The 72,089-nt window shown below is 38.5% G+C and overlaps 5 protein-coding genes across 8 annotated transcripts; 3 read left to right on the plus strand and 2 right to left on the minus strand.

Moving 5' to 3' along the window:
- Positions 1-5,626: 5,626 nt before the first annotated feature.
- LOC121451840 (olfactory receptor 149-like) lies at positions 5,627-6,562 on the minus strand. Its single transcript, XM_041657613.1, has one exon. The coding sequence runs from the start codon at positions 6,560-6,562 to the stop codon at positions 5,627-5,629; it is 936 nt and encodes a 311-aa protein (XP_041513547.1).
- A 9,742-nt stretch (positions 6,563-16,304) lies between these two features.
- LOC121451615 (von Willebrand factor A domain-containing protein 5A-like) lies at positions 16,305-35,688 on the minus strand. Of its 4 annotated transcripts, none has more exons than XM_041657307.1 (21): positions 35,569-35,688; positions 35,226-35,413; positions 34,116-34,207; positions 31,413-31,468; positions 31,097-31,299; positions 30,591-30,813; positions 30,299-30,474; positions 29,954-30,068; positions 28,404-28,573; positions 28,083-28,171; positions 27,558-27,702; positions 27,168-27,247; positions 25,245-25,359; positions 24,447-24,611; positions 24,074-24,174; positions 23,587-23,840; positions 21,995-22,093; positions 21,780-21,887; positions 21,153-21,283; positions 17,788-17,914; positions 16,305-17,279 (listed from the first exon to the last, which is right to left on the minus strand). In XM_041657307.1, the coding sequence occupies exons 4-21, from the start codon at positions 31,453-31,455 to the stop codon at positions 17,200-17,202; spliced, it is 2,424 nt and encodes an 807-aa protein (XP_041513241.1). In that variant the 5' UTR covers positions 31,456-31,468; positions 34,116-34,207; positions 35,226-35,413; positions 35,569-35,688; the 3' UTR covers positions 16,305-17,199. The 4 variants fall into 4 exon arrangements, with proteins under 4 accessions (XP_041513241.1, XP_041513243.1, XP_041513240.1 ...); XM_041657309.1 differs by having other exon boundaries at positions 35,226-35,245; positions 35,569-35,616; XM_041657306.1 differs by lacking the exons at positions 35,226-35,413; positions 35,569-35,688 and adding an exon at positions 34,415-34,533.
- Positions 35,689-49,005: 13,317 nt separating this feature from the next.
- LOC121451418 (olfactory receptor 148-like) lies at positions 49,006-49,965 on the plus strand. The gene has a single exon (XM_041656866.1). It carries the CDS (start codon positions 49,006-49,008, stop codon positions 49,963-49,965), a length of 960 nt encoding a protein of 319 aa, XP_041512800.1.
- A 10,845-nt stretch (positions 49,966-60,810) lies between these two features.
- On the plus strand, positions 60,811-61,773 carry LOC121451419 (olfactory receptor 148). The gene has a single exon (XM_041656868.1). The coding sequence runs from the start codon at positions 60,811-60,813 to the stop codon at positions 61,771-61,773; it is 963 nt and encodes a 320-aa protein (XP_041512802.1).
- Positions 61,774-68,838: 7,065 nt separating this feature from the next.
- LOC121451826 (putative olfactory receptor 10D4) lies at positions 68,839-69,777 on the plus strand. The gene has a single exon (XM_041657593.1). It carries the CDS (start codon positions 68,842-68,844, stop codon positions 69,775-69,777), a length of 936 nt encoding a protein of 311 aa, XP_041513527.1. The 5' UTR covers positions 68,839-68,841.
- Positions 69,778-72,089: the final 2,312 nt, after the last annotated feature.

Genomic DNA, 72,089 nt, shown 5'->3' on the forward strand with positions numbered 1-72,089 from the left:
GCATTTATTAGCCGCATGTGGTCCTTCGTTTTCAGAATACTTCAATTTCATAATATTTTTCATATTTACAATCCATTTATTTAAAAATGTCATTTTTGATAACTTTTTTGTATTTTGTTCATGCTCATGATCTTCTTCCAAGGTCTCCCATGTACATACCCCATCTGTGCATAACAAATTTTGTGTCCTTTTATTATTCAATCAAGTCTCACTTGTGCTGCAAATCAATATCAGTAATTTATTATGGTATTTGCTTCCTTAGTATTCATATTTTTAGTTCTTTGTACATTCTAGATTTTGATGCATAGCTGGCAAATATTTTCTCCAATTTTACTTTTCTTAGTCTTCTTTTTCTTTATAATACACCAAATCCAATTAATGTCCAAATGTACAAGGATATGGGCTCACTCACTAGAGCATGAAAAATCTACCAGTAGTCATACATTCAAAATAAAATAATTCTCTATCCCCCAGAAATTATGAACTACCAATAGCTCTCAGTAAACAGTGGACCCTGAAGGGTACCTTCACAGTATATGGTAAATTTTGTTGGTCTTGATCTTGTGCGAGTCAACACAACAGCTGTGATGTCATGAGTGTGGCAGCCCTGTCATGTCTAGAAGAATGAATTCGCAGCATTCTTACAGGTCTTCCAGCTCGACATTCTTTCTACCTCCTCAGAATTTGTGATGTTTCCTAATCACTGTTGATAGTAGGATGGGTTAGAAAAAGTTGCCTCACTTAGGGCTGAGCTCTCAGTCCATTGACAATATATGCCTTAAAGCATTGACTTCTGTTCCCTAAAACAAGAAGTTTCTCTGACCCATGTGGAGAATAGCCCACATCAATTTATATGCAATCATACATATTGAGAAGATAGTTTGGCATAAGGGCCATTCTACAAAATAACAATAGCAGAATATATTTAAGAACCCATCAGGCCATGGACTTTTGACTAGGGTTCCATTCAAAGCAAGACATTTCCTTCTCTGGAGCAGGCTGAAAGAGGCCAGTTATTGTAGCAGTTTCGATAGGATGCCATGCATCTGAACACTTACTTACATGTTGGTGGCTTTGTTTGGGAAAGTTAGGGAACCTTTGAGCTGTGGAGCCTTGCTGAAGGATGTATGTCACTAGGAGAGGGGTTCTGAGACTGTATAGCCTTGCCTCAGTTCCAGTTTATTCTCTCTGTTTTCTGGGTGTTGTTGGAGATGTGACCTTGACGTTTCTTGCTCCATTTGGCCATGTCTGTTGCTTTCTGGCAAGCTCTGCCGCAATCACTCATTACTCTAGAACCAAATAAACTAGAGCCAAAATAAACTTTCTTCAGCAGGTTGCATTCAAGTCATGGTCGTTTATCACAGAACAAAAGGTAACTAATTCAGAAGGTGGCACCAGCAGAGTGGTGGCTGTCGCTGTCAAGAACCTACTCGTGTCTCTTTTTTAGAGGAAAGTGGAAGATCTTGAAGCTTTGGACTAGAAAAGTAACTGAATGCTATAAAGGAATATTAAAAAGCTGCTCTAATGTCATGATGAAAACAATGCAGAATAGAGAATAGAGGTTCAGAATATGAGGTGGGCAGGGCTGGGGAAAGCAAGGCAAGTTCCCTATTAACAACTGAGGTAAAGACCAATACTATGATATCTTCACAAAGATTCTGGATGCCTTCTGCCTGTGTTCTAAGAAGTTACTTGAAGTAATTTAAAAAATAACTGACCTTTACGGGGAGGTTATTTTTTGTTTGTTTGTTTGTTTTGGTAGAGAAGTGTTCAAGACAGCATAAGATAGAGTCTGTGAAATACTTTCTGCCTATAATTTTTATGCAGGTCTACAATGATAAAGAGTAAGTGAGACAAAAGAAAATATAAATTGTGCAGTATGGAGAGGAAAAGAAACTAAGACATTCAATAATGAGCCAGGTGGTGATAGTGCATGTCATTAATCCTAGCACTCTGGAGACAGCTCTGAGTTTGAGGCCAGTGTAGTCTACAGAGAGAGTTCCAGGACAGCCAGGAATACATGGAGAAACCTTATCTAAGAAAAAAAGGAGAAGGAAGAGGACATAGAGGAGGATGAGGAGAAGGAAGAAGAGAAAGAGGAAGAGGAAGAAGAGAATGAGAAAGAAGAAGAAGAAGAAGAAGAAGAAGAAGAAGAAGAAGAAGGAAAAGGAGAAGAAGAAGAAGGAAAAGGAGAAGGGGAAGGGGAAGGGAAAGAAGAAAAAGAGGAAGAGGAAGAAGAACAAGAGGAGAAAGAGATAGAAGTTCACTGTTGGAACCAAGGCTATGCTGAAAGAGAAGCTGCAATTGTTAAGGAGATTAGCACAGTTAATGTCTCCTGATCTGCTTTGGAACCAAGGGGGACATACCTTCAAGGCAAGACCCCATCAAAATTACCTTCCAACAAAAGGAGAAAGCCTAAGAGGTTGTTTAGTCCTAGGAAGCATGACTTTCATGTTTTCACTTTCTTGCTCCTGCTGCCATGCTTGCCACATACCCCTGTGCATTCTTGTCACAATGGACTCTTATCCCACCATAATCAAAAGATAAGTAGACTCTTCTATAGGACAGTTTCAGTCACAGTGCTTCATCACAGCAGTAAAATGTAAATAATACAATTAGCCCATAGTAGTAATGCCATGTTTGCACCAGTTAGGGTCTCACTAGAATATATCTGCATTACCTTAACTCACTCTGGAGTTTGTTTTTATTATTTGTTTGTTTGTTTATAATTTGATTTTTTGAGAAAGGGTTTCTTTGTAACTTTGAAGCCTATCCAGGAACTAGATCTTATAGACCAGGCTGGCCTCGAACTCACAGAGATCCACCTACCTCTGCCTCCCGAGAGCTGGGATTAAAGGAGTGCACCACAAATGCCCAGCCCGGAGTTGATTTTTAAAATGTGTCTGCATATACTGAGGGGCCTCCATACCCTATATCTGAGAATAATTTCTGACAATGAAGTTCTTTTCAGCTCATATATACATGGAACTGTTTGAGATGTCAGAAAATTATCTCTCCAAGGTAAACTCACTAGAAAATTTAGGGAAGTCAAAACGTTCTTATTATTTTAAACCATCTCCCAGCAGATCCCCAATGGGCATGAGATCCAGTTTCCCACAGTGGTAAGTCATAGACATTTGCCTAACTGACTATCCCATCTTACCTTACTTTTTTACTCCCTTGCTCTGCTTCCTTGGTGAATCTTCCAAATGAATTCCCCATACCTAAATCCCATGTCAGTGTATGTTACTGGAACATTTGAATGAAATAAAATGGCCAATTTTCCTTCATTCCTAGAGGAAGCAAATGTATAACAAGTGTTGGAGGTGGACTTCTCTTGTCTTATGTACACACAGAAATGGCATTAATAGCTTATCAAAATAGTATGGCAATCCCAAACAAAGGACTCCTTAGATTTTCAAAATATATGCTTATTTATTTATGAGTAACATGAACAAATACTGATACAGTCATATAATAGGATACTACACAGAGACAAAGTTGGCATACCTTTGGGGTACCACACCTTTATAATAGAAAACAATTTTAGGCATATACAAATAAACACAAATCCAAAATGGAACACTAAAACAAAGAAAAAATTGAGTAGAGTTACATCAAAGTCTTGTAATATAATATTTAGGGACACAAACATAAATGATAAAACTAAAACAATACCGAGTGAGAATGACTTCCAGAGGGAGCTAAGGTTATGGGATCAGATGAACTCTGAGGGGAAATTCACTAGAATTACAATTTTCCTTCATAAGTAGAGGACTACATATGTTACAATAGTTCTTTATACTTAACATAGATTTCATCAACACTATTTCAAGGGTATTTTAGCATCTGGAATAAAATATAGTTTAGAAAGATGTCCATCAGGATAGTGCTCTGTTTACACATTGAGGCACCTCCCGCTCTCCATGGAGGCAACAGAGCTAGCTTCAGGCAAGTTTCAGAACAGCTCAGCTAAAGAGGGGTTTGGTTGCTTGAGCAGCCAGTCACCTTGGAAAATCCATTCCTCTAACCTGCAACAAGAGTCTGGGTAGTATATGAGCCTAACAAACAGAAGATATAATGAACTTTATCTTCCTTTTAAGTGGCAAACAGTTAAGGTATGTCAAGTCAAGGAATTAATTTGTACCCATACTCCAAAAGAGACAATAGCATGTTGGTTCTCTGGGCATAGAATTCCATAACCATTATTCACATGCAACATGCAACATGCAACCTGTCTGTGAAACTATTCCTCTCCCCCACCCTCCACCTGGGGAACTGGGGAAACTACTATTTCTTTGACTTTATTTTCTACCCAGGTCACAATATTATTCTTGAACTCTCTGTTAGCTGCACATCTGTTTTTGTATTTTAGCCTGCAGATTTTCACTACCAACAGGCAGGCTTAGAACTCTCACCTCCGCATATCCGTGTCTTAGCAGAGTCACTTATGAAATGAAGTCCAAATGAGTGAAAACAAAAAGTGAACAGGACTTCATTTTTTTATGCTTGAAGATTGTCCTGTCTCTCTAAGAAACTATAGCCAGGAAATGAGGAAAGGGCAGGGTGAATCCTAACAAGGCTGGAAAGAGCTTGGCATGCAGCAAACATGAAATAACTTGATAATTTTTATATTCTGCCTTAATTTCTTAATTATGTGTGTAAGTTTGGGTGTATTGCACCTGATTGCACGTTCCCTTAGAGGCCAATGTCATTGAATCCCCCTGGAGCTGAAGTTACAGGAGGTTACGGTCTATCTGATATAGATGCTGGAAACTGAAGGGGTCCTAAATAAATCCTCTGGAAAAGAAATTTATAATAACTCCTGAGCCATCTCATATGCTCCTCCAGATACCTCCTGAGGTTCTCTTTCTTCTCTTTCAACGTCTCATTCATAAGCCAACTGTTTTTGTCAATACCAGTTCCCAAGCCTCAACCCACCTAGTTTGTGAATTCAACCTAGCACGCTAGTACATTGGCTTTGCTCAGTCCCATCTTCAGGATGGGTCAAAAGCTTTTCTCTGTATAGAACTTTTCATGGCTCGTAACTAACCAGATGCTATTTGAAGCCACAAGAATGTGCTTCTTTTCATTAACTAGAAATTATACAATGGCATATTTAATCTAGACATTTGAGGAAATCGTAATTACATCCCAAATAAAAAGTCATCACATAAAGAGGACAATGAAAAGGAAGAGGGGTGAAAAGAAGATATGAAAAATCAATATGCACAAACATGGAACAGAATTAGGAGGAAGACATAGAGAAGGTGAAAGGAAGAAAATGGAAAATTTTATGGTTAAAATACAGTCTCAAAAGTAAACAAAAACAACAACAAAAATATGGACAAAAGAAGGGATAGGCTATTCTGCTTGCTAAGTGGGGTACTCTTTCGTCTTTGTCCATAGTGCAATATCCATGAGAGAATACAGTTTCTATAGTCACAAAACCTGGAGTCTCCCTTTCATTTATTCCCAAATCATCCTCTGAAAACTCATTTCAGCCCTTTGTCTCTTAGTCCTTCACATAGTAAAATTAGGATCATTTCAACAATGTTTGTGAAAACAAACAAAAACATTACAATACCCATGATGTACAGACAAAATGTTTATCCCTGGTCTTTCTTTACAGCTGCTCAGGAAGAAAGCCAGGATTATGTAGGAACTTCCACAGTGATGATTTCACCTCCTTATTCCTGAGGCTATAGATCAGTGGGTTTAGCATAGGGGTGACCAGATTATTTAAGACCTGAACAGTTGCATCCAGCCAAGGACTTGGTGTTGGCCTTAAGTATATAAGGACAACCGGCATGTAGAAAAGCAAGATGGCAGTGAGGTGGGCACTGCAGGTGGAGAAGGCTCTTTGACGTCCCTCAGCAGAGCGGATCCTCAGAATAGCACAGACTATGAAGCTGTAGGAGGTGAGGATGAGGAGGAAGCAACTGAGGGGCATCAAGCCCACACTAATGAACCCCACCATTTCCAGGGCTGATGTGTCTGCACAGGCCAGCTTCAGCATCACAGGAATATCACAGAAGTAATAGTCCACCTCATTGGGACCACAGTAGGGCAACTGGAAGGTGAGAGTAGTTAGAAAAGTAGCCTGAATACAACCAAAAAATGAGGTGCCTGTGGCCAGGATGGCACATACTCTGTGGCTCATGATGATTGAGTAGCGTAGAGGGTAGCATATGGCAACGAAGCGGTCATAGGCCATCACTGTGTACAGGAAACATTCTGTACAACCCAGGAAATGGTAGAAGAAGAGCTGGCACACACAGCCTGCATAGGAGATGGCTCGGCTGTTTCCTGAGAGGTAGAACAACATCTTGGGAGAACTCACAGAAGGAAAAAATATGTCAAAAATAGACAACTTACATAGGAAGAAGTACATGGGGGTATGAAGCTGAGTAGAGGAGATAATGGCTGTTAAGATTAATAAGTTTCCCATCAGGGTGAAGATGTAGAAAGACAAAAACAGGACAAAGAGCATGGTCTCCAGACCCTCTGTGTTCGGGATGCCCAGCAGGATAAACTGAGTCACTACAGACAGATTCCTCATTGTTTTAAAACTTTTGCTGAAAGCTTTGAGTGTGTTTAATATGGTCTACCTTTCTATGTTACAATACACAGCAGTCTGATCTATACACACATAGAAAATGCTACAAGTGCCTCATTTGGAGTAAGTCTACTTAGTTCTCGGAAGGAATACTTTCTATAGGGAAATGATTATCTTCTTTTCCAAGAGCAGGATTTTAGAGATATGTTAAAAAAACATTTTCAGGTTAGAAATATTTTTGATTGCATTTGCTCTGAGCATTTTTATATTTTGAGTTCTGGTGATATCTTTAAGTAACATACTCTCACTATGCATTTCCTCCTGCAAAATAACAGGGAAAGAGTATATTATAAATCATGACAACTAATGACAATCTCAACTTTAGTTCTTGTTAGTTTTATTAGTTCAAATAATTTATACAATAACTCATGGACATCTGTTAAATGAAATTCACAATTATTTAACAGAATAAACAGCACCAACCATTCTCAGGTACTACAGTAGAGTTATGTCACACCTATGAAGGTACCTAGCAAAACTGTAAATTCTAACTGAACTCTTTCATTATTTTACATCTCTGAAACCTACTTCTGCAAGTGCTTTGATTAGACATTAGTACTTTAAAACTATTGGTTATTTGTTAAGTGACATTACTAAGCAGATTTATTTACATATTTATTTTACAGCTAAAGAATCATTTTTTTTAACTTTTATTCTTCTTTCATACCTTATCTCCCGACTGCAGTTTCCCCTCCCTCCACTGCTCCACTCCCTCCTGCAAGAACCTTCCCTCTCCTCCAGATGAAGTCCTCCTCTGTTTCCCTTTAAACAAAGAAAGAATAGCAGGCCTCTTTGAGACAGCCCCCTAACATGGCTTAACAAGATACAATAAGACTGGGCACAAACTCTCCTATCACTGCTGTACTGGGAAATCCAGTAGGAGAAAAAGCGTCCTAAGTGCAGCCAATGGAACCCAGTAAACCTCCTACTACCATTGCTGGGAGTATAACAAGAACACCAAGCTACACAAACATAATGTATATGCAGAGGATCAAAGGCACACACTTATTAAATAATATCATTAAGCCCATTTATATGTCATCTCTTCATATTAAATCTCTTTAGAATTGAGAGTGCCTAAATGAGGTCTGTCATAGCTATATCTCTTCTTATTCTGGCCCTTTTATTTTAAGTGGACAGAAACAACTCAGAAATAATAGCCGAAAGAAAAATAAGCAAAAAATGAATCAAATTCAAGTTATCATGATAAAGTCCCAAAACCTTAAAAAATACCAACACAGAAGTAGAATAAGGGCAAGAAACACCACTACTGAGGTTAATTTTACTTTAAGTGGATAATATCATTATATTGAAGAGGCAGGAACCCTTTTCTTGATTTACCTTGCATTCGTGACATTAATAATAATACCAGCAGGTACTGAATACGTATTTTGTTCTAAAGATAGACACAACATTTAAAAAACACAATTATTTGAAAAAAATATCGATGAAAGTAACAATTACTAGTTAGACCTACAGATTAATTTTAGCTACATTAAGGAACGTGTCCAAGTTTCAAAGCTAGTATATGCAGACTTGCTTTGTTCCAATCTTTCCTCTGTCCTCCTCTGCTCAAAGAACTTCTTCCAAAATTGGGCGACACCTTTGCAGGTAGATTTCTACAGCTGCTTTTCTTGAATGTTGGAAAATTTTTCATTCCTTACATCTTCCAGGTTAATTACACTTATTTAAAAGCTCATCTGAATTAAGAAACTACGGTGGAACTTTTTATAATTTTAAAGACTAAATTTAGTATTATCTGTAAAATAGAAATATTTTGATCTTAGGCAAAAAAGAAAATTATTTTCCTACAGGAAGTATTCCTTCTGAGAACTAAGTAGACTTACCCTGATGTGGGCCACTGTAGCATTTGATATTCTAATGGAGAAAAGACTGCTGCTTGCTGTAAGAAAGAAAATTGCCCTGTGTTAAAAACACACTCAATGATTTCATAAGCAAAAGTTTTGTAATCTGACATTGGTGTTCAGACTAGCAAATTTGTATATTTTCAAAGTCATAACATTCAGCATGGGAGTTCAGATCAGAAGCTCTAATAAATGTCCCTATATTCCCTTTCACAAATAACTTTAGCCATTCTGTCTTCCCCAATCTCACACTCCAGTAGGATACAAAGATGGCAGTAAAATGGGAAGCAGTGACATTAAAGGGTTGGTAGTGCATGACTGTTCCTCATAACAATTCTAGCCACACATAAATAATCTCTCTAAGCAAGTCAAGTTCCTGTGGGTTTTTTTTTTATTCCCTTTCCTCTATCAGCAAAGGTCCTCAGATGCATCTAGTTGTTGCTTATGCTCAAACACCATGACATTCTGATTCTAAATATCATTTTATTTTATGTCCATTAGAATAAATGGTTATCCCAAAGACAAGGAAGGGCCCAAGCATGGTCCTTCTAGTGTGTAAGGGAGTTGAAGATCAGACCTGAACAGAAGGAGGGGTACTCACATCATCTCCCAAGAACATGGTTCATGTTCTGCTCACTGAAATAGCAAGGCCTGACATACATCGTTCTTGTCAGAGCCAAAGGCACTATAGACAGCGTAGTTTTCATTGACCTTTTAATAAAGAAGAAAGTCTCATGGGACTTGCACAACCAGAACATTCTCCATAGACTGCATTCTTGGAAGTGTCTGTCAGAGCCCCTTAAGGCCTCTTTGTTAGCTAGTGACAGCTCTGAGGGGGCAATTAGTTTGCCATCTTCATTCATCATTCAATCATGAAATAACAGTGATGATACTGCAAAGACGCACTCTAAAGTGGAAAACATGTTCATGTGTAGCCGAACAGGCTCCAGTTCTCAGATACTCACCTGCAGTTGTATATCTATATTTTGGTGCCTTTTTATACCTTTAAACTTTTGCCTGTAACATCATTTATCCTATCATTTTTAAAAGATTACATGCATATTTTTAGAGCTAAATGTTTACATTTAACAAATAATGTTATTCAAAATAGCTGGACATGGTGGTTTGTACCATTAATCTCAACACTCAGAAGGCAGATGCAGACAGATCTCTGTGTGTTTGATGTCAGAGTGAGCCTACAGAGTAGGCCAGCCAAGGCTACACAGTGAAATCTTGTCAGAAACAAACAAACAAATAAAAAACATAAAGAATAAGTATGATAAATATGTGTTATGAATCAAGATCAGCACTTTCCATTATTATAAACAATCACTGCTCAGACATTCAAAGACAATGAAGTTTTCATTGTACTATCATAAATTGGGGATTTGAGTTTTGACATTAAAGATAAAAAGGTATAATATGATCTTCAAATATTTACAGAGACATGTTGTGAGTTATTCCACAGGAACTTTCATAATAGGACTACATGACTGACACTTTCAAATTAGAAAAAAATCATTTATTACAGAATGAAATTAAAATAAATAACCTCAAGATGTGTTTATTTGTTTGTTACACAGGAGATCACTTCCTAAATATAATCCCACTAGCACAAACACTGAGAGCAAAAATTAATAAATGGGACCTCCTGAAACTCAGAAGCTTCTGTAAAGCAAAGGACATAGTCAACAAGACAAAAAGGCAGCCTACATACAGAATGGGAAAAAAATCTTTACCAACCCCACATCAGACAGAAGGCTGATCTCTAAAATATACAAATAACTCAAGAAACTTGTCATCAAAAGAACAATCTAACCAAAAAAAAGGGGGGGGTATAGACATAAACAGAGAACTCTCAACAGAGGAATCTAAAATGGCTGAAAGACACTTAAGGAAATGCTCAACACCCTTAACCATCAGAGAAATGCAAATCAAAACAACTCTGAGATTCCATCTTACACTTGTAAGAATGGCCAAGATCAAAAACACTGATGACAATTTATGCTGGAGAGGATATGGGGTTAAGGGATCACTCCTCCACTGTAGGTGGGAGTGAAAACTGGTACAGTCACTTTGGATATCAGTATTTCAATTTCTTAGAAATTAGGATACAACTTACCTCAAGACCCAGCAATATCACTTTTGGGTATACCCAAAAGATACTCAATCGTACCACAAGGACATGTGCTTAAAAAATGTGCATAGCAGCATTATTTATCATAGCTAGAAACAGGAAACAACCTAAATGCCCCTCAGTCGATGAATGAATAAGGGAAATGTGGTACATTAACACAATGGAATACTACACAGCAGAAAAAAATGACATCTTGAAATCTGCAAATGGATGGATCTAAAAAACATCATATTGAGTGAGGTAACCAAGACCCAGAAAGATACAAGCCACACAAAAGTGACTTTTAAATATAAAACAAAGGAAAACTAGCCTACAGTTCACAATCTCAGAGAACCTAGACAACAAAGAGGACCCTAAGAGAGACATACATGGATCTAATCTACATGGGAAGTAGAAAAAGACAAGATCTTCTGAGTAAATTGGGAGCATGGAGATAATAATAGAGGGTAGAAAGGGAGGGGGAGGAAGGGAGGGGAGCAGAGAAAATTACATAGCTCAATAAAATGATTAAAAGTAGAAATAAAGATAACCATTTTTCATATATGTCCCTGACATTTACAATGAAGGCAAGTGACACGTAATTTGAAATAATTTGATTTTATATATACTGTAAAGCTATTCAATGTCACCAGCCCAACGTAATAAATGAAAGAGCTTTCCATTAATAATTATAATTCAGTTTAGCTTCCAGGGCAAACAAAAATAAAAACATAATCCTTGTAATAACAGAGGAACCAATGGGTAGTAATACAATTTAGTTATCTTCAGAATATCTACAGAGAATATTAACCTGGGTCATTGAAGTTGTGAGAATCACAAACTAGATAGACTGGATAGGAGGGTGCTTTCCAAGACAGGGTTTCTCTGTGTAGCCCTGGTCGTCCTGGACCTCACTCTGTAGACCAGGTTGGCCTCAAACTCAAAGATCTGTCTGCCTCTGCCTCCCAAGTACAAGCATCACCACCACCCAAAAAGAACTTTTAGTTACTAGGCTGCAATATTATCACTCTCACCGCCAATGCCTTTCTAAGTATTGGATCCGTATGGTAAGCAACCTCGACATTATGATTCAAAATTTGCCCTTAAGTTATCACTCAAGAATTATCTCATTTTTTTCATTTTATTTTTTGTGTATGGGTATTTTGCCTACATGTATGTGTGTACACTACCCACATGCAATATGCATGAAGGCCAAAGGAAGACATCATATTGCTGCAATTGGTGTTGTAAATGGTTGTGAACTTCCATGTGGGAGCTTAGAATTCAACAAGGTCCTCTAGTAGAGCAGTCATTGCTTGTCTTAACTGCTCAGTCATCTCTCCAGACTCATGTCTCATTTATTTTTATAGTAGAAATTTAGTCCCAAGAACTTTAAGCAAATTAACCAAACTGATAAAATCTCATTAACCACAGAGCTTTGTCCCATACCTGAAATTGTAGTTATATCTCTTTGAGCTATAAAATGAAACAATGTATTTATTCCTAATTCTAATTTGCACATCCTCACTCATAAGCGACTTTACTGGTCTTATGCAGTTATTGGAGTTTCCCAATGTACTGTCACATTGTTAGAATTAATTTTCAGCAGTTGTGTAATGTGGGTCATGTTGCCCTCATTTAATAAATAGGGGCACTGGAACTCTAAACAGTTACAGAGTTCCTAAAGATAGACTGTACGAGATCCCAGATATTGCCAGGCTTAGCTCACTTTCCACTACATCATCACTGATTCCTAAAATGACTCCAAGCAGAAAGCAGCTGTCCCTGAGAGAATGGGGAGTTATTAATAGACTAAATGGGTTTCGGAATTCATAACATACAGACTATGTTTTTCTATTGAAATACATTAATCTTTTATGCTCATCTGTCTTTTCTCAAAATTAGTCATAGTAATACTAAGATAATTTACAAAGTAATGCTACTGTCTCTATTCTTTATGTAACTATGAAGAAATGATATTATTTAAATGTATATTTTTTTAAAACTTGACATTTTGCCAGCCTGATCTATAGGTGTTAGTTCTAGGACAGGCTCCAAAGCTACAGAGAAACCTTCTCTCAAAAACCAAACAAACAAAAATTGACATTTCACCAAAAGACTTGAAATTACAATAAGATAAATTGCTGGCTCTGTGATTAATTAATTTTTAAAATTAATTTGTGATATGGTATCTCAAAAGAGAATTAAAGAACCCTCTATGGGGTGCCTGAACTGGCCTTAACCCATAGCCACACTGATGAATATCTTGCATATTACCATAAATCCTTCATTTGGGGATGGGTGGAGATAGAGACAGAGACCCACATTAGAGCACTGGTCTGAGCTCTCAAGGTCCAAATGAAGAGCAGAAAGAGGGAGAACATGAGCAAGGAAGTCAGAACCTCGAGAGGTGCGTCCACTCACTGAGATAGTGGGAATGATCTAATGGGAGCTCACCAAGGCCAATTGGACTGGGACTGAAGGAGCATGTGATCAAACCGGACTCTCTGAATGTGGCTGACAATGAGGGCTGACTGAAAAGCCAAGGACAATGGCACTGGGTTATGATTCTACAGCCTGGACTGGCTTTGTGGGAGCCTAGTCTGTTTGGATGCTCACCTTCCTAGATCAGGATGGAGGCGGGAGGACCTTGGACTTCCCACAGGGCAGGGAACCCTGACTGCTCTTAGGACTGGAGAGGGAGGGGAAGGGGATGAAGTGGGAAGGAAATGGGAGGAGGTGGAAATTTTTAATAAATAAATAAAAAGAACCCTCTACGTAGTAGACATGCAAGCTAAAATAATGTCCTGATACATATTGTGACAAAAATAGCTCCTTGTTAAATGTAAGCAAATAAGCATATTGTAATGAAGACAATACTATGAAATGATGGCTGGGTGTGGTGGTACAAACTTTTAATCCTAGCACTCTGGAGGATGACGTAGGCATATCTCTGTGATTTCAAAGCCAGTCTAGTGTATATAGTAAGTTTCAGGACAGGCAAGGCTATACTGGGAGGCTTTATTTAAAAACAAACAATAGCGGACAATGAGGAATACTGAGAACTCAAGAACAATCGCAGTGGGTTTTTGATCCTACTGCACGTACTGGCTTTGTGGGAGCCTAGGTAGTTTGGATGCTCACCTTACGAGACCTGGATAGAGGTGGGCAGTCCGTGGGCTTCCCACAGGTCAGGGAACCCTGATTGCTCTTCGAGCAAATGAGGGAGGGGGACTTGATCGGAGGAGGGGGAGGGAAATGGGAAGCGGTTGCGGGGAGGAGGCAGAAATCATTAATAAATAAATAAATTAAAAAAATAAAAAAATAAAAACAAACAAAAAAATTTAAAAACTATAAGTTTTAAATTCTGAAAGTACCCGATTAAACAAAGGCAAATATTATATATTGACTTCTAAAACAAGATCTTAAGAACTATAACAAGCCGGCGATAGTGGCGCACGCCTTTAATCACAGTACTCGGGAGGCAGAGGCAGGCAGATCTCTGTGAGTTCGAGACTAGCCTGGTCTACATAGCTAGTTAAAGGACAGGCTCCAAAGCCACAAAGAAACCCTGTTTCGAAAAACAAAAACAAAACAAGAACTAAAACAAATAATACACACTTTGAAGAAAAGAAAGGTTATAAAATTATAATTATCTTTGTTCTAATAATCAGATAATTTTGCAAACAATATTTCTAATACATCTTCTTATAAATATCATTTACATAAAAAATGCTACCTATAGTTAACAATGCTATCATAAATTTGAAATACAAAATATGTCTAATTAGTTCAACCTTTGTTCATATAGAGAGAAAATATTATTTGGGGATTTCTAGGCACAGAGAAATCTTAATTTTGAAACTAACATGTTAATTTAGAAGGTTATATGGCATGTCTATCAAAACACAAAATGTTTAAAATACTTAATAAGACTTTAGATAATTGTTAAATAACAATTATTTAACAAAAGAAGACATACAACATCTGTATTTCCATAAAAGGAAAATATATGTTCCTTAGTTTTTAAAAACTAATAAAAATAACACTTACCTTGTTTAACAGAAAAAAAAACTGAATTTTCTTGAGAAAGAATTAATACACTATAAAGCAAAGGAAATCACTCCATCAAGACAACTGACTTTTATATTTTCTGATTGAATTGCTTAATAAATAATGCTAAATCCCTTTCATGTCTCAATATAAATAAATAACTCAAGAAGATACTGTCCCTCTTTTTATAGAAAAATACCTCACTCTAGTTTTGTGATACTACATCATTGAGTTCATTTAGATAAAATGTACAAAGAAGCCCAAGTCTTTTGGCCAAAACTGGAAGCCCTGATATGCAAACCCAATTTTCTAATCCTTGTGGTGTGTTTTACTCTATTCAGGGCTAATCTTCATGTGTAGACACTTCCTTTAATTAATAATTTAGGATGGGCCCTTACTGGATATCTTAGTGGTCCTTGGATTTGCTCTTTTTTTAACTCAGATTCAGAAATGCTGGAATTACAGGTTTTTTATTTACTTTTCTATTATTATGGTAAAACACTAAGATCAAGGCAAATTATAAAAGTAAGTGCTCAGTTGGGCTTATGATTCCATAGTGTTACAGTTTATAATGGTTAAGGGAAGATACAGTGGCAGGAACAGCTGAGAGTTCATTCAAATGGCAATCAGGAGGCCAAGAATACACTGGAAATGGCATGTGTCTTTTGAAACCTAAAAGACTAATCCCAGTGCCTTAGCTCCTTCAATGAAGTCACACATTCTAATTCTTCCCAAGCAGTTTTACCAACAAGCGATCAAGTATTTAAATGTATGAACCAATGGGGGCTGTTGACATTTGAAGTACCACAACAAGTACATGCCACCATGCTCAATTTCTCTAGCAGTTAAACCAAGGAAAATGAAACTGGGTTTTGATTCTACTGCATGGACTGGCTTTGTGGGAGCCTAGGCTGTTTGGATGCTCACCTTCCTAGACCTGGATGGAGGGGGGAGGACCTTGGACTTCCCACAGGGCAGGGAACCCTGACTGCTCTTAGGACTGGAGGGGGAGGGAGGAGTGGGAGAGAAATATATCTCCCTATCTGAATGTCAGACTAACAACTGATTCCAAAGAAATGGGAACTGACCTACAAATCTTATGCTGGGAGAAGGGAAAGGCCGCAGCTAGAGTGGAAGATTATTTTGAGGAAAGAGGTCTCATAGTTCTAACAATTTGGCAGACCACCTCACAGGATGTGACTGAAAGCCAAACAATGATATTTCCAGAATGGGTACCACCACACCATGACAAGGACTGCTAATATATGCATGGCCTTGGCCCTTTATTTCAATTTTAACCCCTCTTGAGGACGCTTAAGATAACGAACTTGGGAAAATCAGACTTGGGAAAATCTTGGGCTAGTTGGGCTTGGAAGATCTCTGGATCTCTTTTCCCTCTTCTCAGTGTAACTACATTAAATAAATAATTCATTCTACTTCCTACCATTAGTTTAGCTTTATAAAATTGTCTTATTGAGGACAGGTAGTGCAATCTGGCTTAAGTTACAACCTGTGCCTCCCCCTCCCCCAGTGTAGCATTAATAAACACTGTGTGAAAAGCGGACACATCCAAAATGCTGGTGCTGAAAATAGGCTAATAAAACTAATTTCTTCACTGAATCAATCAACAAATGACCAATACAGCAAAGTCACAGTTCAAATAGACATTTTAATATTGGTAAAACAGTAATCTGGGGGAGTAAGCTCATTTACTAGGATAGGGTATGTGAAAAGTAAGTGTTTGAGAGATCAGCGGAACCGCCCTCTTCATGGGCTGAAAACAAAACTATATTCAGGTCTCAGCACAACCTACATTAATTCTGTGTACATAAGGCCACAACCAGGCTCATGGACCTGGTGGGTTAAAGCTAGCTCTAACGACTTCATTACCAACTTCTTTCAGGATGATCAATGATTAGGGATAGACATCTATTTACAAATATGATTCAACTCAAATCACTTAGGCAGGAAAAAGAAAGGTATGGAGCACAGAGTAACAATAAGGGGGCGTCAAGAATGTTCCCAGTGGTAACAATGGGCAAAATGTAAACCTTGAGTCTCTGTGATCTTGAAGTTACATTGCCCCTGAAGCTGGTTTTCAATTTATCTCCAACTTCTTCCAAGCATGGGAAAGCTCAAATCATCTTTGACTATATATGTACTAAGCAGATAAAATAAAAGGGGAGCAGGAAAGGGATAAAGAAGAAAGTTATTTAATCCAGCAGAGCCACAGTCCTTAGACCAGAGTGTAAGCTGTTTTGAAAAGCAGAGAGAAACATCACTACATGCACGTGTCTCAACTACTCCAGAATAGGAAATAGTTTCTATGGCTACCAGCGCTTGTCAGAGGGGACACACAGACACTGACACATATATCCCGAGGGAGCTAGAACACAGACAGTCAAAGCAGTATGCTCATCCTTCACTTTTATAGTAAAACACAGGCCATAAAATACTCAAGACAAAACTTCATCTTAGCAGAAGAGAAGGTGAAGGACTTGGCAGGCAGCAGAAAGACAGAGTTCCTTCTCCTGGGCATCAGTCTTTTAAATAGTGAAGACCGAGGATTTCACAGATGTCTTCAACAAGTTATTGGCAGTACGCATAAGATTGGTGAAGCCCCGGACTGTGAGGAAGAGAACAAGAGTCAGGGCTTTGGGATAGCAGCTAGGAAGGAGGCTCTCTCTCCTTGACCTCTCTCAGCCTCCCCAGTCATCACCCTCATCCCTACTATCTTCCCTCCTGGCTTTTCATTTCTGTTTAACTCAATTTGCCTTTAATCTACTCTGATTCAGTACTTTCACCAGCAGGGAGACCATAAATGCCCAAGGAGTATCTGTTCTCAGTCTAGGATTATTGAGATTCATCTCAGTACTGAGCTAAAAAGGACAGTTACTGTTACACTCTGGCCTTCCTGTCTCCCCATCTATGTCCCTTCCCTCTATACTCATCTCTGTCCACCCCCAATGACACATTTCACCCATATTCTTCCACAGAAGGACAAGGAAGTAGAACAGCTCCCAGTCAGCATGGGGGAGGCGCATGCAGGGCCTCTGGGCTCACTCTCTGCCAGGCCTGGAGACACAGTAGCGGGTTTGAAGGGAGAAAGAAAAGGGTAGGGGCTGTGCTCCTACCTGCATTGTTGTGGAGCCACACCACAGCCTTTCTTTCCAGAAGGCTCCACTCACACTTCAATTCTTTGCCATTGGCGTGCAGCCAGATCACAGCCAGCATTGTAGCCCAAGCTGAGGGTTCCAGTACCTGCCCAGACAGTAAATTTCCTGATGCCCAGGATGGAGCAAGAAGTCTCTCTAGAGAACACATACAGAACTTCCCCTGCTCCCCACTCCGTATCCCCCAAATTGCTGCTTCATAGTTTCTTGGTTCCCTTCGATGCCCAACATGCATTTAGTATGTCAGATGTTTTCCCTGATTATCAGTTTACTAAACCAGTGAGTCTTAGGATGGAAAAGTCTCTAGTCTTAATTCCAGTGCAAGCACTAGGTTAGCCATAGAAGCCCATTAAATGCCTCTGAAGAGCACGGTCCCACTGTGCCCAGAGAAGAACATACATAAAGAAGTGTCATTATAAAGTATTTAGGTTACAAGAATCTTCTTCTTTCTCCACATGAAAGGACAAACAGAAAAAAAAATGTCAACTGAATAGCTGCAAAACAACAACAAAAAGTCACACAAAAGTGAAATGGTTTATCTAGTGTAGTGAATGATAGAGGTGAGACCAAAGACCAAATGAGTTTTCACTAATTACATTATTAAATTGAAAACTTCAGGAAAATAATATCACCCATGAGTTTTTGCCCACTTTTTCTTAAAGTTTCAGGTTTTAGACTCAGCAAGTCAATGAACATTCCTGCTTTTAGTGTGACTCTCTACATTCAGAAGTAGCTATCTTGTCCTCTTTGAATGATGTCATTTTGTTAATTTGCTTCCTCCCTAGAGAAGCTGCTCAAGGAAGCATAAGAATGCCAGGTTTGTTGTCCTTGTCTAAGAGATCATAGTAGTTCTTAAAGTATACTCTGAATTGGCCACACCCAGAAGTAAACATATTTGTGAAATTCACTGGTCACAGTACAAGAATTTAGGTTTACAGGTCAGCCTGTGGCTTCCACCAACCATCTTAATATGTGTGTCAGCCAGTTGAAATGTCTGGTTTCACAGGCAACTTCTGGCAAGACTTTGTGTCTTTCTTCTCCTTGTATAGGTGAGAATTACGAACCAATATCTATATTTGCTTTTATTTATACTATATGTTGTAGTCATTTTAAGAAATCAAATCGAGATTATCTTATCTAATACTTTGGGATCCCAGACCTGCTTTTCTATTAATTTTCCTATCAAGAATCTACTGCATAGCTTATCTCTTTGTTCTGTCATACATCAATAGGGACATTTGTCATGTGGGAGGTCCTTTTGTCTGTGCGTTGCCCTTATTGGTTAATGAATGAAGAACTGCTTTGAGCCTATAGCAGGGAAGAACAGAACTAGGCAGGGAAAGCTAGGCTGTATGCTGGGAGAAAGAAGGGTGGAGTCAGAGTGATGCCATGGAGCCGCCTCTGGAGACAGATGTGCTGAAACTTTGCTGGTAGGCCTCAATCTCATGGTGATGCACACATTAATGGAGATGGGTTAAATTCATATGTAAGAATGAGCCAATAAGAAGCTAGAGCTAATGGGCCAAGAAGGGATTTAATTAATATAGTTTCTGTGTGATTATTTTGGGTCTAAGCTAGCCGGGCGGCCAGCAACCAACAAGCAGACTCCACCAACACATTTGGGCCCACATGTTCATCAGAATCTTCATTGGTAATACTAACATACAAAAACGCAGAACTTGGTGGATTTAAAAAAAATCAAATAAAATATTCAAATACTTTAAAAATATTAATATTTTAAATAGATTCACTATTTAGTGTAACAAATTTCCAGTGAGTTTTTACTTGATCCAGATACTTATTTTTCCTATAAGGTCTCTTGTGCTCCAATATTATACACCAGCTCTCTTGTTCTCTTCATTCTCTTGGCCTGGTTGCCATTTTCACAAGGGGGATGCTCATCTCATATGAGCTGTGCTCAATCAATCTGTGCTAAAATCTCTTGATAACTTTATCTTTCTAATTTTTGTAAATTACCCTTTTTATTCTTTGTTCTAAAACAGCATTTTCATATAAAAACACAAGGCTAGACACATTCTTTGAAATCTTCAAATACCCACATTTTTGAAATTAAAAATAAACAGCACAATAATTGTAGAATTTTGTTGTTGTTGTTTTGAAGGCTTCAGATTGCAGGGCCTTAGAGTTGCCCAGCATGAGCTGTAAATACCCATGAACTCTATCCTTCAGTTGCTCCTGTAGTTTCAAACTAAATAATACTCTGTGTGTATTTTGAGGCTGGTACTCTGAAGTAGCTATGTGCCAAGCATGCTGCACTTTAGTTTAACTGCGGCTTCCTTTTCCATTAGCCACATTCCCAGGACATCACACCCATGTGCCGCTAGTGGATACCATACTGGACAAGGTGGCTGGACACTAAGTGAAGCTTATTTCGTCACATTCCAGGTTAAGAAATTATTCAGAATATAATTTACTCTTCGTTGTTTTTGCAATTTGTCCTATATTTCAAGGATTTCTCACCAGCTAGATGATTTATCAAGTTATTTTACAATTTTCAGTGTAATTCATCCACATGACATAATTCAACACAAGCCGGGCGGTGGTGGCGCACGCCTTTAATCCCAGCACTCGGGAGGCAGAGGCAGGCGGATCTCTGTGAGTTTGAGACCAGCCTGGTCTACAAAAGCTAGCTCCAGGACAGGCTCCAAAACCACAGAGAAACCCTGTCTCGAAAAACCAAAAAAAAAAAAAAAAAAGACATAATTCAAGACATTTGAATTAATTGGTCAGCCTATTGTGACTTCACTAAACTTTGAGGAAAGTGTAGGCCATATCCTTTGATTGAAGGTGAAACCATAATGGTACTATTATTAAGGGTTCTTAAGACACAGACTTAACATCATTTTAGCTCTACCCACCACTGGCAGACAGGGTCTGTAATATTCACCTTTTTTATCTATAAACATCAACACAAAAGAAAACTTCTCTACTTGACTGATGTGAGGAACAAGTAACAGCACGTATGCTAATTGCTTAGCTGGATAATTTTTTTATTTTTAGAGCTAAAAAAATTGGCATATAAATATATATGAACATAATATAATATGAATGAAGTAGAGGAAGAGTTGAGCTTTCTTTTGTCATCCATTACTCTTTGAATGGACTTGATATTAATTTTAGTCTATTCTTGCTCTTACAGTTCCATTATAATCACAAAAACTATCAATCTCTATATACTAGATGCTAGTCTTGTCCATATGACTTCATATTCTCCTATCTTAAGGGGACCTTGATTCATGCAAATTTTTACTACTAGCAATATTAGAAACAAATACCAATTTCTTTGATTTTTATTTGGATTTTACCTCAGTAGGGTGTGCAGCCGTTATGTCTTCCAAGCTAACACCTAGAACCTTGGCTAAATCCTCATTCATATCCCAGGAACCATTTGCATTTTGGAGAAGGATCAGCTGGGCAACAGTATGCTCTATACTCCCTTTAAGAAAAGAAGAAAAGATATAAAGTGTTGCAAATTATACTGTTTTTTGTTTTATTTATTTATTTATTTTTTGCCCTGCCTGAGTGGCTCTCTAAATTCAGTGCCATGTAATAGCAAGAGTGCTGCAGAAAACCAGCCTTCAGATATCCTCATGATATATCTTCACGCCCTGTATGTGAAAGGATGACCAGGGCAGAATAAACCTAATAAGATGTCAGCTCAGTTATGGAGGCCCTCCCTACAGGGAGTGTATGTATATAGAAAGAGATGGCAAAGAGGCGTTTGTTAGTATAAAAGATACTCTAGAGCCCACTAGAGGTTTAAAGATCCTATATTGTAGTTCAATGGAGCTGGGCTGACCATACCAAGTACAGGTACTGGACCAAATCTTACCTGCTATCAAGTGCTCCCAGTAGATTTCCTGGTAAGGAGATTTGGAAGACTGGTACTTTAATCTCCATAGATCAAAGAAACAAAATAAGGTCTTGCTCACCTTGTTGTGAGCAAGCGTGCAATCTGAGTATGTTGGGCAGCTCCGGGCGAGTATCTGTGTGAATCACGCATTTCATGTTCTGGCTATAATAAGGCTGAGGTGCTGCGCCTAGACGGATGTGTGAGAGACAAACCTTGGTAAGACGATGTTCCTGGAAAAAAGCTCACTGAGGCTGCAGGGACAATTATGATACATTGAGCTTAAAGGATTCTCACCATGAGGCATTTGTGCCATGACTGCACAGAAACCTGTGCGTATGCTCCTCGGAGGCTGAGATACAGGAGCACTGGCGCAGGGTAAAACCTTGGGGTAACCTGAAAGGCACAAATCCAAACACTTACATTGTGGCATTCATGGTCTCCAAAGCTGAAGAAGATGGTGAGATCTGATGATTTGAGACAGAAGTACCATCTCTTTCAGCTTTAGTAGGCACCTAAGTATTTCATTCTTTTCCCATGTGCTGTCTTCTTGTGTACTCTCTGACCCTCTCTACTTTCTGCCTTCTTCCTTTTGAAACCCCCAACACACACACAAAAATGATCTTTCATCCATCTTTTGGTTCATCTCAGGGAGCTCCTTTCTACCATCCCCTAACACGAAGTGAACTTATTCTTCCCATATCTTTGTTATCACTCCCCAAATGCCTTGGCCATGGACAATATCAGTAAGGATAGGGTTAAGGAGAGGTGTTGGAAGCCTCTGATCCAAGTCAGAATTTCAGGGTTCAGGCCCAAATCATCATACTTCCTTCCTCTTTCTTGTTACCTTCCATCTGTCTTCATGTTTGAGCCTTCTTTGTTACTTCCTGTGATCCACTGATCTATCTGAAACTCAGAATAATGACTTCCAACCAATTTCGACCTCTGCCATCAAGTTGAAATAAAACATCCTAATGTAGTTGGACCTGACTCCGTCAAATCCAGAGACTTTGCCTCTATTCTACTTTGGTGCCAACCTCCTCACTCATGACAAACTTGTCATCATACAGCATTGGTCTACTTTTCAAACAATTAATTAGAATTTATATATGTAATACATATATATATATAATGCATATATATATATATAGTATGTGTGTAGTGTTTTAACTTAGTGACTATTATATTTCGTCTCTGTCCACATTTTAGACTACATAAATCCTTTGTTTTTCTACTTTCCTCCTTTAACATCGTGTTCCTCCCTACCACCTTTATTTTTTATTCAACCCAATATTTTGCACACACTTAATTACTTAAATTCACATCAGTAATTTCCTCTTTATTACAGCTATCTGGCAAAAACCCTAATTTGTCAATGAAGCCAAAGCTCTATCCATTTAATTTTTATTCACAAAATTAATGAGCATTGCTAAAGTAAGTTCCCCAGATCATGATTGTCTTTAGTTGTTTTAAAGATACCCTTATCCTGAACTAATGATCATATTTCTCTCTGAGCATCACATTTTACAAGTGTACTCAGTGGCTCTTTCAAATCTACTCCTGCTCAATGCCTTCTCTCCTTCATCCTTCACACTGTCTCAGTCATTAGCCATCATTGCAGAGCTTTTAAATTCTGATTCTCAAGGTTTATAAGCATTTTTAACATTTTAAATTTTCCTTGTTTCTTTTCTCAACACCTGGTTTCAAATATCTTTTCCAATTGATATATATACATAAATACACATACACACATATATATATATATATATATTGATATATATATCAATACATATAGTGAAACTTGAGGATGTTTTAAACATTTTCTTTACATACTATTCCCAGAATGTCAAAACTTATTATATATAGAAGTATTTAGGGATAAAACTTACCATCAGAAGAATGTCTTGGCCTTGTAGAGGAACCTCCAAAGAGAATCGGCCTTGGAATCTCCCTATGAACCAGGGGCCCATGGACTGGCTCATTGAGCTCTTTGTTGATGGCAACGAAGGCTGTGAAGGAGCTCATGACTCCAGACTCTAAACTGATGTTCAACACATCTCTTCTAAGTACCAGTGTTGTCTCTCTGTAGCCAAAGTCTTTGGACTGGATCATGGACTTTGCAGCAAGACGATGAACAGTGAGGCTGAAAGGTAAAAAATTATTTTGAGAGTAAGCGGAAACCCACATGCCTTTTATTTGGTGGTCTTAAATGTTACACAACACAGAAGTAAGGGACTGTGAGAGAAAAGTGGAGGAAATAAGTGGGCAAGAAACAAAATATGAATGTAGGGACACAACTGGGTTCAGGGTAAAGAGAAGTAATTCAGGCATCAAAGATAAAGAAAGAAGGAAGAGGAAAGAAAACACAATTCTCACTTGTCGTCAGTCTTGGGTTGTAGAGAAAATGTCACCTTTTCCTCATAACTTTTGCCGTGAAGAGTGTATTTGAGACAGGCCTCACCTGTAGCCTCTTCCTGCTATAAATTAGAGAAGAAAAATAAAAGAGAGGAATCACTAGGAAGATGGTGAGAATGTAAGCTGCAACTCCCCCCCGCCCAACTTAACACATCCAAGTTTCTATCTAGAAACCACATGTTCAGGGGAGCAGAAATCTGGCATGATGAGAATGCTTGGCCAGTTCCAGTTAGTCAATACAACAACCTGCTGAAATTCAAAACTATCAACTTTATTTACTGAATCTGCTAGGGCAGTAGCTGCATGAGAAAAGGGAACAATATTGTGCACTCACCGGTATCTGTCCAACCAGCAGGGTATAGATGATTAACCTTTGACCCCTAAAGATAACAGTTTGCTCTGGAGATAGCATGTGTGCAAACAGGTTAGGAGGCAAATTCCAGCTCAGAGAGATATCCTCAACTACAGACTGTAAAGAACGTCTTAAAGACCTAAGAGCCTGCAGAAAGAGAAAGGGCAGAGGCAGTGTAAGTAAGCAATGGTAGTGATTGGTGTTACTAACAACTTACAGTACATTGGGATCATAAGCCATAATGAATAGTTTGTCTAATTCCTACTGCTATACAGAGAAATGGCCTTTCTGCTCTTCCTTTGTGATTTTAAGTTAACACATAAATGTGAAAGATTTAGTAAAGATGTTATCAGTGAGACAGAAGCGTAGACAGATGCCTAAAGATGGCTTCTCTTTGGAAATACTAATAAACCAGTACATCGATTGGAAGTCACTGATTTTATTATACATAGCACACTTGATCCTTCTCCTTTGCTTGATATCCTTTGCAGCGATGGTTGGATATAACACTAAAAGAGGTCCTGAAGAACATACTTGGATTCTTAGGCAAGACAACCAAAGCTCTTAGTCTGTCTCTGGTTTCAACACAAAATCCTCAACGCTCAGCAGTGCGTCTCTAAGCTTAGACCTAAAAGGACTAGAGTGGGCCATCTTTCCACAGGCTGGAATTTCCCCCACTAAGAATATGAGATAAATATTGAAGACATAAGGTAAGCTGAACACCAGCCCTTGAAGAAATGTCCCATATTATCCACTCTTTATACACGGTGGGCCCCTCACCTTGGACTGCATCCTGTCATTGCCTGTGATAAATTCTGCAGTTCCCCCTGACACCCGGGCAAAGTTTTTGATTAAACTGGTGGAGGCTCCTTCTCCAATACCAAATGAGAAACACCTGTGAATGTAAGAAGACGGAGATTAAAGGCGTAAGTTGATCAGCTTATCAAATTAATGCTTTATTATCAGAAATTATACAACACAATGTACTAAAAATAACTGTCATTCACTGAATATGTTCTATTTTAAAGAAACATAAAAATATTCCATAGTTATGATACAATTCTATCTGAAATCAATATCTATCTGAAATCTCCTGAGGTAATATTTCATTTTTCATGTGAAAATCTAGAGCACAAAATGAAAAAAATCTGTCCAAAGTCATATCCTGTAACTGAACTTTCTAAATATACAGTTTATCTCTCTCTCTCTCTCTCTCTATATATATATATATATATATATATATATATATATAGTCAACAGCACCTTCCTGATATTGCATATAGTTTTATCCATGGTTTAATTTCCCAAGTAGAACAGTAAATACACAGATAATATGTTATTGGTAAAACAAAAAAGAATTTTAGATGGCACAAAACAATTTCCATCTTAAATCAGCACACTGTAGACTAGGACGGCTTATTGGTCTCTTTACATTGGGTTAGCATAAGTCATAGCTCACAGTGACACAGTTTTGAGATTAATGATCTTATTATGTAGAATTCACGACCAAGTCTTAATGACAGGGAGCTGCCTGGGATTTCTCATCCTATATAACACAGGCCACCATGATCTTTGCAGTGCAACTTTGAAATCTTTCAACAGTAATCTGGATCTAAACTATAATTTATCTTTGTGTATAAAATCAAATCAAGAGCTTTTAGTGTTAGACTGTTTGCCTAGAACTCACTAAAGTGCTTCATGTAGATACCAATGAAAACAATAAAAGCAAGTATGTCATGATACTTAAATTGTATCAAGACAATCCCTGATGCTTACGTAGTTTCACTGTTTCAACAATCACAGAAAACTAATTAATAAACACTATTGCTTTCTCAATTTTCAAGAATTATAAAGCTTAGAAAGGTAAATTGATCACCTCATTTAGTAAGCAATTTAATAAGTGAATAGCTAAGTAAGTGTGACTTACATGAATTAAATACATAGCATAGGTTCAGTGTGGGCTCTGTTCATGGAAATGCTAGGTACTGTTTTCTAAACCACTCGAAAACTATAGAAGATTTATAAATATTACCCTTTCATTCCTTGAGAACTTCAAATATGCATATAATATATTTTGATCACGTTCACACTTCACTCCTGCTCCAATCCTCTTAGACCCTCTGCTCCAGCCATTTCCCCTACCAATTCCAAGCCCTCTTTTTATAACCCAATGAGTCTAGCCAGTTCTGATCACATATGCATGGGTGTAGGACTATCCACTGCACATGGGCAACCTGCCAGTGGCCACTGCCATGAAAGAAACTGGTTTCCCTACCCTAGCAATGCTCATCTGCCAAAACTTCACATACTCTGAGGAAGGATATTTTATTCTATTTTATTCTTGCTCTAGACCCACACAGGAGTTGCACAGTATGCTCACATGCATTCATTTGCCCCAGTACTTATGGTTTGGGCAGATTTCTACATGTTTTACTTCTTATAAAACATATAGAGTTGAAAAAAAGTAAAATGACCCATTGATCTATTTACTGTCAGTTTTAAAAAAAAATAGGCAAATTAGTCTTCTATGTAATTGATGTTATTGAAGCATTGCCTTTAGCTTTGTAAAAGAAAATAAATATTACTTAGTAAGTCTCAAATTTTTCAATCATTGTCAAAAGTATCTAGTATCAGGTAATACTTAGTTATATTTCGCCTTGCTAAAACTCAGTTTCCCCAGTAGAAATGAGACTGTCCATTTACCTGTGCCTTTTGCTGTGGAATTTAACTTCTCTGATTACATTAAATGTTTCAACAACTTCTCCATCTGTGAAGACAAAGACCTGCACAAAACAAAAAGCATCAGGTCAGCGTCAAGTTCATATTAAGAGAATAGAACTTAACTCGAAACAACTTAACTAATTTACATTAAAGTCTCTGGTGCCTGTTTTATAAACAGGCAGGAGATTTCTAATCCCCAGTGTTCTCTGGTCATTTAGAATGTTTACACAGGATCAGTGCCAACTCTCCCATATAGCAGAAGCCTGAAATACATACAGTATTTCCATAGTCTTGCACTAACATTCCAGGACATGTATTCTTGAGAATTTTCATTCCCTCCACCCTTTCTGTTATCCTTGTTCCAATTCTTACCTGTAAGGGATGCCCTGGAATAGGGGGTTGCCTGAAAACTTTCCGGAGTGGTGTTAAAATTTCTGTCCCTCCCAGATCTGCCTGCATAAGCTTCACTTTCTCCACTGCTTTCTCCATGGTTTCCTGAGTGTACTGCACACTCTTCCTGAAAGAAGCAAGCACATGTGGTCACGTGATGGCAGCATCAAGTTGGGGGTGCTGAGAAACCCCATCAAATAATAGTTCTTTCTGAACTCCCCCACGCCCAGGTAAACCTTTTTCATACTGCAGTTCTTCCCTTTAAAATATATATTTATATGATTTTACAAAATGTGTGTGTGCACATGCTTGTGGTATGCATGTGGTAGCATGCGTGTGGGAGTTCAGAAGACAACTTGTGGGAACTAATTCTCTCCATCTACCACATGAGTTCTGGGGATCAAACTTGGGTTGCCAAGCTGGGTGGCAAGTACTCCTACCTACTGAATTCATACCTATCTTGGATGAGCTCATATATCTTTTTGAACTCTCTTTCTAGAAACTTACGGAAAAAATGCCTCATGGGTGGATCCAAATCCATAGATGTTGAAATAGCAGCCCATAGGCAAACTCTTGAGTAGCAGAATCAGTGTTTCCTGAAGGTGAGAAAGTAGGGTGAGTAGAGTAAGTAGGCACACACATACACAGATACTTCTACAACGGTGGAGGTTGTGGGCTGTCAGGCCACTTTATTCCAACTTGTACGCTAAGGAAAGCCTAAGAACTCAGACAAGGCACATACCTCCATCTCAAACACACCCCAAAGAACCCAACAGATTCATCCTCTGTGAGCATATTGTTCATGGGAAAGACATATGCTGTTTTTACCTTGGCAGCATCTATTCTCAGCTGAGACCTGTTCTGGCCACTCATGGGGCTCTTCATACTTCCTGAACGGTCCATCAGGAATACAAATTCTCCACATTTTGTTGCGGTTTCCACTTCTGGGATATCTGGATAGAAACTCACCATTGCAGAAGGAGCACCCATCAAACTATCTATACAGAAAGGATAAGAAACTTGTAAGACAAATAGAAACTCAAGAATCCTAAAGTCCCAAAAACACTTTGCTGACACAGGCTTGAAATCTCAGTTACTTGGGAGACTAGTACAGAAAAATTGCAAGTTCAAAGTAATCTAAGCTACAGAATGAGTCCAAGACCTTTATTAAGGAAAAAAAAAAGGACTAAAAAGAGTGCTGAGAATATAGCGCAGTTGCAGTGATTATCTAACACATGAAAGGCTCTGGATCCACTTCCCAGAACTCTCTCTCTCTCACACACACACACATGCTCATACACTCATTCACTGTGAACAGAACAGTGAGCTAGGAAGACTCAAGCCCAAACCATGATTTTTATTTGTCCCTGCCTCCCTCTCTCCATTCCTCCATATTTTCTTTCTTTCTTTCTTTCTTTCTTTCTTCCTTCCTTCCTTCCTTCCTTTCTTTCTTTGCATTTTTAGGGAATTTTTATTCTAAATTATTTCAATTTGGCAGTGAGTATTATTTTAATAAGTACACTTTAAGTCATGTTACTGAAGGCAAAGTAAATTTTATCCTTGTGATATTTTCTTATTTACTAATATTTTATATTATGAAAATGCTGAGGGTATCCTCTGCATATTATACGTGTTTCCTTAAGATTTCAAAAATTTGAATTTTCTAAATTATCATGAATGTTGACACATCTGATTCAAATTTTCCTGCAATGCCAAATAATCTTACTGCTGACTTTGAAATAAGAAAATTTCAACATATATACTTTTAGTATTCACTAATTATTTTTAGTTTTGATGACTTTATATGTGCATATAACACATCCTGGTCACACTCACCATCCCACCCTCCCTTGAATCCCCTAACAAACAACTCCTACCCCACGACAAGTTCCAGCCTAGAATCATGTCTTTTGGTTTCGCTTTATGTTTGGTTTTGTGGCCCCTAAATTCCATTAGGGCTGTTCTCATGGGCCTGGGATTTTCAACACACTTTCTGAAGCATGAGGTATTATCAGATTTGGACACGTGTGCTCTTTTGAGAAGGGGGAATATCATATAACTATTTTGAAGTGTATATCTCTCAAGACTGCTCACAGTTCATGTTTACATCATTTGTATTTTTTTTTCTTTTGAGTTATTTGTTAACATTCTTTCTCCAACTATTTATTCATGGACTTAAGTTCGTCTAGAAGACAAAATCATGTTATTCTTTGTTAATCTATTTTTTGTTATAGAAGTACAAGGACTTTCAGTATTTCATACTAATGATGCTTTCCTGGTCACGTGGCAGAAAAATCAGAGTGGAAATTTTTGAGGATAGATTTAAGGCAGAGTGCCCTCCTTTTTAGATGGTGACTTATAGGTGAGGAAGAAAATACCTGCTTCCCTTTTAGGCATCCCCATCTCCACGGCTACACTGGGGCTGTGCACCTTCCTGTAGAAAATCAGGAGTTCCACATCCCGGTCAAACTTGTGTCCTTCAGCCAAAGAAACCTGAGCAGTGGACCAGCAGAGAAGCCATGTTAGAACTGCCACAGATCGTTTCCAGGGATTGAGATCAGATCTAGGACTATAGGCTTCCAAGAGCAGCATGGAAAGAGTTACTGGACAAACGGTAGGTAAAAGAGGCAGTAGCCCAGAAAGTGAGGAGGATCCAGGAAGGGTGACTTAAAACCAGGTTAATAGCTAAGGCACAGAAGACTGACAACTCTGACACTATGTACCTGAGCAGAGGTCTTGTCCTCTCCAGTGTAGTCAATGGAACTCAAGGGACAGTTGGATTGGATTGTCCTGATTCCAAGCTGGGAGCTAATGGTGGCAACCATGCTGAGCGTGTATGGCAGGTCCTCCAAAGGGACTATTGGGGTCTTCAGATCCAGGGAACTGTCCACAGATTGCTCTACAGAAAGAACCTTAATTCTGTTTCTTGTCATCACTTCTAGCAGTCCCAAACATTACAGTGTTTTCCGAACATATGTTACCACGGATAGGTATTCAAAATGGAGAGGTACTCACCAGAGAGATGATACCTAGGATTCAGGATTGCTGGGAGCACATAACGCAAGGCCCCATCATCTTCCAGAGGAAGCTCTTGCACATATTTCAGGGTAAGTGCCACCTTTGACCCTGGCTGCATGTTCCCCACGTTGCAACGAAAAACATCCCTAGAGCACTTGTCTTCTTCTAACAGGTATGCCTGATATCCCCCAGAGAGGGCCTCTTCATACCTTTGGTGAGCCTATGAGGTATTACAGGAGGGTTAGGAAAATAAGATGAAGATGAAACCAATGAACAGACAGGATCTACATAAAGCCAATACTGTTTTTAGAGGGCTTTTTGATGGCTGCTACCACTGGCAGAGCTACACTCTGTGTGACTAATTACCTGTGTCTCAAATAATTTGGATTAGAAATAAATGAAAGAAAGAACATTTGATGCAGGAATTTTTAAGTTGTTGTATTTGGTCTAAAGAGAATGTTCTGTGGAGAGAAGAAGGAGAGACAATGAAGCATCCCTCAGACCTGATACTTGTCCTGCAACTCTGCCACAATTTTCTTCCCATCCACCAAGGCCTCAAAGCTGTAGACAGCAGAGTCTTCATCCATGGGGAACACAAAGAAGGCCTCCAAGGGGTCTTTCTCTTCATTCTCGTAATTTAAGGTTGCAGAGACACCAGCCACAAAGTCATTGATGGACAGAGTCACAGCAATGCTCTTCAGTGCAACTGGGGAAAGATGAGGGTTCAGTAGGTTCAGAAGATTTGCTAGAGTCAGACCCATAGGCTAGACCTGTCTAGATCTAAAGAATTTGGCATTAAGACTCTTAACTCTTGCTTACCTGGGTCCTTTACCCCAGTGAGTAAGCCACTTGCACGAACCATGTTGACACCGTTTCTGTGGAAAGACACATTATACACTATCTTAAATGGTTAAAGCCAACCATTCAAATACCAACACTTATGTCTCTCTGGCAGAATGCAAGCAGGCATGCAGAGAGGAGCAGTTTTAGAGTTAGGAAGAAGCGATGTGGAGTGAAGGAGACAGAGATGTTAAATAAATTTGTAGTAAAGGGCACCCCAGATGGGAAGATCTAGAAATCCTGAGGTACCCACAAACAGGAACTCTCTGAGGCTGTTTTCAATTGCAGTTTCTCAAAAGTGTGACCAATACATATATACATACTGAACAGGCACCAAAAGTTTAGCTCTTCTGAACACCAATATGCTTTTTTTAAGATGAGAACCAAGGCACCAGCATATAAACATGTCAATCCATATGGATGAGCTTCCTAGACTAGGGTACTAGACTATATATCCTTAGAAGGCATTTGTCCATTATGACAGATGTTAGCGGTGCTCCTGCTGTAATAGTCTCTATTTTTCAATGAATACCTGAGATTTTGATTTGGTTCACACTGTTCAGAGACCTGCATGGAATCCAAGAGATGCCTGCATTTAGACTCCTTATGGGTGAGTTGCTTTGGAGGTCAGAATTCAAACGTATCACCAGTTTTCTTTCCAAGATTTTTAATATATATATATATTAATATATATATTTTAATATATATATATATATATAAAATATTGTAATGCAACATAGCATCAATTTAAAACTAGTGTATCCTGATGGGTGTGGCGGTACACAATTTTAATCCCAGTACTAGGGAGGCAGAGGCAGGAGGATCTCGGTAAGCTCAAGACCAGCCTGGTCTACAGAGGGAGTTCCAGGACAGTCACGGCTATTACACAGATAAACCCTGTCTCAAACACACACACACACACACACACACACACACACACACACACACACACACACGGGTATTCTAATTTTATTTCTACAATTTTGTAATATTTACAAAAGATATCCTATGTTATGTTTTAAAAAGATGGACAGAGTACATGCTTCCAGGTTATGATTTACATGATGGCCTTATCACAGTCTATAGATGTTTGTGTCTCAGAATTTGATAGCTACCCAGATTTGAACAGCCTTGAAGTCAATTAAGGATGGACCCTTCCCTCGTGGCTGATTTTGGAACCCATATTCTGGTAACATTAAAGAGGAAAGCATGAACTTGACCCTACTTTAGGATTAAAACTACATGCAATATGAAAAGATGGAGGTACTAGGACTTTGTTGGGAGCCATTAAAGGAAAAATGTTTTATTCCAGTCAAAAGAAAAAATTTGAGTTCTCTCTCTGGCAATGGGTATAGCTATACATTACATATGATTTTCCTTCACTTAAGCGTTAATCCAGTTGGGCCTGTCAATCACCTGGCCAGGAACCTCTCCAGAAAGCTCACAGTTGAGGAGATAGGAGGAACAACTGTCTTCTTAATGAGATAATAAACTTCCCACTCCCTTAGCCCTCCCACAGTCTGGAGTCCACAGAGCTCCTGTCACACAGGCCCTCAGTACCTGCTGGCTTATGTGAATACTAACTCAAAACGTTTTAACCTTTCCTTCGCCTTATTTTGTGTCTTTTTCCTATACCAGGCCTAATCACGCTTTTATTTGCAGTATGGCCTTTCTAGATGTTTCTCGAAAGCCCTACCTTTCCATTCCATAGCCATTGACATGCATAAATTAAAAGGCACCGATGGCCACTCTTTGTCCTCCAACTCTATGTAACTGTCCTTGAGCTTCCTTCTAAACCTGCTACCAACATCTTTTATTAAAGAGACTGCAAACCCGTGAACGTGAACCCTGTTTTCCCAGGAACACTAACTATGGGCCTGAAATTTTCCATGAGAGAATTCTGTACATGATCACCCCCTAGCTTTCCTTCTCCAGCCCTGACAAAATGTATCCCACACTGCATGGCAGGCACCAAGAAGTGTACTTTTCCCTGGAACTGCAGTGTCACTGCCTGGAACACACTGCATGTTCAGGACAACTGGTTCTTTGATGCTGATGCATTGGTGCCAGGGCAGTTGATTCATGTACCTTCTCCTTCCCTGAGACATACCAGCTAGGAAAATAAAGGCCCTTGAGAGGCCAGTTTTTCTTTGTGGCACAAGCCCACTTCAAGGATTCTGAAGCACTTGACAATGATTTTCCTGAGCCAACTATCCTAATTAAAATTACAATTTCAAATCGATTCTGAGTTGTGATGTTTCTTACTGATACAGCATTTGCCTTGCATACGGAGTGTGTGCACATGGACACACACCCACACAGAGACACACACACAGAGAGAGAAGAAAACATGCAATCGTCATGCTGATCACACATCTGATATACCCAGCCCCACTCCCCCCCCCCCCCCCCCCACACACACTGATCTGCAGCTCTGACTCTGGCTTTTCTCTCCACATTTTTCTTCATCAACTGGGGAATAAAGCCTGGCTATTAAAATGGTTCGTCACTTGATAGCAAATGGCAACAGATGAGAGCATATGAAAACACAGAGCAGCCAGGAAAACATGCTGAGAAAGGGCGCTTCCTTTAACTGGGATTAAATGAGACAGAGAAGGGCCTGAATCCAGGAAAAAGGATATCTAACCACAGCAACAGGAAGCATCGGAGTAGGAGACTCACCCAGGAGCAGCTCAGCTGAAGGATGGACTGTCTGACAGCAGAGCTCTCAGGCTGGCAGTGGCTGAGAGAGGTGACAGGCAGATCACAATCACCTAATGAAAAGCCAAATAGAACCCCATTATTTCCTGAGGCCACCCTCAGAGTAAATTCCCCTCACCTCGGGAATTCACCCTTCCTCCCACCCGTTCTCATATAAACAGTCTGATGTGGAAGGCTTTTTTCTGTCTCTCAGGAAACAAAAGGTGGCTCTGAGTATGTGGTGGGCCCAGTATGCCCAGGAGTGAGCAGGCTGGACGTACTGCCCCTGACGCTGCTGGAGGATGGAGGGCTTCTCACTGAGCCGGGATCTGCTCTGGTGTGGACCCTCGGAGCACTGCAACCGCAGTGACAGAGGTGGGAGTGAGAAGAAACAGCTGGCCACACCCCCCGCAGATGGCTGATGGGAAATCCAGAAGCTAGAAGCTAACCATGGAGGAAACCTGGACTAGGGAGCAGAACTTGCAAACAAAATAAGGGGGTGGGGCGCAAAATTTCAACTTAAATTTGTCAGCTTTTGTTTTTTAGTACCTGAAAATTTACTTTAAAAAGGTCAGTTTTTCTGAGATTTTTTTTTCATAAGATCTTAAGTGCTCCAAGCAGTTTGTGTGGTCAGAGGCTTAAAGCTGTGCTTCCACACACAGCACAATTTTACGTAAAACTGATAACTTAGCTGACTGAAAGGAAAGAAACTTCGGAAATGAAAAACGGAGTGGAAAGGGTTAAGGAAGTAGAGGGAAAAAGAGAAGGGCAGAAACAACAAATAGAAACACAGACAGACAGACAGAGAAGGAGGGAGAAGGGCTTGCTAGAGGCTACTAGATGATTAAATGATTCTTGCAGCCGGATAAGTTTTCCCTAAACTTCCAATGGCGCAGAAATCTCCCACAAGTACTTACTTACTCGCTGCAGTTTGAAGAAGCCCCTAAAGAGAATGGGCCTGCAGGGCCTGGGAGGAAGGGGGAAGGGAAGGCAGTCTTTAAGTGAGGGGTGGGAGTAGTATGGGGGTGGGGCGGGGTGTTTCTAGAGAGGGGACTGGGATCTGGTCCCAGAACCTGCAGGGCTGTCACTCACCTTCCCCAGAAATCCCCGTGCTGCTAGTCAAGAAAAGTGAAAACAGCTGCAGATTAATTTTCCTGGAAGACACGCCCACTTCTCTGGCTCTGTAACATAGCAACACCATGACTAAAGCATCTGCAGAGAAGAGAATCGCTTTTGAATTTCACAGCTTGCTGCTTCCCTCTGCCTGGCTTCTGCGGCGGCTGGCAAGGCAAGAAATTTGTTTTTCAGGTGAAAATGCTGTAAAAATCACAAAACAAAACAAAAAAACAAACCAACAACAAAACAAACAACCAACCAAAAAAAGCATGAAAATGGAGTACTTATGGCAGGCTTAATTATCGATGACTTTACATACATCAGTGCTTCTATTATTTGAGGCTTCCATCTCCTGTTAACCATGGGTCCAGGGCACACACTCTGCCTTAAAAGGGGAACAGCATCTGGGAAGCAATCACATCTGGTGTTGTTGCTCACTGTTGGCTGGCTGTTGTATCTAGCACTAAAAGTCAGAAGCTGGCAGAGTAAGCAGAGTTCTCCTTCCAGGCTAGTGGAATAAGAGCCTGAGACTTGAGTCTTCTGCAGAGCAGATGTGACAAAAATGTTGTAAGAAACAGAATTCAGGAACACTTGTGGCACAATACATACAAATAAACAGAATGTTATAGCTAACCACAAATCCAGACTTGATTCTAAAAGAATGGATGATTTCATCCTTACATGTAAAATTTTTAATGAGTTCGACAATCAAGGTTTTAAATAGAAACATGCCAGTTTAAAATTTAGGTATATATTTATGTATATATGGAAGGCAATGATGTGTGAATTTGTGTTTTGTCAACAATAAAAGGTAGAAATATTGTTATCCAACTTTACTAGATAGTTTCTCTCTCTCTCTCTCTCTCTCTCTCTCTCTCTCTCTCCCTCTCTCTCTCCCTCTCGATGACTGAATAAGTATTGGTCTCTGCATGTAGCAGAATATCTTTTAGAGTCATTTTATCAATCCTTTTTTAAAAATTTATTAGACCAGTGGAGTTTGCCTTTGTCCTAGTACTTTGGGCTCTTTAGTCTCTGGCTCTCGGTCACCTAAGAAGTGTCAGGTATGGGTTTTGTCTTTGTGGAATGGTCTTTAAGACAAATCAGATGTTGGTTGGCTAATCCCACAAGTTCTGTGCCACCATTGCCCTAGCATGTCTTGAAGGCAGGGCATATTATAGCTCAAAGGTTTTGTGGTAGGGTTGGTGTTTATGTTTCTCTTTTGGTAGCCTATAGAGTAACTTCCTGCACCAAAGACACTTGAATTTAGGGGTGAAGGCTTCATGTAGGCACCATCTTGAAATCTTTATGTTCAATGAGTTGTGCCGGTGTTGTCCTTAGCAATGGAACACTGCTGTTAGTTTGTGGAAAGCAATCCCACTGTCTTAGAAATACCCTGGCTAGTACTAGGATTTCCGAAGGTTACCTTTGGCCAACAACACAACACAATTTAATGCTACCTATTATGAATACTGAAAACCTCATTTCGTGACAAGATATGACCACTTAGAACTCTGTCCTCCCCATTATTTGGAGACCTCCTTTAGATCACTTTCATATATTTTAGGATATTTCTACTATACTAGGTTTTCATAGCATCCCTCAAATACCCCTGAATACAAGCTCTCTCTCTCCCTATATTCACTCCAACACTATATCCCAAGCACCTCCCCATCTTATTCCTACCTCCTACACCAGTCCCCATCTAACCACAAGATATATTCTATGCTCCACTCCCAGGAAGATCCATGTGTCCAGACCCCTACCTCAGCCCCTTTCTCTCTGCTTAAACTCTCTGGGTCTAAAGATTTGGGGTTGGTTATCATCTATTTAGTGGATAATACCCTCATATTAGTGAATACATGCCACATTTATCTTTCTGGGTCTGAGTTATCCCATCCAGAATAATTGTTTTTCTAGTTCCATCCATTTGTCTGCAAATTTCATGATGTCATTTTTTAAACAGCTAGTAATACACAATTGTCTAAATATCCCATAATTTCTTTACCCATTCTTCAGTTGATGGGCATCTAGATTATTTCTGGTTTCTGGCAATTATGAATAGAGCAGCAATGATTGTGGTTGAACAAGTGTCCTTGTGGTAGAATGAAAAGTCTTTTGAGTATATACTCAAAAGTTGTATGAGTAACCACCATATTGATTTGCATAGAAGCTCCACAAGCTTGCTTTTCAGCCAGCAATGGAAGACTGTTCCCCTTATTCTACATCATCACCAGCATGAGCTAAGATATTAATCTTAGCCATTCTGAAAGGTAAAAGATGAAATCTCAAAGCAGTTTTGATTTGCATTTCACTTATGGAGAAGGACGTTTAACATTTCTTTAAGTATTACACAGCCATTTGAGTTTCCTCTATTGAGAATTCTCGATTTAGATATGTGCCCCATTTCTAAATTAAATTAATTGGATTTTTGTTATCTAGTTTCTTATGTTCTTTATGTATTTTGAATATTAATCTTCAATCAGATATAGAATTAGTAAAAATCCTTTTGCATTCTGTAGGCTCCCACTTTTTTCAAATGATGGTATCCTCTGCCTTACAGAAGCTATCCAGTTTCATGATGTCTCATTTATTAATTATTGATCTTAGGGCCTGTGTTGTCAGTGTTCTGTTCAAGAAGTCTTCTCCTTTGCCAATTAGTTCAAAGCTATTCCCTAAGGTTGTCATCTACCAGGTTCAGTGTGTCTGATTTTATGTTAAGATCTTTAATCCATTCAGACTTTAGTTATATAGAGTGTGATGACAATTTGTGTTTGTCAGCATTCAAGCATCCAGTTTAAACACCATTATTTACTGAAAAATGCTGTCACTTTTTTCTAGTGTGTATTTCTAGTCTCTTTATCCAAAACAGATGTCCGTTGGTGTGTTGATTTATGTCTGGCTCTTCAATTTGACTCTATAAATCAATGTGTCTGCTTTTATTCCAAATGTAGGGTAAAAGAGACAACTGGAGCAGGAAATTAAGCAATCACTGAGTACCCTGACTCTGAACCCAGAGCCAGGGAAAGAAATACACCCTGTATCTGAGACCTGAGCCTGAGAAAGAAACGTTTTTATCTCTGAGCTCAGGACCAGAGAAACATGCCCTGACTTTTAAACCAGTGCCAAAGAAACACACCTTGTCCCTAGAACCAGAACCAGTGAAAGAAATATGCCCTGGTCCTAAGATTAAAGTCAAAAAGCTAAAAAGGACCAGTGAAAGAAACACAGTTTGGTCATGAAATCAGAGCCATCACTGTCTCTAACTAACCAATCCCCTAAGAGACATCCCAGCCAGGTTCTTGTATTCTGCAATTGCAAATGAAGATTGTCACTCAAGGCTCTTTTGAAAAAGAGATTTATTTGGGAATGAGGAGTTCAGAAGAGTGACTGCCTCTGCCAGGGAGGTATAAACTGTGGCCTCTAACTGAAGGCAGAGAGACTTATATATGGCTTCCTAGGGTTTGAGCTGAAAAAACCTGGCTGAGATGCTCCCTTAGGTTGACTGAGCAATCCTGAACCGAACAGAAGAACCTTGCTAGGATACTCCCTACTGGAAGCTGAGCAAGGCTGAGCAGAAAAAGAACTTTTCAAAGGAGCCAGAGGAGATTGCTACATTTCTGCAGGGGCTTCCCCTTTAGCAGAGTGCTAGCAAAAAAAAAAAAAAAAAAAAGTATCATATTGGGCCAGAGACAAACTCTATAGCTCCACTAAGACTTTCCCTTAAGGGAACAGAGCAGAGCTCAACTACAGTAAGCCACTCTCCAGAAGAGCAGAATTGCTATTATCTTGAGGGGAGACCAAGCCCTACAGCACACCAGCTTCAGGTACCTGGCTTCGCCTTAAATCAGAGCTCCTTGTCTCCAGGACTTAGCTATCCTACTGTGGCTCCAGTCTCCAGAGCTATTCTATTGCAGCTCTAGATAGCCTGGCTTCCTGATAGTCAGGACACCTCTCCTCCAGGGCTGAGCTGTCCTGATGCCGCTCCAGCCTCCGGAGATGTCCTATTGCAACTCCAGCACCCACAATGTCCTATTGCAGCTTTACACCCTCCAGACCTGTTCTGTTGTGACTCTACCCCTCCAGAGCTGTCCTATTGAGGCTCTAAGTATAGCCTGGCATCCTGGTAAGTGAGTATATCTCTGCAGCTTCACAGCTGTAACACATTCCCTTACACAAGTACTATGTGGTTTTTATTACTGTAACTCTGTAGCACAATTTGAAATCATGAATGGTGATCTCTTCAGCAGTTCTTTTATTGTTTAGGATTGTTTTAGTTATTCTGTCTCTTGTTTTGTTTTGTTTTTCCATTTGATGTTGAGAATTATCTTTTCAAAATCTGTGAAGAATTGTGTTGGAATTTGAATGGGGATTGCATTGAATCTGCAGATTTTGGTAGGATGACAATTTTAGTGTGTTAATTCTATTAATCCATGTGCATGGGTGACCTTCCATCTTCTGACAACTTCATCAATTTGTTTCTTCAAAGACCTTAAATTTTTTTTTCATACAAGTCTTTTACTTGCTTGGTTAGAGTTACCCTATATTATATAATATTATATTATATTATATTATATTATATTATATTATATTATATTATATTATTTGAGGCTATTGTGAAACGTGTTGTTTCCTTGAATTCTTTCTTAATTTATTTGTTATTTGTACAGAGAAAGGCTACAAATTTTTAGTTAATTTTGTGTCTAGCTACATTGTTAATAATGTTTATCAATTGTAGAAATTCCCCTGTGAAATTTTTAGGAGAATAAAAGTATAATATATTTTAATATATTATATTTTAGGGTTATAATATATTTTATCTGCAAATAAAAATCTTTCAACTTCTTTCTTTCCTATCTGTATCTGTTTGATCTCTTACAGTTATCTTTTTTAATTTTTTTGTTGATTTTATAGAGCTATATATTTCTCTCCTCCCCCCCTTCTCCCCTCCCTTTCAACTCTGTCATGGTCCCCATGCTCCCAATTTACTTAGGAGATCTTGTCTTTTCTACTTCCCATGTAGATTAGATCTATGTATGTCTCTCTTAGGGTCCTCATTATTGGCTAGGTTCTCTGGGATTGTGAATTGTAGGCTGTTGTTTTGTTTTAATTTTTTGTCTAAAAACCACTTATGAGTGAGTACATATGATATTTGTCTTTCTGGGTCTGGGTTACCTCACTCAATATGATGGTTTCTAGATCTATCCATTTGCTTGCAAATTTCAAGATGTCATTATTGTTGGGTAGGTAGAATTAACATAGTAAAATTAGCAATTTTACCAAAAGCAATCTACAGATTCAATGCAATGTCCATCAAAATCTCTTAGTTATCCTATTGCTCTAGCAAGAACTTCAAGTACTATAGTGTCTAGATATAGAGAAAGTAGAAACATTTTCTTGTTCTTTATTTTAATGGAATTGCTTTGTTTCTCTCCGTTTATGTTGATGTTGGCTATAAGCTTACTGCTAGTGTGGGATTTCTTTTAAGCATCATTCTTCTGTTGTACATTCATGTTCAATAAATTCTAGGAAATCTTTAATTTCTTTTTTTCTGCCTTGCCATAGTAGTCATTCAGTAGAGAATTACCCAGTGTCTTAAAACCATTTGCTTGGAATGTCTTTTTCAAATCATACTTTGAGGTAATTTCTATCCCTAATATTGCTGTATGCATTGGATACAGCAGACGAATGGATCCTGATTTCTTATCCATTCTATTAGTTTGTGTCTTTTTGTAGAATAGCTGAAACCATATTGAGAGATGTCAGTGACTAATGACTGTTGATTACTGTTATTTTATTGTTGGTAGTGACGGTGGTGGTGGTAGTAACAGCAGTGGCTGTGTGTGTGTTTCCCTTCTTTTGATTTTATTGGTGTTAGAGCATGTATTTCTTGTGATTTCATGTGGGTAGTTAACATGCTTAGGTTTGAATTTTCCTTCTAACACTTTCTGTTAAGCTGGATTTGTATATAGATATTGTTTAAATTTGATATTATCATGGAATGTCTTTTTTCTTCTTCTATTGTGATTGAGAACTTTGGCTTTTATAGTAGTATGGACTGTCTGGCTTCTGTGGTATCTTAGAGCCTGCAGCACTTCTATCCAGGTCCTTATGGTTTTAGAGTCTTCATTGAGAAGTCAGGTATAATTCTAATATGGCTACCTTTATATAATACTTGATCCTTTTCCCTTGCAGCTCTTAATATACTTTCATCGTTCCATACATTTAATGTTTTGATTATTATGTTGTGATGAAGCTTTCTTTCATGCTCCAAACTCGTTAGTGTTCTATTTTATTTTTGTACTTTCATAGGCACATCCTCATTTAGGTTAGGAAATTTTTCTTCTGATTTTGTTGAAAACATCTTCTGGGACTTTGAACTGCATTTTTCCCCTCCTATAACTATTATTTTTTAGTATAGTCTTTTTATAGTGTCCCAGATTTCCTGGGGTTTTTTTTTTTTGACAGTTTTTTTTTATTTAACATTTTATTTGACCTCTGTACCCATTTCTTTTATTGTATCTTCAACAACTGAGATTCTCTCTTCCATCTCTTGTATTCTATTGGTGAAGCATGCCTCTGTAGCTCTTGCTCAAATTCCTAAGCTTTTAATTTTCAGAACTCTATTATTTTTGGTTTTCTGCCTCCCCTGCTAAGCTCTTGGCCACCCAAATGGCATTTATTAAAATATGGGAATTTTAATTTGGTTTGATTTGACCTGATTGGATTTCCTTACATCTGCAGAGCGGCTCGTCTTAGGATTTTTCCTAACACATTGGTCCTCCTGTCTGTTTTTATGCCAATACCAGGCTGTTTTCAGTACTGTAGGTCTGTAGTAAAGCTTGAAGTCAGGGATTGTAATGCCTCCAGAAGTTCTTTTATTGTTTTGGTTATCTTGGGTTTTTTGCTTTTCTGTATGAAGTTGAGTATTGTTCTTTTGAGGTCTGTGAATATTTTGCTGAGATTTGATAGGCATTGCATTGAATCTGTAGATTGCTTTTGGTAAGATTGTCATTTTTACTTATGTTAATTCTATCTGCACAAGAGCATTGGAGATCTTTCCATTTTCTGCTGTCCTTCTTCAGTTTCTTTCTTCAAAGATTTAAAAGACAAGATCTCCTAAGTAAATTGGAAGCATGGGGACCATGGGAGAGGGAAGAAGGAGAACGGAAAAGAAGGGAGGAGAGTGGAGAAAAATATACAGCTCAATAAAAACAAGAAAAACAATAAAAAAATATTTGAAACCAAAAAAAAAAGAAATGGGAAACAAGTTTTCTATGATTATTTTATTCCTATAGCATCACTAGTTAATATGAACTGGTCATTATTTGGCTCCTTAATAATTTTCTTTAACTGCCTCAAGGCATGGTCTGCTTTTGGTTGATAGAAATATCTTTATTCTGTGAGTGGCTATAATAGAATAAAGAACAAATAGAGGCTATTTCAGATTTGATATCTTAACCCAAACATCTATACATCTATACATCTGTATATACCAATACATAGTATTTTAAAATCCTGATTATTACCTTCTTTTCAAACAAGTAGAATCTTTAGCTTAAAGTATGTATATTGTTGTTCAAATAACAACATTGCCCTGCCTCCATTAAACTGGTATATCTTTGTGAATGATTTTTGACTACTTGGGCACAAGAAGTGACAAGAGATAAGATATCAGGTAGAAACTGGAAACAAGAGAGAATTGGACAGGTAGCATCCTTAAGGTCTGTAAAGAACACTAAGGGTGGCAAAGAAAACTTGCCATTGCAGGTGAAAAAAAAATGAATAGAAGGTCAGGAAGGATTCACACTGAGTCCCACTTCCTTTAAAATTACCTTGATTATTATGAAATTCTTAATACTGCATTTAATTGTTCCCTTTGCTCAGAGGGCTTAGGCTCCCAGAGACTTAGGTTAGATTGGGGATGAGGCTCCACAGGGACCTAGATGCCATTGAGGTTCCAGGGAAGTAAGATGATTTTGCTTCCACTAAGACATGGCTCCAGGTGCCAGCAGCCATGCAGCACCCTCTTGGTGTGATTCTGAATGAAGAACACCTGGGATCTGAAGCTGCAGAATAGATACCCAATTCTATGGAAAAGGAAAAATTAGGGATGGAGCTCTCACAACTCTATGGAAGAATCTGGTAACATAAGAAAGGGAAATCTGTCTTTCTTTGTTGAGTCATTCATGATTCCTTATGCATGTAAGTGCCTACTGCTTCTCTTCCTGTTTCTCTCATTAGTGTAATAGTGTCTGTGGGGGCTGCCTACTCCTATACAGGATGGCCAGACTCCTTTTCCCATTTTCATTTTCACATACAATGTGCGGGAATGCAGTTCTTTATTATTCTTTGCCAGGTAATTCAACATTGATTGTGTTCCAAAAATCATAAAGTGTCTTATGAATAAAAATTTGTTGGATATGTTCTTTGTGTAGAGAAAAGAATAATCATGAGAAAAAGATACATAAAAAATAGCCCTGAAGATTGAAAGCACTTCTTTCACTTTTTCTGATCTGTTCCTATAGCGTGATTTTTCTAAAAGTTGCATGCCAGTCTTGTTTGGTCATGGCCAAAACATGCTTCTCTGAATGATGCCATTTGGTCTGAGTGAGTACTGCCTTCATGCAGCCACTTTCTTTAAATCTCTATCACCAATCTGCCTATAATAACTATAATCATAGTAAATGACTGGATAATATAATACTGTGCATTAATACTTTCCAAATCAATTATCACATACAATCGCTACAGTGACTTTGTGAAGCTTCTATTGTCAGTTAGACAAATCAAGCACAATGTGGTCCCTACTCTATACCAAGCAAAATTATTACAACATTCCATGTGTTCACTGAGCACATGTGGGGCAATATTGTACAGGTCACATATTTCGACACTATATGGTGGCCAGGCTCTGAAGCCAAAATTCGCACCTTTTGTGGTTATGTAGCATTCCAGAAAGGCTGTGGCTACCCTAACAATAGGGTCAGGATATGCTAATATCATTCAGCTCTTTTCTTTGTAATTATGGTGATCGCCAGGGAGGAGGTGTTAATCCAAGCTACATGACAGAACAACTGTAGTAGGGGATATGACTTTAGTCCTGCTACCCTGGAAATAGATGATAATGAACTTCCCCCTCAGTTTACCTTTTGACACAAAAACTATTTTGATAATAAATGTGGGTGATCTTCAGGATCTGTATGTACCCTGAAACTCCCTTCTGATATTGCTATATGAACTGTGTCTCAATTATTCCCATGCCTCCATGCTGGTCTTGAGAGATAATTTATGTTGGGATAACCAAGACAAGCAGACATAATGAAGACTGATGGAGGAAGGTCATTGGCCAATAAAGAAACTGCTTGGCCCTGTGGGTGGAGTAAACAGAACAAAATGCTGGGAGGAAGAGGAAGTGAGGTCAGAGACTCCACCGCTCTGCTCTCGGGAGCAGACACCTCAGGGAGACGCCATACTCCCAGCTCCCAGGCAGACACACGCCATGAAGCTCGACCCAGGATGGACTAGGCTAGAATCTTCCCGGTAAGACCGGTGCTCACCGATTATTAGAGATGGGTTGATCGGGATATCAGAATTAGCTCGTAAGGGCTAGGGCAGAAGGGCCAAGCAGTGATTAAAAGAATACAGTCTCCGTGTAATTATTTCGGGGCATAAGCTAGCCTGGCAGGCGGCCGGGGTGCTGGGGACGCAGCCCCGCCGCCCTTATTACTACAGAAGACTAAGAAACAAAGGAAAATATTCTACTGGCATTGGAGGAACAGTCCCACTTTTACCACACTTTTTGCCATTATTAAGCATGTTCAATTAATCTTGTAACTACTAGATAATAAAATTTAACTGGCTAGGTAAGACTGAGGTTACTACTGGGAGAAATTTTTTCAATATTTTTAATGATATGAAACTGACTTTCCCAGTTTATGAATTATCAGCTCTTAGTCCTATCAATAGAAACACACCTGGAAAGTGGGTCCTTATATCTATAGACGAAGTCCTATGTGTTTGCCATTGCTACCTCATTACAGTTATCTCAATACAGTGGAATTTGACTTCAAACTTCCAGGCAAACGGCATACACTTTTGTTATGGGTGAAAACATATACTCTCAATTAGTTGTTACTCTTTTTGTTGTGTTTCTGTTTTCTTTTCCAAAACATGGTTTTATTATGTAACAACACTGGCTGTCCTGGAACATTCTTTGTAGACCAGGCTGGCCTCAAACTAGGTCCTGTCTTCCAAGTTCTGGGATTAAAGGTAGACCAGGCTGGCCTCGAACTAGATCCTGTCTTCCAAGATCTGGGATTAAAGGTATGAACCACTATGAGTTTTGAGACCATGCATCTGTGATATCTATCCCAGTAGCTAGTGATGGGTAGAAAAAAGTGATATACATTAATCCTTAGGATTTCAAAAAAGAAAACCGCTTTTGTTATTATAAGGCAAATTTGATTTTATTTAAAATATATGTTTGATTGTTTGTTGAGACAGAGTTTCTCTATAGTTTTTGGTGCCTGGCCTGGAACTAGCTCTTATAGACCAGGCTGGCCTTAAACTCACGGACATCTGCCTGCCTCTGCGTCTCCAGTGCTGGAATTAAAGGATTGCGCCATCACCACCAGGCAAAATTTTATTATAATACACTTGTCTACTTTCTGTGTAAGTATGCCTGTGTGAAGGTACATTCCTGGCACAGCATTCTTGTGGAAATCACACCGCAATTTGAATAAGTCACTTGCTTATACCATATGAGACCTGGGGATTTATTTCAGGTCCTCAGGCCTAGTGTCAATTGTGCTGAACCAATGATCTACTTCATTGTCTCTAAACTCTCTTCAAATAGTGAAAAATCATTTCAGGATGCAGTGAGATGAATTTCATGAGCTTTGTCTCATAGGATTGCTTGTTGGGAAGTTTTTTTTTTTTCTGGCATTCAGATTTGTTCTGCTTTAGAGGCAGCAGCACTATGAGTCATGCATTAACTCCTGTTATGTAGCACCGATCAGATGTACTGCATAGTTCTGATTTGCTCTGGTTTTGAGATCATGGACAGTAAATGATACAGTTAACCCTAAACTAGGGGTTTCAACTGTTTCTATTGCATATTTTAGTTTTCACCTTTAAAAAAAAATTAGTCTTGATAGGGGTTCAAGAGCATGTCATAAAGACTTCTCGTTATTCTATTTAGAGTTCATGATATTCATGTGAATATCAAGCCATGTATTATAATAGTGTCCTTGTTTGATGTCTTTCTTTTGCTGCTTGAGATAGAACTTAATTTCTTACAGCTGCTAGGCAAAAGCTTTCTCCCTGAGCTCTACTCCAGCCCCTCAGGAGTATATCTACTTTCCTTGATTGAGGAATTAAACAACAATTGCTGAGCATCTGCAGACCTTAGAAGTCTTGTTATTGCAGTACCTTGTTTGGTCTAAAAGCAAGATAACACAATGTAATACTATCATACTTTCAGAGATTAGAAACTGATGTTGTAAACACAATCAGAAGAACAACCCACAGTTTCAAGTGTAGTTCCTCAAATAATTCTGTTGATCTACCTACAAACTATTACTTAAGTTTATTCTTTATGTTTTCACAGTTCAAATGTCATATATCACACCCCAAAGTTTTCAGCACCGCATGTTTATATGTGTTTGCCTAGGAATATGTTCATCTACTAAATATTGAAATGGCAGTTTTTGGTGTGCACTAGTCTACATTAAACTCCACTGCAGTTGGTCTGAAATATTCCAGGAGCCTGTGCAGAGAGATCCAGAGCATGAGAGCCACCCAGTGGCCATTGTTACCTTGCTTCTACAGTTAGGAACAACTGGCCTCAAATGTAGGTGAAGTTCTCTCACAGATATAAATGATTATTAGGAAATAAAAAGGAAGAAAACTGACTTTCTTCCAACAAACACCATGAAAGGACATTAGACGGAAAGAACCTGATTGGATGAACCATCTATCATCATTATCAAATGGCAATGAGGAAATAAATGAATTGAACTGATAGAATATGTATGTCATATAAGGTGTCCCATGACAAACACACATTAAATAAACCAAGTATCTAAGGCTATACACATTGTACACATGTTAGTACAGTTAGTAATTCTGTACTAACTGGGTAGTTTTTACTGCAAATTTCACACTCTTTGTTACAAAAAATATCCAATAACAAAAATTTCCCATTTTTCCTTTGAACAAAGAACTCCATTTTCTTTCCTTAATTCTTTATTCCAAATTATCATGTGTGTTTTTATTTAAGAATATGATAAACAGTTATCAACAATTATGAAGCTGTCATTGAATGTTTATACATATATATGTTTGAGTAATATATATTTCATTATGTTATATGTACTTCATTTACTGTAATTAATGCTGCAGCACCTAGGACTATTGACTCTCCAGGAACATGTGTTCTATTCATCAGAATCTTTTTTGTAGAGATGGAAAGAAATGGCTTAATCTTCCAATATTTAGAAGACAAATGTATCAATCAGTAGATGTTAAATATGAAAAAAGAAAGATCAAACAAATTGAGCATAAAGTTAGTAATTGGGACAGTTATAATGGGACAGTTTCCATACACTCGGTAAGTCCAAACTGCAGATTATAGAGGTGAAGCTGTAGATGGAAGCATCACCTGGGCTTCTATGGTTTATGGCTTGTCCATGACAGTGCGGTGACAGAAAACCACAACGAAAACCCAGGAAAGATTACTGATTCTCAGCAGTTTACTTTCCTTGGTTGATTGAGAGAAAACAACACAGAGATGGACTATTTTTTCCAGGAGCATGTGGGGAAAATCAAAATCTTTTACCCTGACAGAGCTGTGGTACTCAAGTCCATATTTGATAAATGTGTTGGGAGTTTGATGAGTGCTTTGAATAACTCTGCAAATGCTTTGAAAAATAACCAGAAACTTGTGCTTCCAGGTCATTCATGTTATGCAAATGATTAAGGACATTTAGCATGTTTCTCTGTTTGACTCTGTGACATGTTTTCTAAGGCATTCCTTATTTGGCAGTGTTAAATTTTGCCTAGCTCTATATTAATAATCAGGAATGAATATAGTGTCTTCAAATATGGAAATATGAGTATACTTTACTAATCCCAAAGTATTTCAAGAACAATACTTAATATTCAATATCAATGTCATCTGTAATTATTAGACATGTCTAATAAAGCTAATATTTAGATTTAATGTTCATAATATCTTTTAAAAATCATTACATTAGTTTGTGTGCATGTGTGTTTGTGTGTCTTGTGTATTTATCAATGTGTAGTTTCCCTTTTTAAGTATGCAGAAAAGAAATGAAGTCATAGACATAGAAAGGTTGACATTTCCCTATGTAGTGAACTAATGGGTTAGTGGGTTCTCTCTCCAGTGAATCTCTTAGAAATGCCTACTTGCTGCTTTTTCCTTTGGTTAACCCTGTTCCCAATGTGAGGCCATGTACTGTCTCCAGACACAGCAGGCAATCTTCATCCCTAACCAGATGAGCGCTTGCTACTCCTGCAGAAATGTGAATAAATCAAGCACTTACTCTGCATGATGTATCCACTCTTGGATACTGTTGGATATTATTTCATGATCATGAACAGATCATGAGACCAATTTTAGATTTTAGCAAGAATGGTGACTGGTAAATTAGTGTTGAATTACTTGTAATTACTCTATTTCCTTGTTTTTGCATTTAGCTGAAACTTGTTTGTACCAAGACTACCTTTAAAGATAATGAGGAACTACACACTACTCAATGAATTCATCTTACTGGGAATACCCCAAACACAAGGACTGGAGACTCTACTCTTTGTTGTGTTCTTATTCATCTACTTCTTCACCTTGCTTGGAAATTCACTCATTTTCACAGCAATTGTTTCCTCATCTACACTTCACACTCCCATGTATTTCTTCTTGGGCCTTCTATCCATTTTTGATATGCTGTTCCCATCAGTAACCTGCCCCAAGATGCTACTTTATCTCTCTGGTCAGAGCTCCTCCATCTCTTACGAAGGCTGTGCTGCCCAGCTCTTCTTTTATCACCTCCTGGGTTCTACTGAAGGCTGCCTCTATTCTGTGATGGCTTATGATCGCTATGTTGCCATCTGTCACCCACTGAGATACATGCTCATCATGAAACCTGGAGTATGTGTGAGCTTGGTAACAATAGCTTGTTCAGTGGGGTTTCTTCACGCCACCATCCTGACCTCTTTTACCTTTCATTTAGTCTACTGTGCATCTAATCAAGTGGACTATTTCTTCTGTGACCTTCCTGCAGTTTTGCCTTTGGCTTGCTCTGATAGCAGACTTGCTCAGATGGTGGGTTCCATTAATGTTGGCATTCTGGCACTGATGTTTGTCTTCAGTATTTCTTTCTCTTATGCACACATTGGAATTGCTATTCTGAGAATCCGTTCAGCAGAGGGCAGGCAGAAAGCATTCTCCACCTGCAGTGCCCACCTCACTGCCATCCTCTGTGCCTATGGACCTGTCATCATCATCTACCTACAGCGCACACCAAACCCCCTGCTTAGTGCTTTTATGCAAATATTAAATAATATTGTGTCACCCATGCTGAATGCATTAATCTATTCACTGAGGAACAAAGAAGTAAAGAGGTCTTTAAGAAGGGTATTTCACACTTTAGCTGAGGTGTTTAGGCATTTTTTTATTCAGTTCATAATTAATTTTTAAAAATTACTAACTTTTTTCATCAATCTCCTCTTTCATTTTCTTAAACAAACAAACCCATAGGCAAATACTGCCTGCCTAAATTAAAACCCAGAACCAAATGGCAGAAGATGAGACCTGACTCCTGAAAGTTGACTTCTGACTCCACATTCACACCTTGGCAGACAAAAATGCATTAAAAATAGATAAATAATAAAGAAAATATTTGGTAGCAAAGTGGTTTAAGAAAACAAAATACTATTATGGACCTTAATTTCCAGGTATATTCTGAAAAATGGGACCTTTATACCTTCTTCTAGAACTCTGTGCACTTAATACAGCTCAGATGATACCAGACCTTTACTTGCTTGGATACTTAAGGCAGTGGAAATATCCAGTAATTCAAGGTGAATGAACCTACCGGTGGCATGCTCTTTGCCACCTCCTTTCATTTTTATATAAATAAAAGAGGTGCAGTCTAGATTAATGCCAATGGTATAATAATATATAAGTGAGCAGTAAAGTAGCTATTGTACTATTAAGTATTACCTGCTTAAAAATCTGTTACTAAACACAAGCATGACTAGCAGTACAGAAGTTTCCTTTATCACCAGTTGAAATAGGAATCGTTTTCTTGGTCTGGGTTACCTCAGTTAATATATGTTTTCTAAATCCATCCATTTGCCCACAAATTTCAAGATGTCATCATTTTTTTCTGCTGTGTAGTATTCCAGTGTGTAAATGTACCACATTTTCCTTTTCTATTCTTGGGTCAAGGTGCACTTAGGTTACTTCCAGTATCTGGAAATAATGCTGTTATTAATATAGTTGAGCACATGTCCTTTTGGTACGATTGAGCATCCTTTGTATATATACCCAAAAGTGTTTTTGCTGTTTTTTAAGGTAGATTGTTTGCTAATTTTCTGATAAATTGCCATACTGATATCCAAAGTGGCTGTACCAGTTTGCACTCCCACCAGCAATGGAAAAGCATTCCCTTTACCCCACATGCCTTCCAGCATAAGTTGTCATCAATGTTTTTGACTTGGCCATTTTTACATGTGTAAGATAGAATCTTAGAGTTGTTTTTATTTGCATTTTTCTAATGGTTAAGGATGTTGAACATTTCCTTAAGTGTCTTTCAGCCATTTTAGATTCCTTGTTTAGAATTCTCTGTTTAGGTCTGTACCCCATTTTTTTTTTTACTCTTGCTTTTGAGTTTTTATTCATGCTGTCTCCCATAGTAATGATGGAAGATGATGGGGATGGCTGCTAGCCCATTTCACCTCTTGCTTCCTAGTTCATCTCTGCTGTCATGTACTGTCCAGGGCTGTACTTTTCTTCAAGAAGATTCTGATAAAATGTGTTCAATAATAAAGAGAAGCCAAATGTGAATCCATAAGTAGGTAACTGCTTGTTGCCAAAACCACTTTGTTATGAGACCTGGATAGAGGTGGGCGGTTCTTGGGCTTCCCACAGGTCAGGGAACCCTGATTGCTCTTTGAGCAGATGAGGGAGGGGGACTTGATCGGGGGAGGGGGAGGGAAATGGGAAGCGGTTGTGGGGAGGAGGCAGAAATCCTTAATAAATAAATAAATTAAAAAAAAATAAATAAAAATAAAAAAAGAAAGAGACATTAAGAAGGCAAAGACAACATATAGGGTATAAAAATCAAAGATGTTTCATTGTTCCAAGAAAAGAAGCCAAAACTTTTGCTGCCTGATGTAGAGTATCCTGTCCTAAGAGCAGCTATCAATACGTCTCTCCTGACTCTATGACTGACAATTCAGATGTCCAAAGGTGTACCCCATTTTTTAATTGGATTAATTGTTCTTTGGATGATCAATTTCTAGATTTCTTTATATATTTTGCAGATTAGCCTGATGTGGGATTAGTGAAGATCTTTTCCTGTTCTGTAGGCTGCCATTTTGTCTTGTTGACTGTGTCCTTTGCTATACAGAAGCTTTTCTTTGGGGGGAGGTCTTATTTATTAATTGCTTCTCTCAGTGTCTATGCTACCAGGGTTATATTTAGAAAGGGGTCTCCCATGCCAATGCGTTCAAGAAAATTTTCCACTTTCTCTTCTGTGATGTTCAGTGTGGTTGGCTTTATATTGAGGTCTTTGATCCATTTGAACTTGAGTTTTGTGCATAGTGATATGTATGTGAATTTATTTTCATTCCTCTACATGTTGTTATGAAGTGTTGCCAGCACCAATTGTTGAATATACTGTTTTTCCTATTTTGTATTTTTTGCCTTTTTGTCAAAACTGAGTGTTTTTTGTTGTGTGGACTGATATCGGGTTTTCAATTTTGTTCCATTGTGTTAGGAAAAATCCTAAGAAAAGCTGCACCACTGTACAAAGAAATCCAAGCAGGTCAAATCAAACCAAATTCAAATGCCCATGTTTTATTAAATGCAGCACTCTCGGGTGGCTGGGAGCTTGGCAGATAAGACAGAAAAACGGGGAGCACATGCAAAACGTGGGACAATGTGTTGCTCCTCTGGGTGCTCACTTTAATACCCTCTGGGAATGGTCCTGACCCTCCCCCAGGGAGATGTGTATTTTATTTAATTTAGTTTATATGCCCAGTTTAGAATACCAAGTAATGGCACCTGGTTCTCAAGTACCTTTACAAATCTGAGATCATGACATTTTAAAAACAAGAACTTCTAACACAGAGACATGTCAGGTTTGCAGCACCCTTTGGCTCCTCCAAGAAGACAGAAGATCTTCTGCTTCTGGGCTTTGCCTTTGGTTTGGATTAGCCACCCACACAGCAAACACGTGGACTTTTACCTCTCCAGTTTTCTGATGCTTCATCAAGGCATTGATCTGCTCATCCTGCCAAGACAGGTAGACTAAATAGTCCCACACAAAATAAATCTCTGGATCGCTTGTATTCAAAAGCTAATGACAAGCACTACTTCTAAGACTGGTGTTCTCCACGGACAAGTAGATTTGGGATTGTCTGCTAGCTAAAAAGCTGTCTCATCTCATTTTTGCTCCTTTATTCCTCCTATATCTGTCTAAAGGTTTTGAACTCAAAGTACTGTTCTTTAACAGGCTACATAGTCCAGGATTAACAGGTTTCGATCTTCAGAGGTTCAGAGTTCCCAATTTCCTTTAATTGCCTTCTGAAATGTCCATACGTCTTAACCTAAAGCAACCTTTTACTTTGACACCAAGATGTAAATCTGTTCCAGATATTTAACAGGTTCCTGAAAAAGTTCTATTGCTACACCAGAATCAGGTCTGGTAAAAATCCAGGGTTCCCAGTTCCTTTAATTGTTGTACTGCTACACTAACCCCAGCCAGTTTAAAGCATATTTTACAGGTCACTCCTGCTGCCTAAGCCAAGACCAACCTACAAAGCACTCCCAGGACAACTCCAAAAGCACCTACAACAGCCTCTGGGACTTCACCATTGGTACTTGCTCTCTTAAATCAAGGACACTTGCCAAATCTTCTGAATAAAGGACACCTGCCAACTAAAATCTGGTTTCAACTGCTATTATGTCTCATCCCTTGGCTAGCCCCATTTCATATGACCAATAATAACAATCTTTTTCTCTCCTAGCCACTTGCCTTCACACTCTCTCAAAAACCACCTGCCTGAGGACTACAGCAAACCAGATGCTACCCCAACCACACCTTTTGCTGCATGTGAGTGGGCCGACTTTCATCTCCTCCCTCTCTTCTTTCCAATGTCGTCCCAAGCCCGCAAGAAGTAGTCAGACTTGAGTCTACTCCCCCTTTTCCATAAAGAGCCTAAAATGTTGGTCATAATTATCACTTCAACTTCCTGTCACCCCAATATCCAAAGATTCTGGAATGAGATGTTTAGTTGGGAGTATCACCCCAGTCCCTGGAATCCATCATACATCCTGACCCGGGAGTTGGATTGGTCTGGACTCCAAATCCCTGCATGCAATGTCCTGACCCCTCCTTGGGGGGGGGGGATCAAGACCACTCCCACATGGTATTTAAGTGGGTACCCAGATGAGGAACACATACTTTCAGGTTTTTTGTCTCTCCTGCCATGCTCTTGTCTACCCGAGAGTGCTGCATTCAATAAAACATGGACATTTCAATTTGGTTGGATTTGACCTTATTGGATTTCTTTGTATCGGCAGAGCGGCTCGTCTTAGGATTTTTCCTAACACATTGGTCCTCCTGTCTGTTTTTATGCCAATGCCAGGCTGTTTTCAATATTGTAGCTCTGTAGTACATTTTCAACTCATGAATTGTGATGCCTCCAGAAGTTTCTTTATTGTACAGAAATGTTTTGGCTATCCTGGGTTTTTTACTTTTCTGTATGAAGTTGAGTATTGTTCTTTTGAGGTCTGTGAATATTGTGCTGGGATTTTGATAGGTATTGTATTGAATCTGTAGATTGCTTTTGGTAAGACTGCCATTTTTGCTATGTTAATTTTATTTACCCAAGAGCATGGGAGACCTTTCCATTTTCTGGTGTTTTCAATTTCTTTCTTCAAAGACTTAAAGTTCTTCAGGCCCGTAAGAGAGACATATGTGGATCTAATCTACATGGAAAGTAGAAAAAGACAAGATCTCCTAAGTAACTTGGGAGCATGGGGACCATGGGAGAAGGTAGAAGCAGAATGGAGAAGAAGGGAGGGAAGTGGAGAAAAATATACAGCTCAATAAAAAAAAAACAATAAAAATATTTGAAACAAAAACAAAGAAAACACAGTTTTATATGATTTTCTTTATTTCTATGGCATCACTATTAATAGGGACTGTTCATTATTCAGCTCCTTAATGATTTACTTCAACTTTTCTCAAGGCATGGTCTGATTGGTGTTTAATAGAATTATCTTTATTCTGTGAGTGAGTATAATATAATAATGAACAAATAGAGGCTATTTCAGATTTGATATCTTAACCCAAACATCTGAACTTCTGATATATACCATTACTTAGTATTTTAAAATATTGATTTTTACCTTCTTTTCAAACAAGTAGTATCTTCAGCCCAAAGTAAGTATATGGTTGTTCAAATAACAGCATTAACCTGTCTCTATTAAACTGGTATATCTTTGTGAATGATTTTTGACTAGTTGGGCACAAGAAGTGACAAGAGATAAGAGATCAGGCAGAAATTAGAAACAAGAGAGAATTGGACAGGTAGCATCCTTAAGGTCTGTGAAAAACACTATAGGTAGCAAAGAACTCTTGCCATTGCAGGTGGAAAAAAATAAAAAGAAGAACTGGAGGGGTTCACACTGAGTCCCACTTCCTTTAAAATTACCTTAATTATTATGAAACTCTTAACACTATACTTAATTGTTCCCTATGCTCAGAGAGCTTAGGCTCCCTGAGACTTAGGTTAGATTGGGGATGAGGCTCCACAGGGACCTAGAACCACTGAAGTTCCAGGGAAGTAAGATGATTTTGCTTCCACTAAGACATGGCTCCAGGAGCCAGCAGCCATGCAGCACCCTCTTGGTGTGATTCTGAATGAAGAGCACCTGGGATCTGAAGCTGCAGAATAGATACCCAATTCTATGGGAAAGGAAAAATTTGGGATGGAGCTATCACAACTCAGTTGAAGAATCTGGCAATAAAAGAAAGGGAAATCTGTCTTTTTTTGTTGAGTCATTCATGATTCCTTATGCATGTAAGTGCCTATTGCTTCTCTTCCTGTTTCTCTCATTAGTGGAATAGTGTCTGTGGGGGCTGCCTACTCCTATACAGGATGGCCTGACTCCTTTTCCCATTTTCTTTTTCACATATAATGTGTGGAAATGCAGTCCTTTATTATTCTTTGCCAGGTAATTCAACATTGGTTGTGTTCCAAGAATCATAAACTATCTTATGAATAAAAATTTGTTGGATGTGGTTTTTGTACAGAGAAAAATAATAATCATGAGAAAAAGATACATAAAAGATAGCCCTGAAGATTGAAAGCATTTCTTTCACTTTTTCTGATCTGTTCCTATAGCGTGATTTTTCTAAAAGTTGCATGCCAGTCTTGTTTGGTTATGGCCAAAACCCACTTCTCTGAATGATGCCATTTGGTCTGAGTGAGTACTGCCTTCGTGCAGCTACTTTCTTTAAATCTCTATCACCAATCTGCCTATAATAACTATAATCATAGTAAATGACTGGATAATATAATACTGTACATTAATACTTTCCAAAACAATTATCACATGCAATCGTTACAGTGATTTTGTGAAGCGGCTATTGTCAGTTAGGAAAACCAAGCACAATATGGTCCCTACTCTATACCAAGCACAATTATGACAACATTCCATGTGTTCACTGAGCAGATGTGGGGCAATATTGTACAAGCCACATATTTCTACATTATTTGGTGGCCAGGATCTCAAACCAAAGTTCGACCTAGGGTGGTCATGTAGCATTCCAGAAAGGCTGTGGCTACCCTAACAATAGGGTCAGGCTATGCTAATATATCATTCAGCTCTTTTCTTTGTAATTATGGTGATCGCCAGGGAGGAGGTGTTAATCCAAGTAACTGTAGTAAAGGATATGACTTTAGTCCTGCTACCCTGGAAATAGATGATAATGAACTTCCCCCTCAGTTTACTTTTTGACACAAAAACTGTTTTGATAATAAATGTGGGTGATCTTCAGGATCTGTATGTACCCTGAAACTCCCTTTTGATATTGGCATGTGAACTGTGTCTCAATTATTCCCATGCCCCCTTGCTGGTCTGGAGAGATAATTTACGTTGGGATAACCAAGACAAGCAGACATAATGAAGACTAAGAAACAAAGGAAAATAGTGTACTGGCATTGGAGGAACAGTCCCACTTTTACCACACTTTTGCCATTATTAAGCATGTTCCCTTAATCTTGTAACTACTAGATAATAAAATTTAACTGGCTAGGTATGATTGAGGTTACTACTGGGAGAAATTTTTTCAATATTTTTAATGATATGAAACTGACTTTCCCATTTTATGAATTATCAGTACTGCTATCTCATTACAGTTATCCCAATACAGTAGATTTTGACTTCAAACTTCTGGGCAAACGGCATACACTTTTGTTATGGGTGAAAACATATACTCTCAATTAGTTGTTACTCTTTTTGTTGTGTTTCTGTTTTCTTTTCCAAAACATGGTTTTACTATGTAACAACACTGGCTGTCCTGGAACCCTCTTTGTAGACCAAGCTGCCTCGAACTAGATCCTGTCTTCCAAGATCTGGGATTAAAGGTATGAACCACTATGAGTTTTGAGACCATGCATCTATGATATCTATAACAGTAGCTAGTGATGGTTAGAAAAAAGTGATATACATTAATCTTCAAGATTTCAAAAAAGAAAACCGCTTTTTTTATTATAAGGGAAATTTGATTTTATTTAAAATACATGTTTGATTGTTTGTTGAGACAGTTTCTCTACAGCTTTTGGTGCCTGGCCTGGAACTAGCTCTTATAGACCAGGCTGGCCTTAAACTTACAGACATCCACCTGCCTCTACCTCCCGAGTGCTGGAATTAAAGGATTGCGCCATCACCACCAGGCAAATTTTTATTATAGCACTTTTGTCTACTTTCTGTGTAAGTATGCCTGTGTGAAGGTACATTCCTGGCACAGCATTCTTGTGGAAATCACACCGCAATTTGAATAAGTCACTTGCTTATACCATATGAGACCTGGGGATTTATTTCAGGTCCTCAGGCCTAGTGTCAATTGTCCTGAACCATTGATCTACTTCATTGTCTCTAAACTCTCTTCAAATAGTGAAAAATCATTTCAGGCTGCAGTGAGATGAATTTCATGAGCTTTGTCTCATAGGATTCCTTTTTGGGAAGTTTATTTTTTTTTCTGGCATTCAGATTTGTTCTGCTTTAGAAGCAGCAGCACTATGAGTCATGCATTAACTCCTGTTGCGAAGCACCTTTCAGATGTACTGCATAGTTCTGATTTGCGCTCTGTTTTGAGTGTTTTGGAAATGATATCACACATGGAGAGTAAATGATCAGTTAACCCTTTAACCAGGGTTTTCAACTGTTTCTATTGCAGATGTTACTTTTCACCTTTAAAAAAATTAGTCTTGATAGAGATTCAAGAGCACGTTATAAAGACTTCTCATTATTCTTTTTAGAGTTCATGATATTCATGTGAATATCAAGCCATGCATTATAACAGTGTCCTTGTTTGATGTCTTTCTTTTGCTGCTTGAGATAGAACTGAACTTCTTACAGCAGTAGACGAGAGCTTTCTCCCTGAGCTCTACTCCAGCCCCACAGGAGTATATCTACTTTCCTTGATTGAGGAATTAAACAACAATTGCTGAGCATCTGCAGACCTTAGAAGTCTTGTTATTGCAGTACCTTGTTTGGTCTAAAAGCAAGATATCAAAAGGTAATACTATCATTCTTTCAGAGACTAGAAACTGGAGGCATACAAAAGGCACACATTAGGTAAACCAGATCCAACACAGACAAATATCTTAAACACCTTCTGTTTTCTTATCTCTGTTCTCTCTTATTCTCCTCTGCCAGAAGATAGCAATAGAATTTTCTAGCATTCTCAAAGTTATTCCATGAATATTGTTATACTTAAACTTCACAGCACCCAGGATGAGGATATTTTATGAGTTGAATGGCCATTTACTGAGGAACTAATATACTAAACACAATTAGAAGAACAAGCCACCGTTTCAAGTGTAGTTCCTCAAATAATTCTATTGATTTCTACCTACAAAAAATATCACTTAAATTTGTTCTTTATGTTTTCACAGTTCAAACGTCATATACCACACCCCAAAGGTTTTAGTACCACGTGTTTAGATGTGTTTGCCTAGGAATATGTTCATCAACTAAATACTTAAATAGCAGTTATTTGGTGTGCACTAGTCTACATTAAACTCCACTGCAGTTGGTCTGAAATATTCCAGGAGCCTGTGCAGAGAGATCCATAGCATGAGAGCCACCCAGTGGCCATTGTTACCTTGCTTCTACAGTTAGGAACAACTGACCTCAAATGTAAGGGAAGTTCTGTCACAGATATAGAGGATTATAGGAAACAAAAAGGAAGAAAACTGACTGTCTTCCAACAAACACCATGAAAGGACATTAGACTGAAAGAACCTGATAGGATGAAATGTCTATCAACATTATCAAATGGCAATAGGGAAATAAACCAATTGAACTGGTGAAATATGTATGTCACATTAGGTATCCTGTGACAAAGACCCATTACATAAATCAAGTATCTAAGGCTATACACATCATGGTATGTAATTCTGTACTAATTGAATAGTTTTATACTGCAAATTTCACACTCTTTGTTACTAATAATATCCAATAACAAAAATTTCCCATTTTTCCTTTGAACAAAGAACTCCATTTTCTTTCCTTAATTCTTTATTTCAGATTATCATGTGTGTTTTTATTTAAGAATATGATAAACAGTTATCAACAATTATGAAGCTGTCATTGAATGTATATATATATATGTTTGTGTCATACATATTTCATTATATTATATATGCTTCATTTACTGTAATTAATGCTGCAGCACCAAAGACTATTCACTCTCCAGGAACATGTGCTCTATCTATCAGAATCTCCTTTGTAGAGAGGGAAACAATTGGCTTAATCTTACAATATTTAGAAGACAAATGCATCAATCAGCAGATGTTAAATATGAAAAAAGAACAATCAAACAAATTGAGCATAAAGTAAGTAATTGGAACAGTTATAGTGTAAGTCCAAACTGCAGATCATAGAGGTGAAGCTGTAGATGGAAGCATCACCTGGGCTTCCATGATTCACAATGACCTGTCCATGAGAGCGCGGTGACAGATAGCCACAATGAAAACCTAGGAAAGATTACCGATTCTCAGCAGTTTACTTTCCTTGGTTGATTGAGAGAAAACAACACAGAGATGGACTACTTTTTCCAGGAGCATGTGGGGAAAGTCAAAATCTTTTACCCTGACAAAGCTGTGGTACTCAAGTCCATATTTGATAAATGTGTTGGGAGTTTGATGAGTGCTTTGAAAAACTCTGCAAATGCTTTGAAAAATAACCAGAAACTTGTGCTTCCAGGTCATTCATGTCATGCAAATGATTAAAGACATTCAGCATAATTTCTGTTTGACCCTGTGACATGTTTTCTAAGGCATTCCTTATTTGGCAGTGTTCAATTTTACTTAGCTCTGTATTAGTAATCAGGAATGAATATAGTGTCTTCAAATATGGAAATATAAGTATACTTTACTAATTCCAAAGTATTTCTTGAAAAATACCTAATATTCTATTTCAACATCATCTGTAATTACTAGACATTTCTAAGAAAGCTAATATTTAAATGTAATAATCATAGTTCTTTTTAAAAAAAATATTACATTAGTGTGTGTGCATGTGTGTCTGTGTGTCTCTTGTGTTTATCAATATGTAGTTTCCCTTTTGAAGTATGCAGAGAAGGAATGAAGTCATAGGAATATAAAGGTTGATATTTTCCTGCATTAGTGAACTAATGGGCTAGTGGGTTCTCTCTCCAGTGAATCTCTTAGAAATGCCTACTTGCTGCTTTTTCCTTTGTTTAACCCTGTTTCCAATGTGAGGCCATTTACTACCTCCAGACACAGCAGGCAATCTTCATCCAAAAGACCCTAACCAAATGTGCGCTTGCTACTCCTGCAGAAATGTGAATAAATCAAGCACTTACTCTGCATGATGTATCCACTCTTGGATACTGTTGGATATTATTTCATGATCATGAATAGAACATGAGACCAATTTTAGATTTTAGCAAGAATGGTGACTGGTAAATTAGTGTTGAATTACTTGTAATTACTCTATTTCCTTGTTTTTGGATTTAGCTGAAACTTGTTTGTACCAAGACTACCTTTAAAGATAATGAGGAACTACACACTGCTCAATGAATTCATCCTCCTGGGGATACCTCACACACAAGGACTGGAGACTCTACTCTTTGTTGTGTTCTTATTCATCTACTTCTTCACCTTGCTTGGAAATTCACTCATTTTCACAGCAATTGTTTCCTCATCTACGCTTCACACTCCCATGTATTTCTTCTTGGGCCTTCTATCCATTTTTGATATGCTGTTCCCATCAGTAACCTGCCCCAAGATGCTACTTTATCTCTCTGGTCAGAGCTCCTCCATCTCTTACAAAGGCTGTGCTGCCCAGCTCTTCTTTTATCACCTCCTGGGTTCTACTGAAGGCTGCCTCTATTCTGTGATGGCTTATGATCGCTATGTTGCCATCTGTCACCCACTGAGATACATGCTCATCATGAAACCTGGAGTGTGTGTGAGCTTGGTAACAATAGCTTGTTCAGTGGGGTTTCTTCATGCCACCATCCTGACCTGTTTTACCTTTCATTTAGTCTACTGTGCATCTAATCAAGTGGACTATTTCTTCTGTGACCTTCCTGCAGTTTTGCCTTTGGCTTGCTCTGATAGCAGACTGGCTCAGAAGGTGGGTTCCATTAATGTTGGCTTTCTGGCTCTGATGCTTCTCTTCAGTGTTTGTGTCTCTTATGCACACATTGGGATTGCCATTCTGAGAATCCGTTCAGCAGAGGGCAGGCAGAAGGCATTCTCCACCTGCAGTGCCCACCTCACTGCCATCCTCTGTGCCTATGGACCAGTAATAATCATCTACCTGCAGCGCACACCAAACCCCCTGCTTGGTGCTGTGGTGCAAATATTAAATAATATTGTCTCACCCATGCTGAACTCTTTAATCTATTCACTGAGGAACAAGGAAGTGAAGAGGTCCTTGAAGAGAGTTTTCCAGAATGTGTTCAGAAACAAATTTGGACATAATAATGGTATTTTAAACTCTCTTTCTTAGCTTTCTCCAAATGGGGATAAAGATAGTGGCCCACAACTAAACCTTATGCTGAGAGTGAAAGATTTAAAATACTCAGCCCTATTGAGGTTGTCTTCGTCAAATCCTTTCCTTTAGGGTCAGGGAACCCAAGAAACAAAAGACAAAATGAATGTTAAGAGCCATAGGAAAGGGACAATACCATGGCAACAACAACCTCTGAATTAGCATGAGCAAAGCTTCTTTGAACTCACAGAGAATGAAGCACAAAGCACAGCATCAAGATGGGTTTGCACCAGGTCTTTTATATATAGTATGTCTTTCATTGTATTATTTTCCTGGAATTCCTAAGTGTGTGAACCAGTGGGCCTCTGTTTCTTTAGCCTTGTCTTTAGTTCTTTTCCTTGTGTTTGTGTGTTTTCTCTATTCCAAAGTGCTAGTTGTTGTTTTATTGTAATCCATTTTATACTATTACTAAAAAAATAAATGAAATGATCTTACCATTTTACTACTGTAAGATAGTAGTATAAGGTCAAACAATCTGCCCCAAATTACATTAAATTCCCTGCAAATTTAAATTAAATTTGTCTTTTAGATTAATTTCTGTTTTGATATAATACAGTAATTGTATTTTCACTCCTAATTATAAACCTGTTAAAGAAAATAATTATCAAACATGTAGAGATGTCAATGGACAGCAAAATCTCCAAAAAGCATTCTCTTCCTATAAAGCTTTGCCCCTACTATACATGTTCAACTCCTTGACTTTAAATAAGGAAATGAATAAATAAACACACAATAGAGTATCTGAATACATTGGTATGCCTATAACACTATGTTCTTCTGACTCTACAATCCCTGAGTCTTCCTAACACTATAGCCAACTCCACAGGTAGCTAGTCCTCCTAAGTAATTCTATAGCCAACTATAGAGGTAACTAGACCTGATCTCTGAGCAAGAAATCCAAGGGGGGCCACAATCCCAGAGAACCTAGACAACAAAGGAGACCCTAAGAGAAACATAAATGGATCCACAAAGGCAGGAGAAAAAGATAAGATCTCCTGAGTAAATTGGGAATTTGGGGATCATGGAACAGAATAGAAGGAGAGAGGGGAGGAAGCAAGGGGAGAAGGGGAAAATGTATAGCTCAATAAAAATAATATAAAAAATAAAAAGAAATTCAGAGTCTTAGTGAACAACAAGGAGATTTCCTTTATCTATAATCCTCAACCCACACATATCTCCTGGTTGAAGATTGGAGACAGCTGTGACCTTATTGATCCCTTTCCAGTGTCAAATCAATTTTACTTCACACTCCTGCTCTTCTTAGAATGGACTGCTCTCATTCTCTGGTCCCACACACTTCAGTTCCCCTATATCACAAGAAGAATGCAAGATGTTTATAAGACATGATACTTATATGTCATCTCTGTGATGCCCTCTTCATGACTATCATCTCTATACTTACATACACCAGTCCTTTAAAATATACCTTTACCATTTTTATGCCAGAGTTCTCAGTATTAGAAACCTCAAATAACATATAGACTCTCATAAGGATTAGCATTATGGCTTTCATTTTGGTCCTAATTGCCAGCCTCTCCTGGAGCTGCCCTACATGTGTTCTGTGGTGTGGTTTTACACAACTCATCACCTTGCCAGAGAACTCATAATATTAATGAATTGTTTAGGAAACAACTGATAATAAGTGTTGCAAATAGGTCTTGGATGTACACTGACCTCACTGCTAACTCTATTTTAACGCCTGTAGTAAGAGAAATTAGTACCTGGTCTCTGCAACCTGGTCCGGGCCCATGTTCAAAGCCTCCTTTCTTCATACTGTATTACAAGCTTGATGCTGTCACAACCAGGAAAAATAGTTTTTTTTTTTCTTCTTTTTCTCGTTTGTTTTGTTTTCAGAGCATGGTAATGCTGTTACAACTTAGAGCACAATTGATGTTTTCAGAGCATGGCTATTTAAGATTTCATCCTAATTTTGTCATTTTTAAAATCAATTCCTCCATGATAATGTCAACTCAACTGTGAAACTTAATGCCTCTAGCATTAAACTATTTTGAGGAGGACAGCCTTTGGGCTCTCCATAAACGGCACCAGTGTTATAATGGTGGCTTTTAGGAATTTTCAGTTGGCCACAGCAGATGTGCTCAGTATCTCTTTGCTGGCCTTCTCTCGGGGTGAGCATCTGCTCTGGTGAGTTCCCCAGTGGCTTCTTCATGAACTATCCAGATACCACTGATTCAGTAAATTTCAGATTTCCAGCTAAGAAAATCGACCACTGTACTTCCATGTTTTACAAAAAAAAAAAAAAAAAAAGCTTTCAGATGACAATCAGTGTAGTATCTAGATATTTCTCTAGCTGTTCTTTATCAAGAATCCATAGTAGTAAGAATATCCCAGAAAGGCTCATAACATTCCAAGATGGCATGTAGGACAACATGCTCAAGCTGTGGTTGCATGTACTGGGATACTGGAGAAGAAAAAACTAGGGTTGAAAAATAAGATTTGGTACATTTATTTCATTATGTGTTTATGTACTACATAATGTACTCACTACTGGATGTCTTTTCCTGAGTATGTAAATTTAGTGGCAAAATTCCATCTTTGAACTACAATAGACAGATTGTGGTGAAACACAAGTGCTACCTCATCCCATGCCAAAGACAGTGAAGATGATGTTAACCAAATCAGCATTGATGCAGTTCCTGATGGAGTCCCACAAGCATCATTTGGTAGTGATTTGCCAAGGACCACTTTGGGAGTATTTCCAAGTGCATTGCCTGTCCACATTCATCTGATTAAAATTGTATACCATATTATGCTTCTGGAACCAGACACGATCCTATTCTCTCTCCTTATGTACAGTGGTAATGTACTTAGTCATAGCCATGTCACTCAGGTACTTTAGCATATCTCCACACTCTTGGAATACTGGTAATCACTAACCCAGCTCCTAGGTTACAGATGCAGTTTCAAGAAGTCATAGGAGCTCCCACTCCTGCATCTCACTGCCTGCCCTACCTCTGATGTTGCCCTCTTGAACACATATCTTCAATAGCCCAGCAGTTGCCCCATCATACTATTTAAGGGAAATCTTCTCATCCACTGTGGAAATATGTGGAGACTGAAAAATGCAGGCCCATTTCGGAAACACCTTGTCCAACAATCAGAGAGTTTGGAGACTGACAGGCATAATTGTACCCCATAACTCAGGAAGTGGTGGCCTGGCTCTTTTGAAATTAAGATAGCTCAATGCCACCCTGAAGGTGGTCAGGATATACAAATGTACCCCTGCTCCTTTCTTTAGTAATTGTGAGGTCACCTAAAGGAGGGCTATCTTCAGCTACAGTGACCTAGAGCACCTTTGCTACCTGGACAAGAGAATGCTAATGAGCTAATCGGAATTGACTGTGTTAACTACCCTTTGTATCATGTTAATAAAGTCTTTTGTTACCCTCTCCCCCAGTTTCCATTGAGTAAAAAAGCAGTGGAAAATTAAACATGGTAGAATTTCAGGATATCAGTCACTGGAATGTTCTTCCAATACTTTCTCTGTTTTCTGTCTTATGATTTTTATGTATCTTCATATTCTTTACTTATATTTCTTTAATTTGCATGCCACTACCCTGGTAAGACATATTTTTGTTGAGGCCGGTCCTCGACAGAAATATGCTAATTTTCAGTTCTTAGCTTCTTCAGCTGGTTCTCCCTATAAACTTTGCTGTCTTACTTCATGTCTAACAAGACCATAAATGAAATTCATTTACTACTTTTTTTCAGAATTGGAGGAGCAAGAAGGAGATGTGTCTATTGGGTCACACACATGTTTTCCTGATATTATTTTCATCTGCAATTTTGAGTTATACATTTATCCTCCACTCCAGACCTGTGAGGTTAATAAATGTTTTCCTTTTATAATTATATCCAATCCCTGAAATTTTTCTAGCAATGAAAAATGGATAAGGACTCTCTTCAAATTATAATTGATTGCATACTTTAGACTGCTTCTCATCAAGTTGCTCATGAAAAACTTGACTATCATCGTCACTCAGGCAGGACTAAACTTGTAGTCCTGTTCCCTCAGACTGCCAAGAAAGTGAAAACGGCGGCTCTGACATTCAGGCCCAGCTCTAAATTCTTTCAGGATGTTGAGTTCCTTTCCATCATGCACAGTGGACGTGCCAATACCTCTGTCAGAAAATTGCTTTGTCCTTCCGTACACTGTCTGCCTGTTCACACTGCAGGTCCCAGCTAAGAGAATGTTTTCTGACAGGATTCTCCCACCTTCAGAGAACCCCACTATTGCTGCCTGGGAGCCCAGCCTCCAAACAGCACAGGGCTCAAAGAGAAAATCCACAGAATCAGTGCATACTAAGCCCTTTTTAACCGAGGCAGTAAAAAACAAAGATAGTCACACACTCTTTTGATGGTTTCCTTCAGACCTTTTCTTTATTCTTCTTTTGCATTCTCCATTCTTTATTTTCCTGGTGATTTTCATCTTTCATAGTTGAGGTTTAACTTCTAACTCTGTCTTTATTTTTGATGCTTTCCTTCTAGTTCCCTTTGACTTTCTCATTCTTGATGCTTTCCTTCTAACTCTCTCATTCCTCTTGGTTTTCTTCTAACTCATTGTAACTCTCTCATTCTTGATGTTTTACTTCTAGCCTATTTTAACTCTATCTTTATTCTTACCCTGACAGCTTATATACCCCAACAAAATCTTCTAGTCACAGTTACAATGTGGTTACATTCTGTTTTTCAAGTGAATAATTGCAATAAATACAAAACAAAGAGTAAAAAAACAGCCTGACACCAGAGAAAAAGAGCAACAGCAAATGCACAAAGGCATAGCAGAAGCAAAAGACGTTAAGGGGTGGGTGGTCTGGGGCCTTGCCTGCGTGATATTGACTCATGAGACTTTCCTCCTGGTGGCCTGGCACTCTGAACTTCAGTTACCTCTTGCTGCTCCTCTAACATGGCCACCACATCCTTCCTTACCATATATGTCAGTATTTAACAAATGTGATTTAAGAATTACTATCTTTTAAAATCTTTGGTCACAGACTAAGTTTGCGAGAAAAGTATTTGAGGTTTCAAGTGAACAGTCTTGAACATTATTAGTCCATAAAAGTGTTCGCAAAAGATACTGAAATACACCCCCCACCCAACAACAAAACAATTAAACCAAGAAGTTAATGAGATGCTTTCTCCTTTGGGATTAATACTCAAAGGAAGATCACAATTATTTAAAATCTCTCGTGTTGTAAATTATTGCAGTTCCTGAAACCAAACAGGAAATTGTTGCCAGGGAGCTGAAACACACTTAGATGTGCAGCATTCTACTCAAAAGTGATTAAAATGAGGAGAAATTCTCAACTTCAATTTACAGACTGAAGGATGGTGAGACTCCTTTCTTCTGCAGCAGGTACATAGAAAAAAACAGCACTCAATAACACCATCTGTCATATAAGGCTTTCTATTGACTCAGTAAGTGTTCAATGTCTCCTTCGCCTTTATCAGAGTACTCAGTCTCTCAGTCACTAGGGACATAATGTAGGGGAAGAGAGTAGAGTTTTGGGCAATAGATTTCATGAATTAATCTATGTTATGAGGATTTCACTGTGTTGGAAAACTTTAAAATTATGAAAATATGTCAGAAAATTTCAAATCATGAATACTGGAAAGGAGTGTTTTCTATGTCCAGTCCTTCTTTTTAACTCAAACAAGGTTCCAGAATTAGACTTTGCAGCCTGAGGTAGTGCCAACAGTAGCTTCTTTGTTCCACATGGAATGCCAAGGCCTTTCTGTAGGTAGTTTTTTTTTTGTTGTTCCTTATGATTCAACAATCATGAATAGAGAGTCAAAGAAACTTGACATATGATGATACATTCTTATGTTTGGAGATGGACCTATGAAATTGGATTCACTTTCTTTGTTAAAAGCAGTAGAACTTCAGATCTTTTTAAATATCTGTGACTTCACTGGTTGCATTTTACTCTGTGTGTATCCTGTTCCTTCCATTCAATTGGATAGTAAGGTGCATTTGAGGTTTGCCTTCTGTGAAAATGTCACAAATGTCTTTTGAAAATATAACATAATGTTATTAATGTGGTTTGGAAATGGGTCTCTTTCTTTCTCTCTCTCTTTGTCTCTGTTCCTCTCTCCATCATCCCCCCTCTCTCTCTGAGTTCATATATGTACATTTGAGATGTATGTGTGTAATAGTGAATGAAGAGATAATTAGAGTCGACAAAACCCTGCTACTATACAAGACATACCTACGGAGCCTCCAGTCACTTACTACTTTCAATTTATCTTTATAGAAGACACAGAATAAACCCATGTACAATCACAAATCTTCATTATTTGCTGGAGGAGAAAGAAAGCATTCATAATGCTGAGTAAGAAAAGATTAGTGTATTCCTTTAAGCTTACAATTCAGGGATGTTCACACTTCAAACTTAAACTTGTGAGGTATATCCTTGCTGTTGTCATTTTGTCATAAATGCTGTAGATTCTGATCCTCATTCGCCTCAGTCCTGGAAGCTACTTACTGATGTGATTGTAAAGCGACAAGGTCTCACTCATTGAATTTGTTAACTGACACTTTCAGTCTGTATATGATGCACCCTGATAGTGCTCACTCCCTACTCTATCTTATCCCTCTCCCAACTTGCCACACCCATACCCTCCCTACAAGTCCATTTCTGGAGACTTTGTAGTTATTTTAGAATCACAATAGAGCATATGGAATGGGATCATTCTTATGAATGTGAGAGTAGAGGAGAGTAGCCTGGGAAGTTACTTTCTGAGTAAGATTGGTGAGAATACTATCTACAATTGCCCTGTAAGTTACCATCTGGTTGAGACTTTTAAGGTGCATTATCTGTAATTAAAAGCCTAACTACAGAAATACATCCCATTGGCAGGAGGAAAATTCTGTGCAGAACATTTCTTCCCTTTTGTCTTCCACTCTAGTGATTTAATATCATCTAAATCATATATATATATATATAATAAATTTTACCAAGAATTTCTTTCCACAGAGACTCAGGAGCTGATTCTTCTATAAACATGACAAACCACACTATGGTGACAGAATTCACCTTGCTGGGCATCCCTGAGACAGAAGGCCTGGAGAAGGTCCTGCTCCTCCTGTTCTCAGCCCTGTATGCCTGTGCCCTCCTAGGAAACTTCCTCATCCTTACTGCGGTCATATCCTCCCAGCGACTCCACACTCCCATGTACTTCTTCTTGGGAAACCTCTCCATCTTTGACTTGGGTTTTTGCTCCACAACAGCTCCAAAGATGTTGTCATATCTTTCAGGACAGGGTCGAGGAATCTCTTTCCAGGGCTGTGTTGTACAACACTTTTTCTATCATTGTCTGGGTTGTACATTGTGTTTCCTGTACACAGTGATGGCCTATGACCGCTTTGTTGCCATATGCTTTCCTCTGAGATACACAGTCATCATGAACCACAGAGTGTGCTGTGCCTTGGCCACAGGGACCTGGATGAGTGGCTGTGTGCACTCTGTTATCCTAACTTTCCTCACTTTCCAGTTGCCCTACTGTGGACCCAGTGAGGTGGATTATTACTTCTGTGACATGCCTGCCGTGTTACTGCTGGCTTGTGAGGACCCCTCTCTAGCACAGAAGGTAGGCTTTACAAATGTTGGTCTTTTGTCTCTCATTTGTTTTCTTCTCATTGTTGTGTCCTACACTCGAATTGGAATCTCCATCTTAAAAATCCGCTCAAAAGAAGGGAGGCAGAAAGCGTTTTCCACCTGCAGTGCCCACCTCACTGCCATCATCTGTGTTTATGGTCCAGTCATTGTCATCTACCTACAGCCTAGTCCCAGTCCATTGCTTAGTGCAATTATTCAAATTTTGAACAATCTTGTGACACCCACAATCAACCCAATGATCTACAGCCTGAGGAATAAGGACGTGAAAGCAGCCCTCAGACATGTATTTTTTAAGAAGTGTCTCAGTCTTGAAAATAAATGAAAACATCTAAAATTTGATGGGGTTGGTCATTTGTCTATCTGTTGCTTTCATTGGTTAATTAATAAAGAAACTGCTTGACCTTTGATAGGACAGAAAATTAGGTAGGCGGAGTAGACAGAAGAGAATACTGGGAGAAAGAAGCCAAGTCAGGCAGTCGCCATGATTCTCCCACTCCAGACAGACACAGGTTAAGATATTCCCTGGTAAGCCACCTCGTGGGCTACACAGATAATTGGAAATGGGTTAGATCAATGTGTAAGAGCTAGCCAATAAGAGGCTGGATCTAATGGGCCAGGCAGTGTTTAAAATAATACAGTTTCCGTGTAATTATTTCGAGGCATAAACTAGCCAGGTGGTCGGGAGCTGGGGCTGCAGGGAAGCAGCCTGCTGCCCCTCTCTCAACAAAAATTGTAGCTGAATAAAGTCTGCTTCACCATTTAACCAGACAGATTTGAATGCAACTTACTTCATAAGACAAATTGCCATTCATAGTATCCAAGTCATATTTAAATAAAATGTAGATTACAATAATTTACCACTCCTTCACTGTTTGAAGAACAGACTTATTTTATATCTATCTGTGTTTTATAATGAAATATAAGTGACAAACTCTCCATTAGCAGATCCATTGTTGATTTTCTTTGGTGGGGGAGGGGCATGAACAGGATTTCTTTGTATAGCCTTGGCTGTTTTAGCTGTGCAGACCAGCCTGGCCTCAAAGGCACAGACATCTCCCAGGGGCCAGGGACAAACTGTGTTGATTTGTGTGTTGTGTGATTTCTCTATAACCAACACTATTCCTCAAGTATTTGTTATTCTTCTAATTCTTTAATTGTGATCCCTCACAATGTAGCTGTGCCTACTTTACATGTTCCCACAACATTTACTGTAAATTTTATCTATAGAAGATCATCCAGTGCAGGGTCTATTTTATAACTAAATGCTAACAACTGATGCATGCTCTCTGATGGACATACTGTAGCCATGATAAAAGATGGATGTACTGTTTTAGAATGCTGACAACACAGTACAGAATACAACCTCAGTTAAGTTACAATAGTGATTGCATGACTGAGAATTCAGTATAGCTTCTATTGTCTTATATTGTGAAAGAGCATTACACTTACCTTGTAAGATCAAAATTGTGACTGTGAAGTGTAGTTCCTATATACCACTTTTTACATTATCATGAAAGCAAATGTGCTAAGCCAAATGATTGGGAGTCGGAGACCACATATAGTAGAGATACTGAATAATGAAGTCCCAACATAATCAATTATACTTCATTTATTAATTGGATTTCTACAGTGAACTACCTCTCCTGAAGGGCTTACCTCAATTCTTTCCGTCAACAAAGTGAGAGACTATGGATTCATTCTTGGTTTGCCTTTGTTTTTACAGGAAATGAATTTCTGTAGATTCATTCTTGGTAAAGAAAAATAAGGTTTGATTGGCTATGGATTCATTCTGAGTTAAGAAAAATAAGGTTTGATCAAAGAAAACCCCCTAAAGAAATTCCAATGGGAAAAAATAACCCAGATGATTCAACATTTCAGAGTATATTTGTTGCAGATTACTCTGAGTTCTATACCCAGGACACATTCAAGACTGTTGGCTGAAATGATCCAGTCTCACAGAATACTTCAGTAAGGACTTGGCCTTTAACCTAAATTTTCTTTGGGTCCCCATAAGATTATGCCCCCAATAAGCAAGAAGTAGCCTAGAAACCTGTGCCCCCTTCCCCCCAAAAATAGATTATGGATGTTTACAAGTTGTTATGGACAATGGCCAGGAAATATGTTAAACAAACAGAATTAGATTCAAGGTTCTTATTTTGAATAATAATAATAATAATGCTAGGCATTGGTGGCATAAACCTTTAATCCTGTCATTTGGGAGGCAGAAGCAGGCAGATCTCCATGAGGTCAAGGTCAGCCTGATCTACAAATCAAGTACCAGGACAGGCTTCATAGCCACTGAGAAATCCTGTCTAGAAAAACCATAAACAAAAGAAAGAAAGAAAGAAAGAAAGAAAGAAGGGAGGGAGGGAGGGAGGAAGGGCAAAAGAAAAAGGGATATAAATATGTAAGTTACAAAGGTAGATTATTGAATTTACTCTGAAAAGAAAAAGGGAGGATGGATATATATATATATATATATATATATATATATATATATGGTAAGATAAAAAGGTAGATTATTGAATCTACTTTTTAAAAGCAACTATTAGTTTTAAATGTTTTACATTGGTTTTACTTTTATATATTATATACAAATTTTGTACATTGATACAAATTTGAGATTAATTTTGT

This window comes from Microtus oregoni, unplaced genomic scaffold (assembly GCF_018167655.1).
Source record: "Microtus oregoni isolate MIOR12 unplaced genomic scaffold, Mior012 000008F_ref0000371, whole genome shotgun sequence".
In the NCBI taxonomy this organism is placed as follows: Eukaryota; Metazoa; Chordata; class Mammalia; order Rodentia; family Cricetidae; genus Microtus; species Microtus oregoni.

Excerpts from the sequence above, each read along its gene's own strand:
- LOC121451840 (XM_041657613.1), bottom strand. The coding sequence starts at position 6,562 with ATGAGGAATCTGTCTGTAGTGACTCAGTTTATCCTGCTGGGCATCCCG.
- LOC121451615 (XM_041657307.1), bottom strand. The coding sequence starts at position 31,455 with ATGGTTCGTGCAAGTGGCTTACTCACTGGGGTAAAGGACCCAG. Across the intron at positions 28,574-29,953 it reads GATGCCTAAAAGGGAAGCAG|ATAGTTTGATGGGTGCTCCT; the intron begins GTATTTTCTTCC and ends CTTTCTGTATAG. Across the intron at positions 23,841-24,073 it reads CAACCCAAGACTGACGACAA|CCTCACTGTTCATCGTCTTG; the intron begins GTGAGAATTGTG and ends TTTACCTTTCAG.
- LOC121451418 (XM_041656866.1), top strand. The coding sequence starts at position 49,006 with ATGAGGAACTACACACTACTCAATGAATTCATCTTACTGGGAATACCC.
- LOC121451419 (XM_041656868.1), top strand. The coding sequence starts at position 60,811 with ATGAGGAACTACACACTGCTCAATGAATTCATCCTCCTGGGGATACCT.
- LOC121451826 (XM_041657593.1), top strand. The coding sequence starts at position 68,842 with ATGACAAACCACACTATGGTGACAGAATTCACCTTGCTGGGCATCCCT.